General features: G+C 37.3%; 5 protein-coding genes and 1 non-coding gene across 11 annotated transcripts; 3 read left to right on the top strand and 3 right to left on the bottom strand.

Annotated features, from left to right (window-relative positions):
- The first annotated feature begins 34,515 nt into the window (after positions 1-34,515).
- LOC136236989 (nuclear factor NF-kappa-B p105 subunit-like) lies at positions 34,516-36,468 on the top strand. Its single transcript, XM_066027226.1, has 5 exons — positions 34,516-35,131; positions 35,252-35,580; positions 35,642-35,730; positions 35,881-36,132; positions 36,243-36,468. The coding sequence occupies exons 1-5, from the start codon at positions 34,590-34,592 to the stop codon at positions 36,291-36,293; spliced, it is 1,263 nt and encodes a 420-aa protein (XP_065883298.1). The 5' UTR covers positions 34,516-34,589; the 3' UTR covers positions 36,294-36,468.
- On the bottom strand, positions 36,398-40,984 carry LOC136236991 (N-alpha-acetyltransferase 40-like). 3 transcript variants are annotated; one of them, XR_010692274.1, is made up of 12 exons: positions 40,858-40,984; positions 40,762-40,809; positions 40,656-40,706; positions 40,556-40,608; positions 40,417-40,512; positions 39,665-39,733; positions 39,237-39,329; positions 39,103-39,186; positions 38,654-38,691; positions 38,015-38,054; positions 37,400-37,566; positions 36,398-36,570 (listed from the first exon to the last, which is right to left on the bottom strand). XR_010692274.1 is itself a non-coding variant. In XM_066027230.1 (11 exons), the coding sequence occupies exons 1-11, from the start codon at positions 40,861-40,863 to the stop codon at positions 36,471-36,473; spliced, it is 678 nt and encodes a 225-aa protein (XP_065883302.1). In that variant the 5' UTR covers positions 40,864-40,959; the 3' UTR covers positions 36,398-36,470. The 3 variants fall into 3 exon arrangements, 2 of the variants coding, with proteins under 2 accessions (XP_065883302.1, XP_065883304.1); XM_066027230.1 differs by lacking the exon at positions 37,400-37,566 and having other exon boundaries at positions 40,858-40,959; XM_066027232.1 differs by lacking the exons at positions 36,398-36,570; positions 37,400-37,566; positions 38,015-38,054 and adding an exon at positions 38,061-38,590 and having other exon boundaries at positions 40,858-40,979.
- On the top strand, positions 40,572-43,187 carry LOC136236987 (uncharacterized). Of its 2 annotated transcripts, XR_010692273.1 has the most exons (4): positions 40,572-41,225; positions 41,302-42,649; positions 42,701-42,769; positions 42,969-43,155. XR_010692273.1 is itself a non-coding variant. In XM_066027224.1 (3 exons), the coding sequence occupies exons 1-3, from the start codon at positions 41,181-41,183 to the stop codon at positions 43,079-43,081; spliced, it is 1,506 nt and encodes a 501-aa protein (XP_065883296.1). In that variant the 5' UTR covers positions 40,732-41,180; the 3' UTR covers positions 43,082-43,187. The 2 variants fall into 2 exon arrangements, 1 of the variants encoding a protein (XP_065883296.1); XM_066027224.1 differs by lacking the exon at positions 42,701-42,769 and having other exon boundaries at positions 40,732-41,225; positions 42,969-43,187.
- A 170-nt stretch (positions 43,188-43,357) lies between these two features.
- Positions 43,358-49,637, bottom strand: LOC136236990 (PGA biosynthesis protein CapA-like). Of its 3 annotated transcripts, XM_066027228.1 has the most exons (7): positions 49,427-49,637; positions 46,439-46,524; positions 45,966-46,212; positions 44,364-44,670; positions 44,084-44,314; positions 43,649-43,770; positions 43,358-43,603 (listed from the first exon to the last, which is right to left on the bottom strand). In XM_066027228.1, exons 1-7 carry the CDS (start codon positions 49,429-49,431, stop codon positions 43,450-43,452), a joined length of 1,152 nt encoding a protein of 383 aa, XP_065883300.1. In that variant the 5' UTR covers positions 49,432-49,637; the 3' UTR covers positions 43,358-43,449. The 3 variants fall into 3 exon arrangements, with proteins under 3 accessions (XP_065883300.1, XP_065883299.1, XP_065883301.1); XM_066027227.1 differs by lacking the exon at positions 49,427-49,637 and having other exon boundaries at positions 46,439-46,611; XM_066027229.1 differs by lacking the exon at positions 49,427-49,637 and having other exon boundaries at positions 45,966-46,136; positions 46,439-46,611.
- Positions 46,607-69,276, top strand: LOC136236988 (adenylosuccinate synthetase isozyme 2-like). Its single transcript, XM_066027225.1, has 15 exons — positions 46,607-46,789; positions 46,899-46,966; positions 47,017-47,051; positions 47,725-47,838; positions 48,473-48,530; positions 48,582-48,627; positions 49,725-49,786; positions 62,741-62,773; positions 62,868-62,916; positions 65,100-65,223; positions 65,426-65,580; positions 65,632-65,756; positions 65,811-65,908; positions 68,732-68,881; positions 69,068-69,276. Exons 1-15 carry the CDS (start codon positions 46,667-46,669, stop codon positions 69,118-69,120), a joined length of 1,293 nt encoding a protein of 430 aa, XP_065883297.1. The 5' UTR covers positions 46,607-46,666; the 3' UTR covers positions 69,121-69,276.
- Positions 64,252-64,324, bottom strand: Trnai-gau (transfer RNA isoleucine (anticodon GAU)). Its single transcript has one exon. It is a non-coding gene; the product is annotated as a tRNA-Ile (tRNA).
- Positions 69,277-72,089: the final 2,813 nt, after the last annotated feature.

The raw sequence follows: 72,089 nt of genomic DNA, 5'->3' as shown, positions 1-72,089 counted from the left end.
CCGGTCAATTGCTGATTATTATTTAGAGTGGAAGTTGCAGTGGTTAGGCCACTTACGTAGTTTTATGGATGAAGGTAACTAACTATGTGAACTGGTGAAGAGGCAACTGTTCTGTGGGCCTAGTAAGGGATGAGTGATTTGTTGTTGAGAATGCCAGGGTGGTTCCAGTTATGTCAGGATCATAAGCAGTGGTTAGAGCTGTGTTCCATGATCTAGCACAAAATAAAGAGACAAATGCTATTAGTTTTCAAACTTAAAGTGCTTTCTATTGTGCTTGTGGTTAATGTTTCCATGGACAAGGTGATCCAACAAGACATTACTGGTAGAACTCTGTTATCACAGTACATCATAAAGTAACTATACCAAAGTGTGTAGTAATACATACGTATGCACTATCCGATCTACATTTAGCCTGTGAACACCGTGACAGAAAGTAGACAGAATCTTGATATCAAACAGTGTGTATGTTTGTTGGCCAAGTGATGTAGATAAGTGTACACACACACACACACACACACACACACACACACACACACACACACACACACACACACACACACACACACACACACACACACACACACACACACACACACACACACACACACACACACACACACACAAATATCTCATTGTTTAGCTGCTAGTCATTATTCCCAAGTGGTACATCTGAACTATCAGAATACAAGAAATCATACAATACACGAGAAGGAAAAGTACACAACATTTGAATCATGTAAGACTATTTCCTATAGCTAGTTAATGTTAACTCAGAAACTCTGTATGGCAAAAAGTGAAGTAGTGCAATGAATTCTCAAGAAATTGAGACATGTATGGAGACAATTGTTCCTAATGTTTTTACAGCTGTACATTGTAGCATGGTTTGGCTGGTATAATAACAGTCATTAGTAGATGTACTAGTGATCAGATATGGTTGATAATCTAATGTCAGATGAATTTCTATAAATTATTCCATGATTGTTAGTAGGTACAAGAATGTGGTTGTCTTGCTGATAAATTACTGAATTAGTTGATTACACCTGGACTAGTTGATTACACCTGGACTAGTTGATTACACCTGGACTAGTTGATTACACCTGGACTTGTATGACTGTTTAATACATAGTTTACGTACTTGAAGACAATAAAGTGTCACTTGAACAAGTAGGGGAATATATTATCTACATGCATACATGCCTTCCTTGTGAAGATAGAATTGATGCAATTAATCTTAAGCAGTTCCTTATATCGCATATGGTGTCTTACTCTATCACAATGTATGGGAAATTCCTCAAAACAGAATATGGTTTGTATTTCCGAGTATGTGTCTGTATTGGTAGTGATTGAAGTATTTATGTAATTATCATTGGTATATTTATGGATTTAAGTGTATACATGCAAGTTACCTAGAAGCTTTATTAGTATATGCTCTCCATGGAATCACATAAGTAAATGATGCAGTATAGTTATCTAGTGGTATATCTGGCTAAGCCAGTACTACATATATTATTATTAAGACTACAGGATGTCTAGCCCACATATATGATCAGCTCCAAGATATAAAACTACCTACTGCAGAATTATGATTGCATGTTGAGTAAACAAATCACTGATAGTGTACTGAAACCATCTTGTGACGGGCACATGTGGGGACCAAGTTGTTCTATATGTGTATATACCCTGTAAGCTGTTATTTTCCTCTATATTTAAATAATTCTGTTGGGGATAGGTTCAATTTTATCTGACACATCCAATTGTGACAATCATCACTATAAAAGAAACCTTGCATATTGAACACAAGAGATGGAGACACCATAACATGTACCCAGTGTTACACCAGTCCATATGCCCTACTTGTCATACATAACTTCATTAGATGAGATGTTTGTATGCCTCTGTTTACAAGTGCTTTTCTCCATATTTGGTGTAGTTTAACAAGCATTTGTGGTGCGGGATAATGTTTCATATTGTTGTTGGAGTCAACAGTGCTATCGGTCTGATCATGCAGCCAAATGGTCAGAGCCAACATGTCATACCGTGTGTATACTAAGAGGTAACAGACAACCCTTGTGGTTGCTAAGCTGCTACTTTATAGAATATGTTTAGTTATTGGGTTGATGTGGCTATATAGTATCAAGATCTGAAATTAGAGTCAGGAAGGCCTGACATGAAGCATGTTGTTGATGTTATAAGCTGTTTGTTGCTTGATAATAAGATGCATCGTGGGGAAACTGGATTTGTACAGCCTCATTAATAGTGAAAGGTGGACCAAAATTACTTATAATTACAAATTAAAGCTTAGGTGCAGGAGTGCAGTGACTTTGTTTATTCATATGTGCTTAGCAATACCAATCTGTACACAAATTGGAAAATATATTATGCTGAGTCATACAAGCTGAAAATACACCTTTATTGACACACACACTCAACTATGATAAGATTGCACTATGTCAGTGTGGTATCATAGTTGGGGGAAGACAAGAGTTCATAGTACTATTAATATTGTAACCATGTTGGTATACATGTAGTGGTGAGGTTGTGAAGATATGTCTGATTAATCCCACGTAATTACACAAACCACTTCACCTGTCAATACGGAAGAAATTTATAGGAGGTAGTTAATTATTTGCTTTAATACAGTTACCAATAAAGCTACAGGATAAGTGAGAAACACCACCTTGTCAAGAGTGATGTAGTGATTCTGTTGAGTAATTTAATAGTATAACTACTTTCCTCAATTCCTCTATAAAATGTGTTTGTCTGAAATCTTTTAAATTCAGACCAGCAAAATCCCCATGCAGCTGGGTAATATAATAAAAACTGCTATTTATTATTTGGCAACACTTCAAAGTAAGTATAGTAATAGGAGAAGCCTATTAGAAAAATTGATTTACTACAACTTACCACCATAAACAATAAACATGTTTTTTGGATGTGCATTGTACTTATACAGTATAGACCAGATGACACTGGATTAATGAATATATCAGGTAGGCTGAGTACGAGGATTGAGAACTAGGTCACCAGATGAGGTATTTACTAGTAAGGCAGTTAGTTCTGCTACAGGAAACTCTAGTCAATCTTAAATCTCTCCAACCATGCAACAATCAGTTTTGATGAACTCTGTGATGTGCTAGAGTTTCCAACTGTTCTGTATCCTTAGTTGTTCCTGCTGGAGAGGGATTGCCATTGTTTGGCACTTGATGTAACAGAAGACATGTCAGTATAGTGGAGTTAGATGAACGCACAAAATTACACACAGAGTCAGACATGTCACAACATGAGCACTGCATGTTACCTTATGCAAAACTTGGATAGCTCAATAATTGCTCTGTAATTGTTTACACATTCATAAACCAACTCTGCTCACTTCACAGAAACTACAGTTACAAAGTTATAAACTACCACATCATCTATAACAGTTTTGGTATGAAGTTACATATGAAGCTACCAGTGAAATAGTACACTACAAGTTCAAATTCTCTATAAATGTTAATCAGATAAACATTACACTTCCCCTAATGTGGGTACTATCATGATGATGATACAATCCCTACACCAGATAATGATGGTACATGCTTAGTGACATGATACACACCAACTACTCTGTGATATTACCAGATATGTGACTCTTCTAGGCTTTGTCTAGTTCTCAACTGTGAATATTGCCTAGCAACCATTCACTATACCTATACAAAGTCCTATACATATGGAACTCTTGTTATTTATTGAGCATTTGCTATTGGACCTTTGTAATTTAAAATGTATTGCTTTTGCTGTAATGTATAGCAGTGTAAGTGTTTTTATAAATAGTACAATACAACATAGTAGCATGCAGTCACCAGAATATACTAGTATAATGAGTGTACACTGTTATACTTCTGATGATCATGCTTCTTCATGAAGTAGCTATGTACATCATACTAAGTGGCCATAGGGAGCATATGGTACAGAGGCAGAGGAAGGTGAAAAGGTTGTGGGGTTCAAAATTATTTGAGCTGTGGAGTTCATGGTTGCCGTGATTACAACAGTGTGCAAAGCACACGCATGCTCCTTTTAGGGGGTCTCAGTTGGGTCATGCCCCCTAGAAAGTTTTTTGAAAAATAGGTGCTACAAGATTACTTTTCGTAAGTATTGTCTTTCAGGTATGACATACGTACAATGAATCCTTCCACATATAGCTGCCAGTTTGGAAACTATGACAATATTCAATCTTGTGATACAGTCATGACATCACACAAGGTAATTATTTATTGGAGGAGCTCTGCCCTTCTCATCTGAAAGTTGGGGGACTCCAGCCCCTCTAACCCCCACCATCCACCACCACTGACCATCAGTATGAACTTCATACTTCTGAATTTACAGTGTATGTACCTTGACATACTATTATAGATGACTTGATGATCCAGTACACTTAACCTTGACAATACTCTGCAACTGAGACCTCCAGAGATGCCAATTAGTATATTTAAATGTACTTGAATCCTGTACATTAATTCCATATAGCTACTTTCCTTTGCTGAATGTCATTATTTCATTCAGTTACCTCCTGTTAGTCCCATCATTGCTAGGGTGATGCTCACATGATGCAATAGGTACTGGAACTAAATATTATATATTCCAGGCAGAGCACTGCAGCTACCACAGGAGGGACAAAGGCCACATCATAAATGAAGTCAATTTAATAATGAACAGAATGTGTGCATAGTATCTAAGCATATACTATCCATCACTTAATAGTGGATGGAGTTTCCCCTAAACGCCTGGGTGACTGGGTGAGTAGCTGGGTCCACCACCCAACCCATAGACTTTGCAGTAACTTCTGGAACATGTTTGGTCGAGTCACCAATTGTTATTGCTAGAGTAAAGGGAAGAACACCAAATCATCACCACTATATATTATGTAGTAGTCTACTAGTCTTGCTGGCATGGCCAGACCACTTTATCTTTTGTACATGTGTTGGGAGCACATCATTGTTGTACCAAACGGGAACTTTAAAATTGTAAGAAAAGGCATTTCTGAGTAGCTGCCACAAAACATTTCTTAGTATATCTGTTATGTACTTGTAGAGATGGTGCCACTAAAGTGTAATTGATATTGACTGACAGCCAGTATGAGCATGACATTTTGTGAATAGTAAATTATCTCCAAACAATAGCAAAGCCACTATACTGTATAATAGATACTTCTTATAAGGTGGGCCCAACAACAATATCATTGGTGTAACAAAAGGTGTAGGTAATAATCATTAGTTGTGACAATGACTCTCACATAAAACAATACAATCCCCCAAGTAGCATTGAGCAACGCTCTTATGGAATACTGACCTGTGCCATCCATCCTTCACACATAACATGAACACATTGCCAATATGGTAGTCGGTCAAGGTTGGTCAGCGATGCTAAGTAGATTGCATGACAGCTTTGTTATCTAACATCATGCTCCATACAGGGAACGGATAACTGTCCTGTTAGTATGGCTATGTGTGATGATATACAACTGAACAATGGAAACCTCTCTCTATTGCTGATGTCACACTGTCCCCCATTACAGAGATACCCTGATTCACTAAAAGGTCAAAATGTGTACATTAATTGTTGAAACTACGATCAGATGTCATTATCGTGGATCCTGCACATCAGGAGGTATGTAGTTATTAATGGGGTTTACCACTTTACCTGTAGTCATGATAAGCAGAACTAACCAAACTAATAGTAACTATACCATTGACCTCATTCACCTTAATGTAAGGAAGTGGAAATATACCATGTCATGGATATCTAGAAAGGTCAACTTATTATAATTATCAAGGTCCTTGTAATTATTTCCCATGACAACCACATGAACTGAAACTTCCTGGTTGAAGCCATAGTAACAGTGAAGTCTTTACATAATGTGTTACAGCCTGTATTTGGAAATTTTCGAAGGACGAAATTTTCACAAGCAATGACAGTTTTGAGAAAATAATATAATCATATGTAGGTTACATTGATTACTTTAACAAAAGAAGTGAAAATCGCTTTTTACACATTATTTTATGCAAAAATTTTGTCTATCAAACAGTAGTTCTCATGATAACCAGTTCAAACTGTGTGTGTTTGTATTATGTGTAAGGCAGCAGTAGCTACACACTGTAAGTGGTTGTAGCATTAGCCTGAAACTGAATGCTGTACTGATGCTGAACATTGTTGTTTTCTTGAAGAAGAAATTTTACCTATAGTCTGTCCAGCTTCATAGTCTGTCCAGCTTCATAGTCTGTCCAGCTTCATAGTCTGTCCAGCTTCATAGTCTGTCCAGCTTCATTTCCTTGAAATGTCACCTTATACCTTTACACTAGGAGGACTTCCTTCAATTGCTTATCTGGAGAGGAAAATGACATTAATTCTTTTACTATTCAACAATACATATCACTATGGTTATGCTATGTGTTTGCATCATAACCTCCGAGTTTTGTTATGGTGACTGATTTGGAGGTATTTAGTAGGAGTTATCCGGGCTGTGCAGTGACCAGAAATATCACATTTCACTGTCACTATGGTATATGGAACAACTGACATGGTCTATAGTGGTGTATATAAATGAGCAGAGATGAAGTAAACCCCTCTCCCTACTGTTCTCTGGTGTAGTCAAGTTGCTGAGAGCTGCTAAAGTCTGCACCCAAGCTGCAGCTAATTTCATCACACAACACAGAAAATCTCAATAAAATACACTTGTCTATGTGCAATGCATGGGCACATGTGTTGACTCTTATAGAAATAATATAATTGTAGCCTCTGTCATTTATTGTATCTGACTGTGCGTGTTCATCCATGGTCTGACGCTATGAAGCTACCTCACTGCTAATGTCACTCATACATAGGAACTGCTACAATTCAAGGAATGCTGACTGAATTAGTTGTCATGACATTTATATGGGTGCTTAACTGTAGCTATACACTTTAGCCTCAGTGGTGGTCATCTAGTAGGGAAGATCATAAGGAATCACAGTAAATTAGAGGGTTATTAATCCTCGATATATCAAATACAATAGCATTACCAGCTTGCCATGGGCTTTTGGCTCTCATCTCCAAGGCTAAGCGGATTCAGCTCAGTCGGGGCTTAAACTGTGATTAACAATTCCCTAATTAACTTTGCAAAGCTGTTTTGCTATGTGCCACTGAATAAATGTTAACATCATATGCAAAGGGATCACATGGTACATGTTCAAATTTATATACACATTCCAGAGTCAGAAATTTGACAGCTATTTTGACACCATAAAAGGAATTACAACAATGAATTGCTAATTCACACACAAAAGGATCGTAAATTCAAAAATCACACATGCGTACATCACAACAGTTACCGTACCAATTGGAACACAGATTCCATCAACATGTCCGGCAGTCATGATATGTATTCAGTATGTGGATGGCTTTAGAAGTTATTTGAGGATCTAATAAAACAAGTATTGTAGTTATACATTACTTCTGTATCACTCTAGCAACTACAAATTCCATAGAATGAAGTTTGCACATTTGGAACAGATTTATATGTTTAGCTATATGGCACATATAGTTTGCTATTTATAGCTCACAACCATATATAATAGTCGGTGACTGTATATGCGACGATATAGTTAGGTATGCAACAGTGTAAATGTCTGTCACAGAAGTTGCTTGAAGGTCAAGTAATAATTATTTTTCTAAAATTCACTGACCTCACTTTCAACTGTAAGTTAGCATGTGCTAAAAATAGTCAATCTATGCAGTAACATACTGTGGACAAGTTCAAGTATGTAAAATGCAACTGTTGATCTATATGGAGAATTAAGTTAACACAAATTAACTATATATGTACTAACAAGCATCCCTCTCAATGAACTTGTGACAAAAATATCACAGAGTAATTATTATATATTAGTATGACCTTCAAATATTTAGCCAATCACACATACAATAGTGATCAATCTCACAACAATTAACTGATCACCTCATGACACACACACGCACGTACGCACGCACGCACGCACGCACGCACGCACACGCACACACACACGCACACACACAATGTATATATAGTCATAACCATTTATATGTATATCCTCTTCTCATGACTGCTATTAATTATACAATATTTATTAATGTTATTGGTGTTCACATCAATTGTTACACTCTGATAATTTCTGTATATCCTAGATAACCTTTATGGGTCATGTGGCTCTCCATTTTTGGACATGTGTTATATTTTTTGCTGTCATATGAGTTGGCCCTTGTGGTGTTTCTCATGCAGTTAAAAATTTGTACTTATTGCTGGACAGGTGGCTATAGAGATGCTTGCAATTGTGTAACAAACAACCACTGCCAATACAAACCATCATCTACAGTTGACAATCTCTATTATCAAACTACATTATTTTACGCATAAATTCAACTATAAATAATAAAAGCTATATATGGAATCATGCATGCTTACTCTTTATTAAGTGCCAATATAGGTAGCTTTGCAACCAGTTGTCAAGTAAAGCTAAATGTATAGCTCATAATTTTAATTGAATGATTCTCAACCTTGCTTTAGCTACATGTTAAAACTTCCTGTTTAGCACAAAAGGTGTTCCACACAACTTTCTTCCTACATAATGGATAGGGATCTATGGGGAATGAACATGAGTGTCTCAACTAATCTAATATGGATATGACGTTAGAGACCAATGAACGGACACAGCAAAAATATACCAAAATTATCCCTGAATAGTTTGCTAGTGTCCCCTTCTAGTCATGAATATTGTATTACATTGGTACACTCCCATGGGTAATACATTACACATCACTGTAATTGATTGGTAATAATGGAATTGCACATCTCATGCACTATAGAGTAATGTTGAAATATTGTTCACCAAATTGTACAGTTAAAATTTGATACCACTTTGTGGCTATAAGCTTATGTATGACATGTGCTTTATTATAGCTACAAGCCATGTAGTGTTATGCAGAAATGAGGCGTGAGGAATATAGTTATTATTTTTATACCATTATAGCTACTTGTAGTTGTTAGCAACTTGTCTATTACGTACAATACTGGGCTGAAAAAATCAGGAGATTAGTATTGCTGCAAAAATGATATAATATGTACATAGCTATAGGTTTTGCACAGGGTGATGATATTACTGATGGCTTTCCTCCCTCCCAGGTTAGTCTACAAACTTATAACTTGAATAATGGATACTACTGAAATGAAATCAATCTTTAGTTTATTACAAGAACGGCGTATCATATACCAAACTGGAACCTTCTATGTTTCTTACATCAGTTACATGTGCTTCATGTCATTATTGATAGTAGTGTGTGATGTACCAGCCACCATTTACAGTAACTATATACCTTTAAGTATATGTACACGGAGACAAATTTCTGCCCAAGCCTCCAAGCTATATATCTCTGCATGAAGGAAGCCAAGTGTGGAAACATAATTCATCACTAATTTGGTTACCTCTTACAAAAATAAGTTCAATTCACCGATTACTGATCCCACACATGGCACCCACAATATTACTGATGTACAATGCATGGGCTAGCTTCACCATACAATCCTATATGCCAAAGTCAACAAAGCTATGCATGGGAAACACAGTTAATTGTGCTATGATGTATATAGATACTGCAGCAATTGTTTTTAAAAAAATTTTTTTATTGATTCATTGTATTGCACCTCTATTCATTCAGAGAAGATGCAATCATGTGCAGCTACATCCAATATAGTAGTCTTGCTTAATTGCTAATTTGTGAGCATAATCAGGACACTGCATGCTGTCTATGTTTGTAGTGTATACACATCAGGGGAGACCCCCTAATAAGGACACCTTGGTAATCAATACACTTGTCTATGGTCCTGTTTGTATTAGTGCACTGCACTGCACACACGGTAGTTTAGCTAGACCCTGGAAATCAGCCAGCATACCTTCTAATAAAGGCACTTCCGTACAGTACTAATACATCTGAACATAGCCTGATTCTAATTAAATGTATTCTGAGCTTTAGTCATAATTGAAAGTGGTGCATGCATACATGCAGTGACTAATGTCAATAACGTGTCAACCATGCACTGCTCATGTATGCTGGTATTGATTATATGTATGACCTCAATTTCTACAGGTCAGCTATGCTAATTTCCATTATAACTGATTATGGCCATAGTTGAGTGGCAGTGATGTCATCATTCTATTTATGTACTCACCTTTATAAAACTAATTGTTATAAGAAAGAAAAAGTGATTCTATATTTGGTATACTTTCTTACGACCTTCCCATACTATACTTAGACTAGGGTTTATTTCACTTTGACTGATTCTCTTAGGTCATTAGTTGTGTTATCATAGAAAATTCTGAAGTATACCTCTAATTTAGGCAGTTTAGAGTATTAAAAGTACCTGATCAAAGAACTATACAAGTGACAGATACTACATTTCAGAGGTCAATATCTTATTGTCCTAACACTATAGCTAGTAGTGATCAAATTTGTGTGAACACTCCTTGTATGCATGTACAGGTACATGTAGTTTTCAGGGATGCATGTAGTTGAAGAGATTTGAGGTCACTCACAACTGGGACTTAGTATGTCCATAATGTATGTATCTTGCACACAAATGGAGCTATAAGTATCATCGGTATGTGTGTACATACTGGAGTGTAAACCTTGTGGATAGTGATGGAACAGCGCATTACCAACTTTATAAGCGCAATTGATTCTACTATTTGTAGTTAGCTAAATAGTATACCGTTTTTAGATGACAGATTACAAGATATCTGGTGCAAAAAAACTTTAACTATAAGAGGGATACATTCCATCTATTTTTCCAGAGCTGTGTTTAAAATGATCTATTCATACAAATGGCTTCTGTGTGCCAACTCTTCTCATTGTAACATGTGCCTCAATAGTGCCATATTAGGAAAAGAGTTAGGGTAACAGTGATTGTTAGTGATTTCATTTTGAAGCTGCTAGATCACTTCATATAGACGCTACAGAGGTTCACTACGTATATGTACCTGCAAGGACTATAGGATGTAGTGCATGCACAGGTATATAAAACCCGCACTGCATGAGTAACTACGAAGTACTATAATGTCATGGTACTAGACACAAAGTTATAAGATATACACAGTGTCAAAATTCAGTTTGTAAACTCTAGCTACGTATATATCTGAAATACACAGAGACCTGTGAAAAGGCTATGATGCTTGTTATTGGCCTACATACACGTGTGAACATGAAATGTGCCTTCAATCAGTGGTCTGTAAGCCTGTTCTATCATTAGTTGCTCATTTTGAAAAATGTAGCAAATAATTTTGGTGCACCATAGCTATGTATGCATATAGGCAAGGTTGCTAGTGTAGTTTCTGGGAACTAAACTGGAAGCTTCAAGACATCCAAAGTATGTATATGGTAGGAGTTCCATTTGTGATTGTACACTTTGTTTTCAGTAGCTAGTGAATAGAGGAAAAAACATGAGAAAACTGCACAGCTGGGAAGTACCAACACACATATTTGACCATGAAGTCATATAAGTGGACAGTAATGTGCTGAACAACAAACACTACAATTACATGTAAACAACATTCACAAAATATGCTCACAAGCATAGTTTGGTCTCCCCCAACACCATTTTAGTGTATAATTGTCAGAGATACCTGTGCATGTAGCATAGAGAATGGTGTTCATTATATTTGGTTTGTAATTACACACTAACACACTCTGATGACTAAACATGGTGAAATTGTAGTGATTCCTGCCAAATACAGTTGCTGGAATATTGTTTCCACTAGTTTTGTGCCCTTCAGAAAACTACAAATTTGGAGTGTCATGATGTATGGATAATGTTCTGTTTTCCATGAGATAGTTTCAAGGTAGTAAGCTGTGATCGAATGGAATGAAGCTTGAGATTGCAAACAATGTGGCATATTCATACTGGAAAAATCCATTGAACAAGCTAGAAGAGATAGAAATGTATCCCTCATGCTTTACCTTACTGCCCAACAAAGATTTTGGAGCTTATTCATGCTTAAAGAATAATTGGTCGTTTTGTTCACAACTATACAAATATAGTAAAAATTACTATTTGCTTCAGCACCACTAGTGAGCTCATTATTTCATACGCAATTGCATACATATGTTCATATGTTCACTAATAAATGAAATTAGTAGGCTGTAGGCTTCCACCACAAAAATTATAAACCACTAATGTACTTTCAGTTTAACTTAATACAATTTTCACCATATGTTTATGTTATTACAAAGATTGAGTACATAAAGGCGTGTAGTGGGTGGTGCAGTTTATTATCTATAAGGATGTATCAGTGCACTGTAGTGTTAAATTTAAAACGTCATCGTGTTTCAATACAAATTATGACAGCTTGGTATCACGTGTTCTTCTTAGGATGTACAGAGTAAATAATGGCTTACCATGCGGTAGCCTAAGAAGGATGAGGGCGGTGGATGAGAAACTAATAATCACCAAATAGGGGCCTTAATGATGTGTTATGTATGGTGAAATGTAACGACACAATAATGATTAATAGTAAATGGCTCCAGATTCGAGGCTGCCCAGGTCCAGTCATGGATTTTTTTTCTCCTTTCAAACCAACTTTAAACAGGCTGTAGGACCATGTGTCCTACAGACCTCATTGACATGAAGCACTTGTGCTGTAAAGCCTTAATAGATAAATAACTACAACTGAGAACAAAATTAAACTGATCTACTACAAATACTTACAAGCTACAACTGTACACTATTCACTTACAACAAGATAATTCTTGCTTACAAAACCTACTTTACCACCTATCCAAAGTTCAAGCCATTCTCTGAACAAAAGAGCATAATGTCTGAGGATCATCCTAGAATAGTAATACCATAAGGTCACAGACAAACATTGTAGCAGCTGACACTTAGCTAACTTTGGGGGTAAACCATTCTTAATTGTGGTATAATCAGCAACAGAACATAGAGTTGATAGGGCAAATGGAGACCAAGCTCCAAAAGTCTCACAAACTAGAGGAAACAAATCCCCTCCTTGACTGTTCACATTGTAACAACTGTCTTTAACCTTCTCCCTGGAGGCAGCAGCCACCCCAGCTTGAAAAGCAGCAGAGGCAATAACAGCAACATGTGACAGAAAAGTCAAAATAAGCAGGGAGACTGAGATGAAAATCCAGATGGTAAATGTCCCATGGACTAGAACGGTTGGAAGATGCACTACCTTTCTCTGGAGAACACCAGGGTGATCCTGAAACAAGGCATTGCGTACTACAAAACCAGTACATTGTGACGCTGGATACATAGGGGGGGCCATGGGAACAACCTGGGAGATGGTCATTAGATTGGTCAATAACAGATAGGCAAGTACACACTGAAGGGAACAAAGGAATTCTCAGCCACAAATCATGAAATATAGGTGACAACTTAACTTACATCAAAAAGAACTTAATTCAATGGTACCTTCTGTCCAGCAGGGGGAATAAACGATACAGTAAGACAATTTTTTTAACCTAATCACATAATAAATGTACATGGAGAGGTAGGGGGGCCACAGTGGAGAGGTAGGGGGGCCACAGTGGAGAGGTAGGGGGGGCCACAGTAAAAAATAAGTCTTAGGGAAATGTTGCAGTATAGATTGGCACTGTTACATAGTTTTAGCATTCATTTTCAAGCCTTAAATTGCAAAAATCCTGCAGATTCTGGATGTTGCACCTTTATACTACAGCCATACAGCAACCCTGTACGAATATCACCAATGCTGCTATAGTGCATTCCCTAGTAACTATGACAATCCTTCAAAATAATCATTTCCACAGGCTGTTATTTAAATATGAGGTGGAATGTAGTGCACAACTTCATACAGGAAGTCACACAGGAAGTTGTGTTTACTACCACTAAGGCATAGAAAGTCAGTAACAAGGCACATTATATTGTTACACAGAATAGTTCTTCTACATGCAAATTCTGTATTTCTTTGGTTATACGCTGCACCTTCAGCACTTGAGTGGTGCCATAATTGATTTTGAAAAGAAGGGCTTTAAACATTTTTTTCAAGCATCGAGTAGAGGTCAAGTTTTAATAGTCGCCACATTGATTTTTTGAGCTTAGGTTATAAATGCTGTGGCGGTACCTGTCTGCACTATTTTAAGTGTAGACCATTTTTCTTCATGTCCCTGTTGTAATTACATAAATACTGCCTTTTATTATGGGGCTAATGTACATATTAATGCTATGCCTCACCTACTCCAGGCCAGGCAGTGGGACACCCAAAGTACTGAACCCAGGGTAGGATGTTAGCAGGAAGCATGGTTGTTAATAATTCCCAACTAGGGGATAAGCTGTCCCCAGAATTTGTCTTAGTGTTAACAATTTGTCTTCTTTTACAAGCTGCTTCTATGGCAGGCCGTGATGGAGCTTTAGCCACCAATTTAGAAATAGCCCAATGTATTGGCAGCTCTGTGGAGTTGACTGAAAACCATTCAAGTAAATTTTCATTTTAGTTGGTTGCTAAGTCCACATGGTTGCCCACATTTTTGCATGATGCACTTCAACACCTTCGTCTTTCATTAAATTGTACCTGCCCTTGCTTGATACATGCACCGAAAGCATTTAAAGAAACTTCAAAATAAGGGTTTGTAGAAATTTGGTACACATATTCTAATCACAGTGACTCAGAACACACTGAATGTTAGGAAACAAATGATCAGACCAGTTTTCCAAGAGACAATCACATTATAGCTGGGATGTCCTCTTCTTTTGCTGATATAATTACCCACAATCATAATAATACAGTCTGGAATAGTCATCTGTCAGGGAAAATTGAGTTGTGTATGCCCGTACTAGTAAAATGTTATAATAATTACCTATGCAATGATATCAGTGACTATAAATGTCATTGCTTCCTTGCAGTTCCCAGCCCTTCCACCCACTGCAGTAAGTGTATATCTTCTGCCATTTGCTAAACTAACAATTTTGATACATTAAACAGAGCATTATTGATCTTAGCAAGTGGCTATATACACTAAAATTTAGTACATACACTTTAATCAAAAATTTGTGATAATCGAGATACATTTTAAATCTGTTACTAAAATTAGTATACTGCTAATGTTATATAACACCCTTAACTACACCTGAGTTATATTTCAAATTAAATTGTTTAAAGGCTCCAAACTAATTCATCAAATTGATGATATCATTATGGTAATGATAACTAACTACCAATATCCTGTATACTGGACTGTCCATAAAAATTGTGCAGCTCATATAATTCCCTGTGAGGTATCTACCTAAGTTGATTGTAATAATATTGACCAGTTAACAGCTGTAGTATGCTTTGTCTAGTTGATATATAAATCCCTAATTGGATATTGGGGAATACCCTACAAGTATCAGGTCCATGAAGATATTATGACTGCACATTTGAGACATGTAGACCAACTGGTGTATCACCATCCCTGAATAGTAGCTGGGTTTTAACTATTTTCCACAAACTTTTGTCATGAAACGATCAGTCATTATAGCTTGTCATAGTAATTCACTACTCCAAAATAAAAGTGGCTCTCCCTTTAGTTACATAATAACAGGCAATAGTGTTCTCTTTCTTGTTCCTGAAGTGCTTAGGATATGACAGTTATTATTGTTGAGTACATAATATTATACTCTTAATTGTTTCAGCTTCTTACAAGATTAAATTTACATTCTATATAGAATAGAAAAAATTTTTTTTTTTGCATGCTAAAAATTATGTTTAAAATTTTAGTGTAGCTACCAAAACAAGGAGTGCAACAACGAATAAAAATAACAGTATATAATAGTCCCATGGCCAAAAAATGGGACCACCATGATTTTGAGGATCTTTATTCAGTGCTTAGCAACTAATTAGCCAGCAGCACTGACTTGGTTTGTGTTGTATAGATCACTAATTATTGTTGGTATTATATCATTTCATCAAAATGAGCAGTATAGTTGAGATCGTCATTCACACTTTCTAGAGGAATAATCAATGATGTCATGTGTCGTACAGATTAGTTAGTGGTCTAATAAACTGCTGTTTGGTGGAACTAAAATCTGGTGAATGAAACAGTTGACTAAATTCACTATTTGTGTAATCAGTTTTGATTTCACTCATCTGAATGGAAACATTAACTTGCACACCAAAAGAGGCTGGTCACGCAAAATCATTCATCATGTGATGTTGAACTAATTCAACACTGTCACGTCAGATCGATGCAAAGTGTTTTAAAAGACTGTGTTCCAGCTAGGGCCCTTATAAAGCAACATATTGTTTTCCTAACTTTTAAGGAAGCCATTAACACCTCGCACAAGTTTTATTGCATACTTGCATGTCATAGGGATAAGATGCGTGACCAACCTCCTCTGCTTCCAAGTAAAGTTTGGTTAATGTACTGCAATCCATCAAACTGCAAATTTTTGTAACAGATACATTTTAGTAGTGTTATATACGTATCAAAGCCAGCAAGTCACTTATCCATTTGTACTGTTAATGCATGTTAATCACTTTATATGATGAGTGGTTCAGTTGCCTTTATCATGTGTAGCTGTGTCTATACTATCGTACATATACACCTCATGTAGGGGCAATTGGTAACAGTGGAAATGGAAACGGAAACTACAGAAATGGAAAACGGAAATGGTCAAATCATTATATACATGTATCCTAGAGTAAAAGCCTTGCTTAGTGGCTGCCTCTTAAAGACTACTTTCCTACAAAAACCACCTCCGTACTTGTAATTGGATGGTTAAGGCATACTTAATGACCCTATTATAGGTGGCCACTAAGTGAGAGTTTTACTCTAGGATACATGTATATAATAATTTTGACCTTCCAGTTTTCCATTTTCCATTTCAATTTTCCGTCATAATGAGCTCAATGATAAGATCACTCATAGGTCATTTTAAACCATTCATGGCCTCTTTGACAAAGCCATCATCAATACATATACTGAAATAACTTTAGATAATAAGATCTGTAACTATATATCAAGGCCTCACTTTAGCAACTTCTGTCACATAGTACATTGTAAGTTGTAACCCAGTATAATTTGGCCAATGTCATACAGAACGATAGTACTGTATAGTAGGGACCACAAAGGAGTAGGCGTGGTCCATGACATAACATCACCCAAAAACCTTTTCCTGACGACGAGGCAGTATTGGTTAGGTAAAACTAAGCCCAAACAAGCTTTCAGATCAACCCGAAACACTTTCAACAAGTTGCTATGGAATTTTAAAAATAATTTATTTAACGAAATTTTCTACTGACTGTCTGACTGACTGACTGACTGCCTGATGCCTTCAGACAAGCGTAACTCGATAATGGCTAAGGCTATGGACTTGATTTTTTCACTGTTCAATGTCGCTTTGGCCCGAGAGGTGCCTTTTGGCATACCGCAGTACATACAATGCATTCTTCATGGATTTACCAGTGTCCTCCTTTGTGTCCCATTCATCTTTGCTGACAGCGAAAAGTGTCAATTTGGCAATAGCACGTGATGGCTTCTCTTCATAATGGAAATCGTCTGTATTTTTATAGTGGCTGTTTTGATTGCAGAGGTGCTTTACGAACAGTTCTTGATTTGTACTGCTGTGTAACGGGTTGAACATAGCCGACAACGAGGCGTAATGGATGCTTCACTTTTCAGATGATAATTGATATAGCTAGGGCATGTGGCGCCATTTCAGATGCAGTATGCATGGGTTCACCAGTCATAATTATAATATTTTCGAAAAAAAGTTAACAAACAAGTACACAGAAAAATGTGGAATTTTCAACTAGAGTAGGGACCATAGCACATCAATAAAAAGTACTGAAACAATTTGGATTAGTACACGATATTAAATCACAGTAAAACAAGAAGAAACGTTATATCTCTTCTGTGCTCAAGATACCACAATGGAAATGCACAGTGGGGATATAACACTTATTATTTTACTGTGATTTAATGTTGTGTACTACTCCAGCTTGTTTCAGTACTTTTTATCGACGTGCTATGGTCCCTACTCTAGTTGAAAATTCCAAATTTTTCTGTGTACTTGTTAAAGGCGTTGTTATTACGAGTCCCATAATAGTATGATCATTGTCCCTTTGTTCATTATTGACCTTGCGTTTGCACTAAATTAATCCCGACAGTTCTACTAACTGATCCTTCCTTCACTATTGGTCAGCAGTGGACTTCATGTCATGTAATGGATGTTTCTCTGATCTAGTTTGTTTCATTGTTGCCAGTTTAGCAGAGCTTCATCCTAAGATGTTTGGGATTTTAGCCAATTCTGCAGTTGTTTTCTAACCATCTACTGATGTTGCATGTTCAATTACAGTGAGCTTCACTACCTCATTAGTAAAGCTACATGAAAAATGGCTTCAACAATGAGATGCACTGATGGTCTTATTAATGAGGTCACAAAGGATATGTACTACATTTGATATGCATGGCTGCTGCTGTTGTGGCTAGCATTAAGGGTTTAGTGTTCCCATAAGGAATTTTGACTATTTCAACTTCCTTACTGTTTAGTAAGAAACCAAATCATTCGTAACCCACTAACTGGCTCTCCTTATTTTGGAGTACAAATGTGACAAGAATTTGAATATTTGTAGCATTCAGTTCTAGACAGTAGGTGGACTTTGTAATACAAGTCATAGTACTTTTTGTACTGTTGCTTTTAACCTTATAAATTCTTATCAATTGTCAGTTCAAACTTAGTAAGGTTTTTCTGCAAATACTTAGGTTGTGATTATAGCTATAGTGAAATTTCAATGTAAGAGTCACTAATGGTCTATCAAATTTGGCTGCTGAATTTGAGAATGTGTAAATCTGTTATTTTGCACTGCTGAAATATTTCATATTCTTCAAGTTTGGTTAAGAAACTGTAATTACCACTATTCTTTGATGGAAAAGAAACATTCAACAAATTTCTTTTCTGCTTAAGTAATTTCTAGAAATTTAGAAAAAATATTTTGACATGTTAGTCACCACTTACATGTCTAGTTTCGTTCCTGTCAATACATTACACTATTCTACCTGAGCCATATTTCACATTGTTGTGAGGCTCCAGGCTGACCTCAACAAAGTGATGATATTAATTTTGTAATAACTACTCTGTTTCTTGCCATGTCATTGTTCCTGTTATTGTCTCACCTTTGTCCGGGAGCCTTACAGGTAACTAACGGGATATTGTGTAACTTAGGATTGTGTTTTTGATTTGTTGTAACTATTGAGTTTGGCCATTGCTTAGTGTTCCATTAAATGTGCATCTGGACTTTACAGATATGGTGGGCTATTTGTTTTTTTTTTTGGTTTTTTTTTTTTTTGGAAAAAAGTAAAGGCACTTTCATATCACATATAAAGACATTTAGGTACCTGTTTAAAGGGATTTTGCTACAAAGATAGCTTTTCCACTACAATAGTGTACTTCTTTGAGTGATAAACTGATTCAGTTGGATTCAAATGCTTCAGTGAGTAATTCAGCAAGTGATACTGGAATGTATATCATGTATGGTGATTTAAAATATTTTGTTAAGTGTTTATGTAGGGAAAGTTTACACTCCAACTTTTAAGCCAAACAAATAAATAATAAAATGTTAACATAGTATGAGTAAAAATCCCCAACCTAGGTGGTATTTCTGTTAATAGAGTTATCATTATTATAGTGGTAAGATCCCCCATACAAATATTATGAACTGTTGGTAGCTAGCTACAAAGGTTACAATATTCTGCCAATGGTAACCAGTGAAATCAAATCAGCTATGTAAATCAGATGTTATGAAATTTTAACAGTACTGCCAGTGATCAGTTGACCATAATAATAGCTGAATTTTGTCATATGCATTGCAGCTGTTCCTGTATCACCACTCCCAACAATCAATTTCCTCTCAAAGATTGTCACTATCAGTTAGCTATACTGTTAGAGATGGAAAATCAAATGCATAAATAAAAACAAAATACAATCTATAGCTGTCAGAATGATAAAATCTGCAAAACTACTCCCTACAGCTTTAGAATTTGTGACATGTTAGGTTGTGAATCCTTTCAGTGCATTGTGTTTTAGGGTCATTTACAAGTAATTTGTAACTAGGATATACTGCTGATTTTTTAAACATTTGTTGAGAACTCACTGCTTGAATAGGATACCACTAATAGCAAGAGTAAATAATGGGAAGACTTCCCATTATTTATTTACTTACTAATAGTTATTCCAAAAACATGTTCAGGACTCTTTTGATTACTTGAGCTAACTAGGTAGTAAAATGTATAAATAATAATAATCTATTAAAGTTATAGGTATACTGTCTAAGAACTGGTCCAGTGATGTGTGATAAGAAATGTCTCCATCACAATAATGTTATTGTTTTATTGTGTACAAATATTCACACACCGTACCAACACACTACACACACACACACACGCACACACACACACACACACACACACACTACACACACACACACACACACACACACTACACACACACACACACACACACACACACTACACACACACACACACACACACACACTACACACACACACACACACACACACACACTACACACACACACACACACACACTACACACACACGCACACACACACACACACACACACACACACTACACACACACACACACACACACACACACTACACACACACACACACACACACACTACACACACACACACACACACACACACACACACACTACACACACACACACACACACACACACACACACACACACACACACACACACTACACACACACACACACACACACACACACACACACACACTACACACACACACACACACACACACACACACACACACACACACACACACACACACACTACACACACACACACACACACACACACACACACACACACACACACACACACACACACACACACACACACACACACCACACACACACACACACACACACAAATATCTCATTGTTTAGCTGCTAGTCATTATTCCCAAGTGGTGCATCTGAACTATCAGAATACAAGAAATTATACAATACACGAGAAGGAAAAGTACACAACATTTGAATCATGTAAGACTATTTCCTATAGCTAGTTCATGTTAACTCAGAAACTCTGTATGGCAAAAAAGTGAAGTAGTGCAATGAATTCTCAAGAAATTGAGACATGTATGGAGACAATTGTTCCTAATGTTTTTACAGCAGTACATTGTAGCATGGTTTGGCTGGTATAATAACAGTCATTAGTAGATGTACTAGTGATCAGATATGGTTGATAATCTAATGTCAGATGAATTTCTATAAATTATTCCATGATTGTTAGTAGGTACAAGAATGTGGTTGTCTTGCTGATAAATTACTGGACTAGTTGATTACACCTGGACTAGTTGATTACACCTGGACTAGTTGATTACACCTGGACTAGTTGATTACACCTGGACTAGTTGATTACACCTGGACTAGTTGATTACACCTGGACTAGTTGATTACACCTGGACTAGTTGATTACACCTGGACTAGTTGATTACACCTGGACTAGTTGATTACACCTGGACTAGTTGATTACACCTGGACTAGTTGATTACACCTGGACTAGTTGATTACACCTGGACTAGTTGATTACACCTGGACTTGTATGACTGTTTAATACATAGTTTACATACTTGAAGACAATAAAGTGTCACTTGAACAAGTAGGGGAATATATTATCTACATGCATACATGCCTTCCTTGTGAAGATAGAATTGATGCAATTAATCTTAAGCAGTTCCTTATATCGCATATGGTGTCTTGCTCTATCACAATGTATGGGAAATTCCTCAAAACAGAATATGGTTTGTATTTCCGAGTATATGTCTGCATTGGTAGTGATTGAAGTATTTATGTAATTATCATTGGTATATTTATGGATTTAAGTGTATACATGCAAGTTACCTAGAAGCTTGATTAGTATATGCTCTCCATGGAATCACATAAGTAAATGATGCAGTATGGTTATGTAGTGGTATATCTGGCTAAGCCAGTACTACATATATTATTATTAAGACTACAGGATGTCTAGCCCACACATATGATCACAGAAAAGCTCCAAGATATAAAACTACCTACTGCAGAATTAGGATTGCATGTTGAGTAAACAAACCACTGATAGTATACTGAAACCATCTTGTGACAGGCACATGTGGGGACCAAGTTGTTCTATATGTGTATATACCCTGTGCCCTGTAAGCTGTTATTTTCCTCTATATTTAAATAATTCTGTTGGGGAAAAGTTCAATTTATCTGACACATCCAATTGTGACATTCATCACTATATAGAAACCTTGCATATTGAACACAAGAGATGGAGACACCATAACATGTACCCAGTGTTACACCAGCCCTTATGCCCTACTTGTCATACATAACTTCATTAGATGAGATATTTGTATGCCTCTGTTTACAAGTGCTTTTCTTCCATATTTGGTGTAGTTTAACAAGCATTTGTGGTGCTGGATAATGTTTCATATTGTCAACAGTGCTATTGGTCTGATCATGCAGCTAAATGGTCAGAGCCAACATGTCGTACCATGTGTATACTAAGAGATAACAGACAACCCTTGTGGTTTCTAAGCTGCTACGTTATAGAATATGTTTAGTTATTGGGTAGATGTGGCTTATAGTATCATGATCTGAAAATAGCCAGGGAGGCCTGACATGAAACATGTTATTTATGTATGTTATAAGCTGTTTGTTGCTTGATAAGAAGATGCATCATGGGGAAACTGGATTTGTACAGCCTTAATAATTACAAATTAAAGATTAGGTGCAGGCGTGCAGTGACTTGTTTATTCATATGTGCTTAGCAATACCAATCTGTACACAAATTGGAAAATATATTATGTCATACAAGCTGAAAATACACCTTTATTGACACACACACTCAACTATGATAAGATTGCACTATGTCAGTGTGGTATCATAGTTGGGGGAAGACAGAGTTCATAGTACTATTAATATTGTAACCATGTTGGTATACATGTAGTGGTGAGGTTGTGAAGATATGTCTGATTAATCCCACGTAATTACACAAACCACTTCACCTGTCAATACGGAAGAAATTTATAGGAGGTAGTTAATTATTTGCTTTAATACAGTTACCAATAAAGCTACAGTATAAGTGAGAAACACCACCTTGTCAAGAGTGATGTAGTGATTCTGTTGAGTAATTTAATAGTATAACTACTTTCCTCAATTCCTCTATAAAATGTGTTTGTCTGAAATCTTTTAAATTCAGACCAGCAAAAATCCCCATGCAGCTGGGTAATATAATAAAAACTGTTATTTATTATTTGGCAACACTTCAAAGTAAGTATAGTAATAGGAGAAGCCTATTAGAAAAATTGATTTACTACAACTTATCACCATAAACAATAAACATGTTTTTTGGATGTGCATTGTACTTATACAGTATAGACCAGATGACACTGGATTAATGAATATATCAGGTAGGCTGAGTACGAGGATTGAGAACTAGGTCACCAGATGAGGTATTTACTAGTAAGGCAGTTAGTTCTGCTACAGGAAACTCTAGTCAATCTTAAATCTCTCCAACCATGCAACAATCAGTTTTGATGAACTCTGTGATGTGCTAGAGTTTCCAACTGTTCTGTGTCCTTATTTATTTATTTATTTATTTATTTAACACTTTACAGTGACCAGCACTGAAGGCCTACAGCAACATGTGCTGCAGCCTTAGGATTACCTAACCTAATTTCAAGGACTTAGACTTAATGACTTATAGCTAGAAAGGTGTAACAGAAAGGGGCCAAAGTAAGGAAAAAATCCCTATTTGTTCCTGCTGGAGAGGGATTGCGGTACTTGGACCATATAGATGTAATAGAAGGCATGTCGGTATAGTGGAGTTAGATGAACGCACAAAATTACACACAGAGTCAGACATGTCACAACATGAGCACTGCATGTTATCTTTTGCAAAACTTGGATAGCTCAATAATTGCTCTGTAATTGTTTACACATTCATAAACCACTAACTCTGCTCACTTCAAAGAAACTACAGTTCCTTATTAAGTTATCAACTATACCACATCATCTCCTAACAGTTTTGGTATGAAGCTACAACCAGTGAAATAGTACACTACAAGTTCTCTATAAAATGTTAATCAGATAAATATTACACTTCCCCTAATGTGGGTACCATCATGATGATGATATATACAATCCCTACACCAGATAATGATGGTACATACTTAGTGACATGATACACAACAACTAATACCAGATATGTGACTTTTCTAGGCTTTGTCTAGTTCTCAACTGTGAATATTGCCTAGCAACCATTCACTATACCTATACAAAGTCCTATACATATGGAACTCTTGTTATTTATTGAGCATTTACTGTTGGACCTTTGTAATTTGGCATGTATTGCTTTTGCTGTAATGCCGCATAGCAGTGTGTTTCTATAAATAGTACAATACAATACACACATCTTTTTAAATATAGTAGCATGTAGTCACCAGATTATAGAACAATTAGTATAATGAGTGTACACTGTTATACTTCTGATGATCATGCTTCTTCATGAAGTAGCTATGTACATCATACTAAGTGACCATATAGGGCAGAGGCAGAGGAAGGTGAAAAAGTTGGGGGATTCAAAATTATTTGAGCTGACACTAGTGTGGAAACTAGAGGCTTGTTCATGGTTGCAGTGATTACAACAGTGTGCAAAGCACGTGCACACTCCTTTTAGGGGGGTCTCAGTTGGGGGCATACCCCCTAGAAAGTTTTTGAAAAATAGGTGCAACAAGATTATTTTTCGTAAGTATTGTCTTTCAGGTACGACATATGCACAATGAATCCTTCCACATATAGCTGCCAGTTTGGAAACTATGACAATATTCAATCTTGTGATACAGTCATGACATCACACAAGGTAATTATTTATTGGAGGAGCTCTGCCCTTCTCATTTGAAAGTTGGGGGGTCCAGCCCCTCTAACCCCCACCGCCACTGACCAATAGTATGAACTTCATCATACTTCTGAATTTACAATGTATGTATTTTGACATACTATTATAAATGACTTGATGACCCTAACCTTAACAATACTCTGCAACTGAGACCTCCAGAGATGCCAATTAGTATATTTAAATGTACTTGAATCCTGTACATTAATTCCATATAGCTACTTTCCTTTGCTAAATGTCATTATTTCATTCAGTTACCTCCTGTTAGTCCCATCACATGATTGCTAGGGTGATGCTCACATGATGCAATAGGTACTGGAACTAAATATTATATATTCCAGGCAGAGCACTGCAGCTACCACAGGAGGGACAAAGGCCACATCATAAATGAAGTCAGTTTAATAACTGTCCTGTTGGTATTATGGCTATGTGTGATGATATACAACTGAACAATGGAAACCTCTCTCTATTGCTGATATCATACTGTCCCCCATTACAGAGGTACTCTGATTCACTAAAAGGTCAAAACGTTTGTATTAATTGTTGAAACTATGGTCATGTGTCACTCATCAGCTTTCAGGGTGGATCCTGCACATCAGGAGGTAGTTATCACCACTTTACCAGTAGCCATGATAAGCAGAACTAATAGTAACTATACCATTGACCTTATTCACCTTAATATAAGGAAGTGGAAATATACCATGCCATGGATACTTAGAAAGGTCAACTTATTATAATTATCAAGGTCCTTGTAATTATTTCCATGCATGACAACCACATGAACATGAACTTCCTGGGTGAAGCCATAGCAACAGTGAGGACTTTGCATAATATACGTAGCCTGTATATATATATAGTCTAACTCTCTATGTGTATAGATGGAAATTTTTGAAGGACAAATTTTTCACAAGTGATGACAGCTTTGTGAAATATAACCATAGGCTACATTGAAAATCGCTTCTGTACATGTTACTTTTTGCAAAAAATTTGTCCTCCAAAACTTTCTGCACAGTAGTTCTTATGACAACCACTTAAAACTCTGTGTGTGTTTGTGCAATATGGGTAAGGCAGCAGTAGCTACATACTGTAAGTCCATGGTTGTAGCATTAGCCTGAAGCTGAATGCTGCATGTATGCTGAGCATTGTTGTCTTGAAGAAGAAATTTTAGCTAGACTCTTTCCAGCTTCATTTGCTTGAAATGTCATCCTATAGCTTTACATAGGTGGACTTCCTTCACTTGCTTATCTGGAAAGGAAAATGATTATTTTACTGTTCATCAATACATATCACTATGGTTATGCTATGTGTCTGCATCATAACCTCTGAGTGTTGTTATGGTGATTGATTTGAAGGTATTTAGTAGCAGTTATCTAGGCTGTGCAATGACCAGAAATATCATATTTCACTGTCACTACGGTATGTGGTCTATAGTGGTGTATGAACAAAGATGAAGTGAACTGAAAGTACATGCTTAAGCTGTTGCAGAACCTCAGGAGGCTCTTCCCTCTCTACTGTTCTCTGGTGTAGTCAAGCTGCTAGGAGCTGCCAAAGTTTGCACCCAAACTGAAACTAATTTCATCGAAAACCTCAATAAAACACTTGTCTATGTGCAATGGGCACATATGTTGACTCTTATAGAAATAACATAAATTGTAACCTCTGTCATTTATTATATCCGGCTGTGTGTGTTCATCCATGATCTGACACTACGAGGCTTGTAATTGTAATACTGTGTACTTATTGTATTTACTGTGTACTTATTGTATTTACTGTGTACTTAATAATTATTGTCTTGTAATATCTTGTTACACCTGGCAATTGATACAAAATATATTGTGGTCAATCTAGTAGGGAAGATGTTTTACATCATAAGGAATCGGTTAGTAATCCTCAATATATCAAATACAATGGCATTACCAGCTTGCCATGGGCTTTTGGCTGTCATCTCCAAGGCTACGATTCAGCTCAGGGCTTAAACTGTGATTACCAGTGTCCTAATTAACTTTGCAAGGCTGTTTTGCTATGTGCCACTGAATGAATGTTAACATCACACACATACAAAGGGACCGTGTTAGAAATTACATGGTACATGTTCAGATTTATATGCACACATTCCTTCAATAGTCAGCTATTTTGACACCACAAAAGGAATCACGACAATGAATTGCTAATTCACACACAAAAGGATTGTAAATTCAAAAATCACACTTGCATGCATCACAACAACTGCTAATGGAACACGTGATCAACATGTGACATGATATGTATTCAGTATAGGGATGGCTTTAGATGTCATTTGAGATACGTAATCTAATAAAACAAGTACTGCATGTAGTTATACATTACTTCTGTATCACTCTAGCAACTACAAATTCCATAAAATAAAGTTTCCACATTTGGAACAAATTTATATGTTTAGCTATATGCATGTATAGTTTGCTATTTATAGCTCATGACCATAATAGTTGGTGACTGTATATGCGACAATGACACAATTATATTGTATAGTTAGGTATACAACAATGAGCAAATTTCCCAGATGTGGCAACATGGTCTCCAGACAGGTTGCAATCTAGGCAAGCATCTAAGGAGCCACATATGCAAAGCTGGAACCCAAATCTCCTGTCTGTCACAGTTGTTTGAAGGTCGAGTATTAAAATTGTTTTAAAATTCACAGGCCTCATTTTCAACTGTAAAATAGCTAGCTACGTATATAGCATGTGCTAACAATAGTTAATGTATGCAGTAATTCAAGTACAATGCAAGTTAACTATATATTATGTACTAACAGTCTTTCCTTTCAATGAACTTGTGACAAAAATATCACAGAGTAATTATTATGCTATAACCTTCAAATATTTAGCCAATTACGTATACAATAATGACTGATCTCACAACAATTAACTGATCACCTCATGACACACAGAGTGTATATACAGTCACAATCCCTTATATCCTCTTGTCATGACTGCTATTAATTATACAATATTTTATTAATGTTATTTGTGTACACTCTGATAATTCCTGTATATCCCAGATAGTTTATGGGTCATGTGGCTCTCCATTTTTGGACATGCGGTAATGTTTTCTGCTGTCATATGAGTTGGCCCATGTGGTCTTTCTTTTAAAATTTTATATTGTTTTTGCATTGCTGGACAATTAGCTAGAGATGCTTGTGTAACAAACAACTACTGTCAATGCAAGTCATCATCTAGTTGACAATCAAACTATATCCATTATTTTATGCATAAATTCAACTATATAGAATAATTATTGTATATGGAATCAAGCATGCTTACTGTTTATTAAGTATGTATACAGCTTAACATGTGTCACTCAAGTAGTTTTGTAATATGTATCACTCCAGTAGTTTTGTTACCGGCTGTCAAGTAAAGCTAAATGTATAGCTCATAATTATAATCGAATGATTCTCAACCTTGCCTAGCTGCATGTTAAAACTTCCTGTCTAGCACAAAAGTGTTCCACACAACTTCCTTCCTACATAATAGCTGGGGAATGAACATGAGTGTCTCAACTAATCTAATATGGATATGACGTTAGAGACCACAGCAAAACTATACCAAAATTAGCCCTGAATGGTTCACTAGTGTCCCCTTCTAGTCATGAATATTGTGGTACATTGGTATACACTCCCATGGGTAATACATTACGCATCACTGTAATTGTTTGGTAATAATGGAATTGCACATGTCATAGGGTAATAAATATTGTTAGTCACAAAATCGTCCAGGTAAAATTTTACACCACTTTGTGGCTACAAGCTTATATGTACGACATATGTGCTTTGTTACACATTCAGTAGTGTTTATGCAGAAAAGAGACTAGTTATGCGGCATGAAGAATGTAGTTGTTATTTTCACACCATTGTAGTTAGTTGTAGTTGGCGACCCTATTTTAGGCACCTATAAGCACTCCAAAAAATAGGCGCTTAATCAGCGCCGGACACCAGACTAGTAGTTGTCATTGGTTGGCAACTCGTCCAAACAAAACCACTACATGTTGGCAGCTTGTCCATTATGTACAGTACTGAGAAAATTCAGAAAATTGCTACAAAAATGATATACGTACATAGCTACAGGTTTTCATGGTGATATTGCTGCTGTCAGGGCATGGCTTTCCTCCCTCCCAGGTTAGTCTACAAACTTATAACTTGACTCATGGATACTATTAGAACTGAAATGAAATCAAACTTTAGTTTATTACAAGTACATATCATGTACCAAACTGGAACCTTCTAAGTTTCTTCGTTGCAACTATACCAATAGTGCTCCATATCAATTAACATTGCGTTATTGATAGTTGTGAATGATCCGTTATTATTGTACCGGTTACCATTTATGACAGTAACTATATACCTTGCATATATATGCATATGGAAACAAATTTCTGCACAAGCTTTCAAGCTATAATGGTCTGAGTGTGGAAGAAGCGTACAATTCATCACTAAGTTGTTGGGTTACCTCTTGCAAAAATACAGTATTATACCAACAATATTACTGATGTGCAATGCATGGGCTGGCTTCAACATATGACCCTACATGCCAAAGTCAACAAAGCTATCTATCATTAATCATCCCCTGGGAAACACATAGATACTGCATTTGTTTCACTCATTGCTCTATTCATTCACAGAAGATCAATATGTGCGGCTATACCCAGTTGCTTAATTGTTAATTTGTGACATATAACCAGCTGTCTATGGTTGTAATGTATACACATCAGGGGAGACCCCTAAAATCAGGACACCTTGATAATCAAGACATTCCCTGCACATACGTCAGTTTAGCTAGACACCTGAAATCAGGTCACCTTACTAATAAAGACACTTCAGTACAGTACCAAACTCTCTGAACAAAGAGCCTGATTCTAAGCTTTTTGAGGTGGTGCATACACATTGACTACAATGTGTCAACCATGCACTGCGCATGTGTGTATATGCTGGTACAGAATGATGTATGACCTCAATTTCTACAGGTCAGTTATGCTAATTTCCATTATAACTGATTATAGACCATAGTTGAGTAGCAATGATGTCATTCTATTTATGCACTCACCTTTATAGAAATAATTGTTCTCATAAAGGTAAAAAATGATTCTATATTTGGTATACTTTTTTACGACCTTCCAATACTTAGACTAGGGCTTATTTCACTTTGACTGATTCTCTTAGGTCATTAGTTATGTTATCATAGAAAATTCTGAGGTATAGCAGTTTAGAGTTTTAAAAGCACCTGATCAAAGAACTACAAGTGACGGATACTACATTTTAGAGGTCAACATCTTATTATCCTATAACACTAGCTAGTAGTGATCAAATTTGTGTGTACACTCCTTGTATGTATGTATAGGTACATACATGAGTTCTCAGGGATGCATGTACATAGTTGAAGAGATTTGAGGTCATTCAGGACTGACACTTCCTGTATCTTGCACACCAATGGAGCTATATCTCGTATCTATACTTGGTATGTATGCATACTGGAGTGTAAACCTTGTGGTTACTGATGGAACAGTGCATTACCAACTTTATACTGCATGGCTTATCAATGCATTTATTGTAATTGATTCTGCTATTTGTAGTTAAATTTTTATTTTACAGCTTTTAGGTGACAGACCACAAGATACCTGAAATACAAAAAAACCCATAAACTATAGGAGTGGGGATGCATTCCATCTACATGGATTGAATGTATTTTTCAGAGTTGTGTTTAAATGATCTATTCACACAAATGACTTCTGTGTACTGACTCTTCTCATTATGACATATGCTCCTCAATAGTGCCATATTAGGAAAACAGTTAGGGCAACAGTGCTTATTGATATTTGTTGGTGATTTCATTTAGGAGCTGCTAGATCACTTCGTATAGACACTACAGAGGTTTTCTATATGTACCTGCAAGGACTAAAGGATGTAGTACATGCACAGGTACATAAAACCTACACTGCATGAGTAGCTACGAAGTACTGATGTCACAGTACTTGTCACAAAGTTATGAGAGATTTGGTTAGGTATATACGTATGTAGCAGATTTTGACAGTGTTAAAATCAGTTTCGTAATAATTAGTTACATATCTTAAATAAATCCATACTCAGTAGAGACCTGTGAGAAGAAGGCCATGATGCCTGTTATTGGCCTACGATACACGTGTATATGTATGGTATGTGACATAAAATATACCTTCAACTATATAATAAGTTTCTTGTTTAATCATTTGCTGCTCATTTTGAAAAATGTAGCAAATAATTTTGATGTACCATAAGTATAGGGGGACTGCTGGGCAAGAAGTTGCAATGGAGATGGTTGCATGCAATGACTTGTGTAGTTTCTGGGAACTAAACTGGAAGCCTCAAGACATCAAGTATGGATATGGTATTGACTGAGGAGTTCCATTTGTGATTGTACACTTAGTTTTCAGTAGTGAATAGAGGAAAAAACATGAGAAAACTGCACAGCTGGGTAAGTACCAACACACATATTTGATCATGAAGTCATATAAGTGGACAGTATTGTGCTGAACAACAAACACTACAATTATATGTAAACAATATTCACAAACTATGCTCACAAGCATAGTTTGGTCTCCCCCAACACCATCTTAGTGTACAATTGTCAGAGATACCTGTGCATGTAGCACTATAGACAATGGTTATTTGGTTTGTAATTACACACTAACACACTCTGATGACTAAACATGGTGACATTGTAGTGATTCCTGCCAAATATGGTTGTTGGAATATTGTTTCCACTAGTTTTGTGCCCTTCAGAAAACTACAAATTTGGAGTGTCACAATGTAGGGATAATTTTCTGAGATGGTTATAGGTAGTAAGCTGTGATCAAATGGAATGAAGCTTGAGATTGCAAACAAAGTGGCATATTCATACTGGAATAATCCACTGTACATAGCTAGAAGAGATAGAAATATAGCCCTCATGCTTTACCTTACTGTCCAACAAAGATTTTGGAACTTATTCATGCTTAAAGAATAATCAGTCGTTTTGTTCACAACTATTCGAATAAAATATTATTCAGCACCACTAGTGAGCTCATTATTTCATATGCAATTGCATATGTTCACTAATAAATGAAATTAGTAGGCTTTAGGCTTCTACCACAAAAATTATAAACCACTAATGTACTTTCAGTTTAACTTAATACAATTTTCACAATCTGTTTATGTTATTACAAAGATAGTGTACATAAAGGTGTGTAGTGGGTGGTGCAGTTTATTATCTATAGGGAAATGACCTAACCAGTTGTGTGTAAACATAGTACCACATACACTAAGCTGAATATTCCCCCAAAGCCATAAACATGCTATCAACAACAGATTTTGTCCACCTGTGGAGCATATTGGGTACTGTTTTCCTCAGCCACTGACTGATATCATAGTGACCACATATGGAGGAAGAGATATCATATGGATATACAAAAGCAGCATCATGGTAAATATATAAATGTATAGTCAACTCCACTTTGGCCATGCACATAATTATCAGCTCCCATAAACTGTACATTAAGAGGATCAGCTACGTTTGCATGTGTGTGCACTCCAACGATTATACACTTTGGATATACTTAGCTTTAGTATGTGTGTCAAAGAGGAATCATAAAATGCCTACACAGTGTAAATTTCACTACACTTATTAAAAGTTGCTATCCACTTTCTTTCATATCTGTGCAGTGATACATGTGTATAGCAATGTACATGGCTGAAGAATCATTTGAGGATTTCTACAGAATTCTTTACTTCAGTTCAAAGATTAGCTCTTTTACTAGAAATTTCTGTATTTCTTTTGAATGAAGCCTCACTGTCTAACATGAAAGAGGAAAGACTTATTAACTAGACTATGTCACTATGTAGGAGTATATAAACAAAGGCTATACCGTGAGTTGTCAGTTGTGTGTCTTCCCACACATGCACACATTGTGAAGTATGTTGTAACACCTGCATGAACTTGACATGGATAATCCCCCTTGTTTTACACCTCAACATTCCAATGATCTGTGTGTATGGTATACATGCAATATGACATCACAAACAAATATCTCAATGATCTGAAAACCATGCAATGTTCATGTGTATTAAGTACGTATGCGAATATCCACATGCCGGTAGCCAACTAAGTTTATACTTAAATGCTTCAACACATGATTCTAGTATACTTGGTGTAGGCAAATGTAGTAACAATGTGAAAAGGGAAATTTAGCAAATTTTCTACATGCGTAAACGAAGGCTTCATTGCCATAAAACATCACTAAATGTCATGGCTATATACTACATTACATTGACAATGCATGATTACTGCCTGTATATGGGTGCATGTTTGGTCAAACAATCAATAAATCAATGCTAACACTTATGACTATCCATACACCACACATACACCCTGAATTGGGAATTTTGTTCATAACATGCAAATAGCAATGAAAAAAAAACTTAAGGACTTATTGTTAAGGAAGTCGTTGTCTACAGTAAATATAAGTGTATACAACTACCCAACTTTACATCATTGTTGGTGCACCAAGGTATTATTTCCAGCTTTGCCCTACCCATCCTGTATGCCTTTGGCCCATGAGGGGTTATATAGTTCATTGTAATATCATGATTCCTTGGGTATGACTACATTGCATGTAACTGATAAGCTATGAAGTTCAAAGATTAAAGTGTCCAATATGTGATCACTGGTATATATGTCATGACCATGTTATGGGAATGGGGAGGTTGATCAGGTGAATGTTAGCTATATTATGTCATCACTGAGTAGGCTATAGTGTGGTCAGTACCTAGCTAGCTATGTGTGTAGGTGAGCATGATGGCTGATGATTGGTAGCATGAAGTCATATGGTGGCATGATAATTGTCTCCCCCCCCCCCCCCCCCCTCCCAATGGATTTTAAACTCATACCTAAACTAGCTGCATCATGGGGAACCGTATCTCCTTCAACATAATACATTATAGCTGCATGTTAGCTAGCTATATGAATATCTGTTGAGATTGTTTGGCGGCTCCTTATAGCTAGCTAGCTACGATAGGTACTGACCTGATGATCTTGCAAATCATGACGAAACAAATCTGAAGTGTAACTAAACTACTAGCCATAACAACTTAAACAAAAAAACGATGTGGAATTAAAATAGCAAAAGCCTTCAAGTCAAGTCATCATGTGAACTCAACACTGAGTAGCACTGAACCAGCTGCTACTAGCTATTCTGGCTGGCACAGCTAGTATGGTTCATTTATTTCACCTGGCTATCTCTGTATAAGCTCTGTGTAGACCCTTCAGTGCCTAACCATGCAGTGTTTAAAAAGGAGGGGAATGCACTGAGCCACCATTAAGATACCAGTTATCTCATACCAGTTATACTGCACAGTCCAGCATAGAGCTACTATTGCTAAGCACCAAGTATTTTTTTTAAATTCCCCTGCATTGTTGTGTTCATAATGAAATCCCATATACGAAAAAAAAATCCCCTTAGCAACCACTTATAATAACGTGCGGCGATAGTAACAATTCACTTTTTCACTATTGCAAACCAGTTGACCTTGTAGTCAAAAGTTGAATTTTTAGTAGCTGGTCATGTCGAAAGTACCTGGACTAATACCAAGATCGGCTCCAGTGGTCGCGCCGGAGAAACCTCGGCTGTTTAGAATGCCGACAACTTTAGGGCCCAGCAAAGTTGAAAGCGACAGGGCTAATATAGGCCCAACAAGAACGGCTACAAACCCTTCACATCACGGACATTCTCACCATTATCCTAAGCCGAAAGCTGATCTTGAAAAGTACGATTCTGGTTTAGACGAGATAACACAAAGATGGTTACCTATTACTGACCTCGTACCGGTTTCATGTACTGATGAAGTCTCTGGATCAATGCAACACGAGTACTTGATACACAGCAAGGAACCAAAGTTAACAAGAGCGCCGTCTGTAGAACAAACTTTAGTAGAGTCTAAAATGGAACTGGACATTAGCGACTCAGCGATTGAACCTTCAGCTAATTCAAATAGCATACAAAGTAACGTTACTAGAGAACAACCCGACACAGCTACCGTCAGGCTAGAGTCCAAACTATTACAGACAGTTCAATATCTCTTTGTGGAAGATGATGATGGCGAAAGGTGAGAATTTTTCTTGTAAACCATAAGTAAATTACCCTACGCTACCCACACACTTACCCGCCTTTTACCTAATAAGTACACAAACATTGTTTACTTTGGTCTTATCTTCTCCTCCCACAGCATGCTCCATTTGTCAGTGATATTTGAGAACCAGCAAGCAGTTAGGCAACTCCTAACAGTAGTCAACAGATTTCCAATGCTCAAGGGATGCCTGAATGATCAGAACAAAATGAAACAAACTGCACTTCATCTAGCAACAAACTTGAACCTGCCTGGAATAGTGGAAGATCTACTCCTTGCAGGAGCAGATGTAGACTTACAGGACATTAATGGAAACACTCCATTTCATATAGTGTGTAAAAAAGGACATTTACAATGCCTGGACATTTTCTTAAGTAACATGACAAGTGAAAAACTTAGAAAAATTGCACAGCTTACAAACAATGAAGGTAAGAAAGAATTCATGATGGAATTAGAAAATGTTTTAATTGTCTTTTGTTCTCTTGACAGGTTACAATGCTCTACATCTTGCAGTGATGCAGTCGCACGTTAAAGCAATCAGAAGACTTAATGATCTTGGATGTAGTATGGATGTACAGGTAGGTATTGACTGAATCATGTGGGGGGAATGTTTATGGGATTTACCACTGTGTTTGTTTGGCATGTGTTGGGTAGCCTTGTAGGATTTCAGTGAATGTTTTCAGGTGTGGCTTCAGCAATGTTAATCATCATGTCTGTGTTCTCAATAGGACAAAAAGAGTGGTTTAAGACCAGTACATCATGCTTTAAGAAGACCTGATGCTTTAAGAGTGGTGAAGTGTCTTGTTGAAGATTGTGAAGCTGATGTTAATGCTTCAACATATACTGGGTGTACAGCACTGCACATGGCAGCAAGCCAGGGACATATTGATCAAGTAGCTTACCTCATCGCATTAGGGGCTGATCCATTGTGTAGAACAGATGAAGGGGACTTGCCCATTGATTATGCAGCAGATTCTATGGTATGTTGAAACCACTTGTTGAAAGTCATTTCCTTATATACACATGTATTGTATGGTCTGTTGTGACAAATATATCATGCTTTAATTATTCTTTTTCTTTCATTCTGCAGGTAGCTGATTTATTAGAAAGAGTCATTTGTGAAACAACAAGAACTTATTGACTAATGCTTCATTGCCTAGTGTTGTTCTTATCTGTCATCACATGTAATTCTGCTGATTGTCTAGTAGCTGTATCTGTTGTGTATAAATGGTCTCGTGTAGAAAATGTTTTTACTGTATATCACTTTTTATTATACCACATTGTAAATTTATTTATAAAAAGAACAGTAAGTGAAAGTTTATTTAGTTCTGACAAGTGACTTGCTCAAAATAAAGTAGGAATATTCGTCTGCCATCAGAGGGTCTTGCAAGGATGGTGAAGATTCATCTTCATCATAGCTAGACAAGTTACATAATTTGCATATAACAGACAGGAGCTATGAACATACATTCATATGAAGAAGACTGCTATATACAGATGTTCAATCAAATAACTGCAATTTTTCAAAGCCACACACAGACCATTATACTACATTGTTGAACTAATTCATTATACAACTAGAACAAGGAATACAACTGTCAGGACATGCTGCCTCCTTATAGAGGCCACCAACTTCCCAACAGGACACCCCAACACTTCCACCACAGAAGAGGCCACTGACATGAGCTCAGACCACTAACTTGCCTAACACCCTACCATACTAATGGTATTACAATTAAACTAGTTATGTGGTAGTAACAGTTAAGTCAACAGCTGGACACATCTGGCCAATGAGTCTGGAGGGAGATATGATGAATAAATTAGTATTTCAGGAGATTCCTTCTCTACCCTCTGAAGAGCTGTACAATACAGCAGCTAATGTTTTCACATTTTTCTGGTGTGTCACAGTCATGTACTCATGTAGCTACACACAACTAGTTGAATGTGACCAGGTGTAAGGGATTCCATAAAAGTACCCTTCAACACATCTTTACAATTCTAGAACTTTGGAAGTTATAACAAACTGAAAAATTCTGCCACCCTGGATACTGATACTGACACAGATGTGGTATATGTGACACATCACATCACAACATACACTACATGCTACTCAAAGGTGGCAGGTAAGTGTACACACAAACCCTTTAGTGATAAATGGCCAATACAAGGATCGTTAGTCAATTATGACAACACCAATAACCCAGCAACAATGCCACACAAGACACCACAGAAGCCATTAACACTTACACTGAAGGGCCCACCTGTACCCATGGGTATAAAGTCCAAGGACAACCTGTAGAAATCTGTAGACATAGGAGGTTATTCCCCTGTTAGGTTACTATGGCACATCACTACAGCTGGGAACTGAATATCAGGCACAGCTGGATAACAGCAAGGCCTCCACCTGAGACTCACTATAGGGACAGCTCAATGTCATACAATCATGGTAGACTAGTTTCTTCAGTGTACACAGAGAAACCCAATACATTTGTAGTCAGTAACATAATAGCCATTACTCTTGCTACAAGGGAATTAATAGGAGTACACCCACATGAAACAATGGCTCCACTACAACAATGTCAAAACACTCTCTGATTATGACAATGATACAGCTCCTCTATTGGTCATGAAGTTATCATTATTGAAACAAATATAGTAACTGCAGTATGCCATGACTGGGCATTGTGGTCACGCTAAGAGCTAAATATAGTACCAGCAAATAAGTAGTCATCAACAGACCGCCTATTTTTCCAGTTGACATACCACACATTATTAGAAGAATATACCAGCACTATCAATTAGTATTATGAACTATTAAATACATACAAACACTCTGTACAGTACTGGTGGAAATTAACTAACCTGAGGCATTTCCTGAAGAATTGCACAGAGGAATCATTTTCTGTGACATCACAATAAGGTTAAATTTCACTTCCTCTCAGTTTAAATTATTTTTATAACATTGAAATGCTACACAGGCAAAGCTTGCCAACACAGGTGGGTAGATGATCAATACAACATACAAAGTCACACTCAATAACACACAGCACATGCCACATTAGTGATCATTAGTGAGGTGTGCTATAAGTTGACTCCTTCAACTGGAGACATGCAGGTACATATATATATATTTGCTATATAAGTAACCATTTTAGAGAATCTCTCCAGAGGAATCTCATTATCTCCTAAAGATTAAAGGATTTTATGCATACCATTTTCTAAACAGTAGTAGTAGTAGTAGTAGTAGTAAAATTTGAGTTACTAAATTACCAATATACAATCTGATTGTGATAAATAATCTTTCAAGTATTGTGGCCTCGTAGTAAGTCAATACCAGAGCTAATCTTTTATCCATAGTAACCCACAAACAACATTATTAATTGGTAATGTAACCAGCAATTGACCAAGTTAATCACATCCATTATATGGCACCACACACTATGGGATATATACTGACATAAACAAGTCAACCAGTACAAACACTGTATGGATCACTGTTACCTTTAAAAACAGTGAGTATGATTTTCTTCATTTGAGTTCTAGAAAAAAATGGAATAACTAATAAAGTTAGTACAAGCAGGAGGAAGGAAGGAAATGTCATATAATATAACACAGATTACAGGAAGTTGACAGTCTAAAGTGTTCAATATGTGGAAGTAGATAAAAATGAATTTAAAACTCAATAAAGGGTAATTTCCCCTCTAATCAGATCACAAGTGCAAAGTTATAACAGGTTAGTCCACATAGTACAAATAATATGTCATAACATGTCATAACACATCACATACCAATTATGTAGCCACATTATTGTGTAACAATTAGCCTCCCACAATATTACATTCATTTACCAGTATCGAGGAACATACTGTATTCTCAGAAACTATTATACTATGGCTAACTGGAAGTTCTGTATTCTCAGAAACTATAAGTGGAAGTTAAGTGCACATTACCTATGACCAATCAGCTCCAGTATTTGCATCAAAAACTTGCCCATACCTTTCCTCCTTACCTCCGGCTCTAGTTGTATCTCATAACTATGGTGACAGGGTAGTAAAGTTTGAAGAAGACACACTGACAAACTGACCAATAAATCACTTCTACACCTTCATCCATGTCATATCGGTAGCTCGTATATGCCATAGGACGAGATGTTGCCTTCTCTCTAGCTATCAAAAAGCTGAAGGGACATGAAGCAATATAAAAGTACACAAGAAATGATACATAGCAAGTACATACTACATTTAGTTGAACACTACCATACAACTGAAAATTTCTATAGTGAATCTAATCATTAATCATTAATTCACTAAACCTGAATAGAACAATATAGCATGCCACTGTACTCCAGTGTAGAGTCATGCAAACATCTACCATTTCATAAAGCAAGGACTTGTTTTTCAACAAACTTCTTATTGTACGATAGATGTGTTGAAAGTGGCAGATGACAAATAACACAGGGTTACAGGATTTTTTCTTAATATGAATACTCCACTACTACACATAGAACTTTACCAAGAGTTGTCATGGGTTAGTTCTTCCCACTTCTCTCTGTCCTTCCAGCCCATGCCTCCTCGAACATAACTGTTAACACAACACACACACACACACTGGTAAATCAAATGTCTCAACATTGTAGTTTAGTATTACCCCTCTCAGGTCTTCATGTTCTAAACCCAAAGTGCGTTCTGTGCTCATACAGAGGCTGCACATTATTTTGGTAAACAAAGTAGTTGTTTTACTGTATTCAAAGTGTAAGGGTTTGCTATGTTACAACTCCCTAATACACTACCCTACATACCATACTATACTTGGTGCATATCATGACTACTTCCTATAGTGTTACAGGGGATAAATTCATGTGCTATATATGGTGGTACCTACAAGGTCAATAGTGGAGTGAGGTACATAATGACCATCACCTGTAACAGTTAGCATAACAATGTTGCATGAATATTATCACACACTGCAACATGACTCTCTAGGTAAACCCATTATGAATATCATGTGATGTATAAAGACATCATGGGTCATGCTCATGGAATACACATGGCTTGGCATCCACAAAACACTACTGCAGTTTTCAGCAATCATCTCTAGCTAGGGATATTGAAATTAGGCCCACAGCTTATGTTTGGTATTTGGACTGCACATCATGTACGTGGTCCCTAGCCGTACTGTTAGCCCAGGTCTAGCTATGCCACTGTATGTGGCCTGTAGAAATATGGTGTGTGTAACATATAACACTACTGTTTTGGAATACTCACAATTCTTTCATGTTTGTTTTCAACAGTTCAAAAGACCACTTGGCCTCATCTTCAGTCATTGACGACATCTTATGAAACGAGATCACCATGTCTAATCTAGTACACTAATAATAAATATTGACATGTTAGTAGGTCGCACCCATTACGGCGGAAAGACTTGAAAGCAAAGAGCTCTTCTAAAGGATCATCAACCTAACAGAATTTAATATGGGTCATGAACATATTGCTCGCAATCTTACAGCATAAGCAGTCTTGATAAGTGCCAGGGAATTAGCTGTGGATACTCTTTCCTATAAAGCAAGATCACGTGGAGGGTGATGCACTTTATTTAGGAATACACTGAACCTGTTTAAGCTTTTCTTTCTTCGCTTTTGCTTTTTCAGAGCGATGCTTCTGTACGAGAAATATTAGAAATTAAGTACACATACCCAGAAGTCTTACCCCCATACTAGCGGCTTAATTTCACAGCCCAGTACCAGCTCATGACCAGGGGAATTCCCTTTACAGACTGGTAAACTAACAAGGTATCTACGCGAAAGATGATGGCAGGCCAGTTAAAGGGACAGGTGGTGTGAATTTTACTTTAATGGACTCTCAGTATATTTTGTAAAAGATTTAGCGAATGATTTATGCTGATCTTACGCGCCATGTTAAAAACGCGCTATAAAACGTGCCGCTAGGTGGTTGCCAAAGTAGCGGCTCTTTGTATGTAAAAGCGCATCACTTTTAGTTAGGGCATATGGTTAGGGAGCTGTGGAGAGGTCATGAACAGCAGAGACAGTGAACAACACGAGGCTGACACGAATTTGGTGAGTTGCAAATTACAAATTTACCCCTTATTGTTACTGAATGGCTTCGTTAGCATGTTTACACCATTTATTGCAGGTGATGGTACCTGACATGAAGACCCCATTAATAAGACCAGCACCTTCAGTGTTGCTCAATGGAAGCCACCCCATTATATTTGTGTTAAATCAACCCCATATTACCGGCTCCTTCTACAATAAATATTTCATGCAAGCAGAGACATTGAATGATAAACTATTGGTACAACCCAGTGGTTTTGTTATTGAAGAAGACACTGCTCATATTGTCCCCAGTTTGCCCAGTGAGAGGGCTGCATTAGCACTAGCTAAAAGCCTTGTTGATACTTCTCATGTTGTTCCCAGTTGTGAAATTCATAACAAAAACGTTCTGGACTGTAACATTCCTGGTGTGTGTTATGGTGACAGCTGCAATGTAAATTCTCTGAAATGTTCAAGTGAAAATCGTCAGGCTTTGTGCAAACAAGAGTGTAAGGAAGTGATCCCATTGACTACTATTAACAACACTGAATATGAAACTAGCTGGCTACACAAGGGTAGTGTTGATGAGATAACACTAGAGGGAGGTGATGCTATTGTACCAGACATCAATTATCCAGCAGGGACATCTAGCTGTACTGATGATAGTACAGTAAAGGATGGGACAACCCCACCAGTGTCATTTGAAGCTAGATCAATTGCAGCACTAAATACAGACCCCCCTTCCAATCAGGATTCTAGTAGTCCCTCATCTACTAATGGTGGTGATTCTCACTTCATGCATTATTCTTTTGCTACAGAAAAGGAATCACTAGCAAATGAGGAATCAGATTATGAACTAGAATTGTTGTCGCCCACACACGAATCCCAACCACTGCAGCAGCCCAGTATTGTAGTAGACTGCAGTCAATGTTCTGTCTCTAGTCTACCATCAAATAATGATCACATTGAAGTCGTCAAATCACCACAATATGTCATTGATACATCATTAGAAAACATTCACACACTTCACTGCAGTGAAACAGCTGATGATGGCATTAATACTGTGGTGCAAGCCTTACCAGTGGAGACAGCCAAACAGCCTCATATAGAACACATTTGCCATGGAGACAATGTGGAGAACACAGAAGATGATGACTTTGACGATGATTCAGAGAAAACTTTAATTGTCACTGATTCAGAACTACAAAGACCACAAAATTGTAATAATTCTAATAATCCAGGAAAGACGTTTCCTCAAGATATCAATGATGACATTGCTGACACTGATCAACCAACACACATTGACCTTGTCCCATCTGTTGACCTATCTTATGATGACGGACGGTCACGTCTACTAAGAGCAATGGACATTATTGAGAGGAAGGAGAATCATGTTAAGAGACTTCGTACAACGTGGGAAAGGATATTATTCACTGGTAACTACTATGGTAAGCAACACCATATTATTCTATTGTTTCATTACACAAGTTGTATTGTAGTGTAATTACAGTATTGTGGGACTGTTGTCAATCAATCTCCTAATCTGTGTTGTACACAATTAGCCCCAGGTACTGACCAGTCATGTACCTTGTACAGTTTAGTGATGTAATGAAGGATGTTGTGTATGATCATACTGGACTATTATACTGCACATTTTCTGCAACTCAGTAACTCTGCTAGCTGAGCAAACAATAATTAAGGGAAGTGGGCTGGATTAAATATTTCCTTAAGGGAAAGTTTTTATCATGATGTAATATGTTCTATTAGATACTGTCAGCACTACAAGATTGAACTTGAGTAAGCCAAAACTTCGCCTGGGATTATCCCGTACTGAAAGGTGCAGATCACTACACCCATATTACAGGGCTGGTACTCAGTGACACATCAATAATGTGTGTATAATCTATTATCTACACTATCAATTGTGTTGCACAATAAATTATTGTTAACGATACTTGTATGGATGCTGTTTGTGCAATAGAAGAATGGGGGAATTTACTGGGACTGTTAACTGCTATGTCTAGGGGAGTATTAGCTCTCATGTTTTCACTTAATATTTTACATCAACAAGTTACCATATAGTGGAATGCTGGTGAAAAAAAGAAGAGGAAAACAGCCTTACAATAGTACAGACAACCTTACTAGTCATAAGTGTATTGAGACTCAACAGAATCTTCCATGGTTATATAAAAAGGATTGTGGGGGCTTTAAAAAAACCTGTGGATTTATAACACTTGGTTCAAATATATTAATAGTAGTCACATGTGAGACAGTGTGCATCTTCACTGCTACATGCTCTAGTCCATAATTTGGTACCGGAATGGGATGCCTTCAAACAGGATGGTTTCCAAGCTGATTCCACCAAATCGATAGTCAAGTAGTCAGCATGTACTAATCCATTACTGTAACAAATGATAATATAGTTGTAGTGAGATGTTGTAACTGACTCTGATATCATGATCTTGTACAGTCTCATCTGTCTTTCATCATGTTTTAGTCTTTCCCTAAGATGAGGGTGGACCAACCTGCAACCCCGTACTTCTTCCTTGAAATACCAGTCAGGATCTCCCTAAATATGATAATTCTCTTATTTCAGTAATTATGTGATTTGTAATTTAATAACAGGATAGAGTTTTTTTCCACAAAATTACATCATTTCAGTCAGCAGTTTGTTTAAGTAAGATTACAGGTGTTGCAACACACCTACTTAAAGGGGTGTATATAAGTGTAGACATTTGCAAGATAAGCAGATTGTAATGTAACAATTAAGTGGCTTCGATTATCATGAAATACCATAAATAATATCATGTCTGCATTGTCAGAGATATTTGTGCAATACACAGTTTATACAAATACGTATGTACGTACTTACTCTTCCCTACCTCAGTCCAGCACAGATCATTCTTATTAACTGATACACTTCCTTGTGAGAATATCACTAAAGTGTTGTTGCCGATGTAGGCATGGTCTTGCATCACAAGTGGGTAATTGCCAATTATAAGATTAGCTCCAGCAGCCGACATCTGTTGAGCTGTTAGTAGTGTGTGATCTTCAGGAATTAACGCATGTTGCCGGCCCCAGTATGTCAACACTACTACTGATGAAGCTCCATGCTGTAGGTGAAAGTTGTAAACATTAAAAAGACCACACTTTAATACTTACTGAATGTAATTGTTTCACTGTAGATTGGAAAGATTCTTTGTGGTATATTACAGGTGCTAGTGACTGGTATTTGTTTGGTGTTGGATCATGAGAGCAGTCTGTGTGTGGCATACACACGGCTATGAAGCCAACCTTTATTCCATTGACATCACATATCACGTAGGACTGTGCAGATAGCCCCACCCACTTGAGGTTTTGCAGAGAGTTCTTAAAATAGTTCAGCATGGATGGTATACCCATTGTGTCCTCATTTTTAATAGGAGTATTTACCAGTGACACCACACTGACTTCGGTGTACTTGAATATGCTAAATATGGAGAGATGGTTTAGCAAATAACTTGTGAAATCACAGCTTAATTTCCAGTTTTAAAATGTACTTACTTGGTAAACCTCCCTGAGTTTCCTTGTACTACAAATTTCACTGAATTAATCAAAGCCAGCCATACCCAGGTTAAAAATGCATTATAATAATTGTGAAACCTTTGCTGCCATGTCACCATGTCACCACTTCTATTTTGAGTATAACTGGATTAAGTAGTTTGATTATGCTATAGAGAAACCAGTTTGACCAGACTATGTCAGCTAAAGTATTGGCTTTACTAGACAAATGCAAACATATTTGGAAAACACATTCGGTAACAGTTGGCTCTTATATACAGTTGGGGTAACTACAGATATGGCAAGTGGATTTGGAACCCTCACATGATGAAAATGAATGATATCGTGTGGTCAGACCACTTTAGTGTCATCAGATGCCTCGTATGTACCCGTGTAATACCTGACAGATGGTAATTTGTAATAAAAATCTGCGGCTAAAAAGTGGTTGAGCCATGTGTGACTAAGGAGGGAACATGTCTGGTCACGTCACTGTAATAAGCCTGTATAAATCTTGAGAGACACTCGTACACAGAGACACTTGTACACTATCTGAGAAATCCAATAAATATTTAGAAATCCTAAATCCCAAACCATGTACAACTCTCGTTTCTGTTCATTCATGAGTATTATGGCTGCTGTTCTATACACACGGCCACTTAGAATGCAACCTTGAATACAACCATTGGCAAACACTCGGTATAGCTAGCTAGTAGGTGCCAAAGGTGAATTAGCTAATTGTTGGAGTGAATATAGCAACAATGTTGATTACAAAAGTATTATGAAGTAGTCACTTATTGTGGCAACTAGAATCATGAGGAAGGATTCAACAATTCTAATCAACAGTGCAAAGTACACCTGTGTCTCTTCTCAAGTTCCCATTGGCTACTCTCTTAGGTGTTTCCTGTACAAGTATTAGCAAAAACGTGGGGTGACAAAAATTGAAATTAGTTAATTATATTGTATTTACAAATATTTTTAAATTTCAAAAATATTTGGAACTCTTGTACACCATGTTGGGTTTTGTGTGGGCATTGGGTACTCCTTGATATAACTGCATAAATCTCCTGTCTGAATTAATTAGGAACCTACTTAATAAGGTCACCTGTCTAACCAGCCAACTTCATGTGTCATTTGTGTACAAAGTGACTTGTCTAATAGATGAGATCAGTGTCACAGTGGTGATAGGCTATAATATACTATACGGCTCCATTATAAGAGACTCACTGCAATGACTCAGCACTTTGTTTATCTTGTATCATTCCTTGGAGCACTCCTACACTTATGTCAACACCTTTTAATAATGACCGGTCTCTGGCAATGACACTGCTCAACTCTGCATAGCCATGATGGTCCGGCGTGTCTCTACCATATGTCACTATTGTCATATGTCTGTCACTGGGTGGGGTGGACACTGGATTACACTGTGCACTCTCCAAGTCAGGTATGTTTTCATGAAACCATTTCCTAATTTCTAACCAATGAAAAAATATAATATAAGTGACTGTTCTATTAGAATGTTCTATAGTATTTTAGAGTACGCACAACAGTATTTTGTCTTGCAGCCTTTAGGCTAATGAACAATGGGTCACAAATATGGCACTATTGTAATACTAGCACCAGTAACACTGCTGGTGTGTATTTAAATCAGCTAAAGAGGAGGGTTTATGACACGTGAGCTCCACCCATACAGCACTCACCCAGTAGTTTGGACAGCGACTGATCCTCCGTGTCTTCCCACCAGCTGAACAACATGCAGGCTAGAGCGCCTGATACTAACATTAGTCTGAGAGGACGAAACATGTAAAACAGTTTTATTCAATATTTCAATTATTTAGTGCAGATTTTAAATTACATAAATATTTTTTGTTCTGGTTCATTCCGGATACTATAGAACACTCAGCCGTGAACTTTTCTTAGAGACCTCAATGGCGACTGGTCAGCCTCCCATAGGAGTTACTGTGGTACTGGGCGGGCAATGGGGAGATGAGGGGAAAGGAAAACTAGTTGATCTGCTAGCAGAAAAGGCAGACTACGTGTGCAGGTGTCAGGTAATGTCGAGATGGCGCCTTTTTTGCACTACACCAATGCACACAGCTGACACATCAGTTACTGGACATATTGTACAATTGTTATGGCATATGTTGTACCATTTACTAGGGAGGGAATAATGCTGGTCATACTGTAATAGTTGATGGAGTAGCTTATGACTTCCATTTATTGCCGAGGTGAGTTGTGTGATTGATGGGTACTAGTAATACTATCTCATCATCCCCAGTGGTATAATACACTCCAGCTGCAAGTCAGTTATTGGTAAGTGATTGTTGCTAGCATTGAATGTGCTATTGTCATCGAACTTAGTTGTATCATCAGTTTGGAGTTTAAAGTTTAATCTAGGTAGTTCAAATGTCTTTTAATATTCTTGCAGTATATTGCAAGCTAATTAGGTATTTCTAGTGATACAAGACAATATTGAAATTGTATTACTGTTACAGCATGCACCATGTTGACATGTACGCTGAAATTGTCTTGTTGGGACCAGAGGAGGCTGGTCGCCATTACACAACCAAGTATTGTTTTAGGTGTTAAGGCTTGTTTAGCGGCTAAGAAAGCAGCACATTGTACTGAGGCTTGTAAGGGTGCTGGGATGCTCTGGTATGGATATTTAACAGGTGAGAAGGTTGAATTAGTTCAACCCTTTCTTTGAGATCACGAGATGAATGATGATGCGTGACCAACCACCTCTGTGTTGGGGGTAGTCAGTCAGCTAGTGTGTTTATTGTTTGTTAGAGTTCTTGTATTTTTGCCACAAATATTGTGACATGACCACAAGCTCAATCAACACCTCATGTTTATGTGCAATGGACTACTACTAGTACACACTTTTTGTATAGTGAACAATAATAGCTTGTTAGAACTTAATGAATTGAAGAAATCCTCCAATTAGCTAACAGATTGGCTACTTTGTATTCTTGTTCCCCTACAGGTAATGGAGTAGTGATTCACTTACCAGGCTTGTTTGCTGAGATAGAGAAGAACGTTGCTAAGGGACTGGTCAACTGGCAGGATAGACTGATCATTTCTAACAAGGCACATTTAGGTGGGATGGGTGTTACCATGACAACTGTGTGCTTGCAGCTGGTGATAATTAATTGTTATTATTATTAATTTGTGGGAATGGAGGTGTACATGACCTTTATGTAACCCCTTGAAGCAACTCAACTGTGAAAAATTTTGAGAATCAGGACGCTTGTCCATGGTCCCATTTCACACCTTTAGACACTTGGAAGATAGCATACCTCTCAAAAGGAGCATTTTTATTCAGCCATGGTGTGTGACATGTGGTACTAGAGTTGGGATAGTTAAAAAGTAACTAGTTACTCATTACTTTATTCCATGTAATTTAGTTACAGGCTTACGGCAAAAGTAACTAGTGTAGAAGTTACTGGCTGCTTGTTTAACATGTTTGTATGATTATTCTACTCAGATATGTCAACATGTATATGTGCTAATATTAGTTACCAAGCAATGTAGCCATTTCAGCATGAATGGTGCAAAAGTTGTGGAATGTTTTGTTTTATAGAGCTACTGGCAACTTAAGTTACATATTGGACAGTTATTATTAGTTACAAGTTACTAGTTATCAGAGATGTAACTACGTTGTTAGATTATTATGTAACTTAGTTACCTCAACTCTGTGTGGTATTACTAGACCTGTCTGTGTAATGTTGTAGTACTTGATGTTCAACAAGCTGTGGATGGATTGTTAGAGCAGGAGAAAGGCCAGTCGAGGTAGTGTACTATTTGATTGTGATGGTTGTCACGTGTTATGATATCATTTAGTATTGGTACCACTAAGAAAGGTATTGGACCAGCCTATACTGCTAAGGTAAGCTAATATGAGTGTTGATATAGTGGAACACCTTTAGACCAGCCATGGGGCAGGCACTTAGCTCAAATGCTTGAAACACTACCTCAAGCACTTACTAGAGGGATTGATTAACACTAACTTGCTTCAAGAGGTTCTGTGCTTTAAGTACAAAATAAACCATTGAACTTGATCAATATATTATCATATAGTACAGTAGTTCTGTATATTAGGGATCATGGACTTTGTCACAAAAATATTGACCAGAAACCAGCTTCATGGTGCCTTTTGGCATACCACAGTACATACGATCCATTCTTCATGAATTCCATGTCCACAGAATCCATTCTTAATGAACTCCATGTCTTCATGAACTCCATGTCCACACAGTGTCCTCCATTGTGTCTGCAGTTTGCACTAGTGCTGCATGATGGCTTCTCTACCTTTGTATAGGAGTCGTCCAAGTTTTCTGTAGTGACCGGACTGACCTTCAGTGTTCTTCATTTATAATGTGTCCTGAACTTAGCTGAAAACGAAGCATAATGGCCACTTTTCTATTTCAGTAATTGATAGTTGGGACATGTGTTCAAACAAAAACAGTAAACTTGGTGCTTCTAATGCAATACACGTGGGTTCACCAGTCATGCAAAAAAGTAAATGAACAAGTATCCTAGTACTTGTATTTAATGTAATATTAACATTAACTTGTTGTTTGGATTGATAACAAATATATAAGCACATTGTATCACAAGCACTTTATCAATGGCTTACACACAAATGCTTTGAAAAGTAAATGTTGAAACTGCTCTGAATTGCTTACCTCATGTCTACCTGAAATATCCTTTCTGTAGAGGTATCTGTCCTGTTTTCAGGGGTCTAAATCTAACACAGTGAAACCTCTTTTAACAAACTATCCAGGATTTTGGTCCAATGAGTTTGGCTTTATTCAACTATAGTGGACCAAAAGTTGTAGTGTCCATGAGAGACAAGTCCACTGTACAAAAAGGACCACAAGTAATTATCCTGACTATCAAGGTGTCCATAATTTGAGGGTTCCACTATATATATATAGTTACTCATGTTGCATCATACTGGAGTTCCACCCCCTTTTTTTTCAGGCTAGCAGGGTGGGGCTCAGAGTGAGTGACCTCTATAGTGATCCTGATGTGTTCCGAACCAAGTGAGTTTGTGTGTGTATGTGTACCTGTACCTGTTGTACCTGTGTATGCGTGCGTGCACTTACTGTGTATATTCTGTGACTGGAGAGGTAAATAAGTCAGCTGATTTTGTTAGCTAAAAGTCTGAGGATGCTTAGAAATTGGTTAGGGGCGTAATTTACTACCTTGTCTTTTAAATTCATAATTGCAGCAAAATGTGTATGAATCTCCTCACAGTAATGTGCACTTGTAAATGCCTATAAGAACATTTCTGACAACCTTTTACTGACAGAAACACTTTATATGTTACTAGTTCAGTAGTTCATATAAGGTAACTGCTGACATTTTTGGATGAAGAATTGTCATATCTTGTGAGAGTCATAGCTTGAAGACAAACAATTCATCTTCCTTAAAGAGTAAACAATTTTATTTGTCACATTCCATGTAAAAGTATTTATGCTCTTATTAATAACAGAGAACGTCATTACTTCCTAAAGAGCAAGTGGCATAACATGTGACATACACACCTGATGTCATGTGTCATGATGTCATAAAACATCAGCTCTATTAGGGATGTCTCAAGTTTCAATTTATGTTAATCCCAACTTTCCCTATTGTAAAATGTTAACTATATGTTTGCTGTTGTGTTGATGTAGCTAGCTTTATTTATTATAAAGGAAGTTTACTGCAATGGCCTGTAGCTGGTGTATAACAAATATGATACAATATCCTGTTAGCTGCTGTGTGATGTACTGACCTCATTAGTTGTGCAATGGTGTACTGTGTACCAAGAGGCTAAATATAGTACATTGTGTAATGTTTGTTTGTAACTCACATACCAGTTATCACACTGTAAATGTGTAAACATTTATTAGGTGTTAAAATAACATGTTGTATAATGTGTTTATACCTTACGAATATACCAACTAAATGCCCCTTGACTGTATTTGCACCTGTTACACATATCTGTGGCTAAAATAGTACATTATTCAATGTTAGGCATAATGCAGTAAAAAGTATTATAACAAGTAGAAGGAAAAATTAGGGATCAAGAAAAAAAGAAGTGAAACAATGGAATAGTTAAAAATAATGGTGGTGAAACAAGTGGACATTTAATCCCTAAACTTCAGTCTTATAACCATGACCAAATTAGGGTTTAATGTCCACTAGTATACAGTGCCAGAAATAACGGTCAGCCATCAGCCATTTTCAGAGCAAATTCCCATTTCGACCATTTGGTGACTTGTTCGGTCGAACGTCCAACCAGAAGCAAGAGCAGAAGCCATAGTAAGGGCTCTAGCTACACAATGAAAAACAACAACTTACCATTGCTAAACTGAATCAATCAGGCTATAACCAGTGTCACATCAAGATTAGCTACTCAGCGTCCCAGCAATTTCGTCCAGGGATCACATGATTGCGTGTAAGGCAAGGACTGTTCTAATACTTTGGTGCACATGTTGACAGTCTGTGAGGATGGATTTGTGACTTTGTGCGTTACTTTGTGAAAAATAAAGGCGTAGGGTGAAGAGATTTCTGCCAAATAAAGGAGTTTATAAGTGACTTGTCACATGTCTGGTTTTGGCAGGCTGCGGTTAAGAGAGTGCTGGATGATGCTACTTCCCTGGTGCTCTTACAGTCATGGATATATACAGTGATTCTCTCTTGAAGGAATTGGTAGAAACCAGACGAGGATTTATGGACAAGCCAACCGCTGAACTGGAAGCGGATGTGATGATACCTGGCAACATGGCTGATAATAAAAAGGAAGGTAGTGGTTCATTAACAAAATTTAGTAGGAGCCCATTTTCATATAATGTATGTGTTGGTAATTTCACATTGGTGCAAATGAAGGATTGTTCCTGGTGTCCACTAGTATCCTGTCTGTCACTGAAACTCATTAGCTGCTGTAAAACTTTCATACACATTGTAAAGGGTATTCCCAATGACGCAGGATGACCAACCAAATCTGGAAATGACCTAACAAATTTGGTCTTGCTAGGACATATGACCACTCAGTACCAAATGCTTATTTCTGGCACTGGCATATCTGTAGCTTTTTTTAGCTTTTCCTTGTTTCACAACTTTTTTCTTTGATCCCTAATATTCCTAATTTTCCTTCTACTTGTTTGTTTACTTTTTTATAACATAATTATGACGATTAAACCAAAAGAATGACACCAGGAATACCATGAAAGTAATTTCGCATCAGAACTTGCACTCCAATTACGTAATGGAAAGGGAGGTGGCCATTACACTTTGTTGTCAGCTATGCTTTGCCTGTTACACAGTGTTACAAATGAGGAACAGTACAAGAAGTGTCTCTGCAATCAATCCAGTCGCTATGAAAATAAGCCAACACAGTTACAGGTTGAGGGAAGCCGCATTGCGCTATCACAAATTGACACCTTGCATTGTCAGAGAAAGAACTGGAACACAAAGGAAAGTCCATGATGTGTAAATACTGTGGTTGGCAAAAAGCACATCTTGGGATGAAGTGATGTCTGCTTGGCTGGAGACATCAGTTAGTTATTCAGTAAAAGAGCATCATTAATCTAATCTCATGGTCACTACTCTGACGTAGCTTTATTTAGTAGTTTGATAATTTGTAGGTAAACAAGAGCTCTAGTTATGCTTTAATAGTTAAAAAGTAGCAGGTGTTGACATGGTGAGACAACTCGGCTAACCCCTGTTGCTGAAAGATACTTATAAAACGAAGTACAGTGGAACCTCTCTTAAAGGACCTTCCCTGTACAGGACACTACATTTAACCTCTTTTTATAGAACTTTGTGTAGGTGATATCAAAGGAAAAAGTGTACTTTAAATTTCATAAAGTACACTTTACGCCAGCAAACAGTGCTTTATTGCCCACAAAGAGTGCTTTATTACACTGCAAAGAGTGCTTATTCATACGGTAAAGTACTCTTTACAGTGCAATAAAGCACAATTGCCCCACATGCTTTAGTGCAGGCTAATAGCCCGTGGTGCTCACGCCAGTACGGATAATCACCCAAGCCGGTGAAGGTTGATAGCCCTCGCCGTGCTGAGTGGTCGATCACCCCAGCCAATATGAGTGCTACCACTGGATTGCTTTTATAGACCTACCTAGATGCTTTGATGATGGGTGGGAGAAGGTAACGTTGCTGTTACGTTTGGTAATGTAAATGGACAAGTCCTGGAGATATCACGGAAATACTTCACCATGTGTCACAATAGAATCGACTGTGGGATGGACCAAAACCTGCCAAAACACGTGATGAACGTCTACCATGCCAAACAATGGTGAACTACGCGTGAGTTACTTTGTTCAACTAGTTTGTGTGCGTTCAGGCTGCTAATAATTCGTGCAACACGTGTTAATTACAAGTCCTAGTATATGGTGAAGCTACGCAACTAGAAATTTGTATAAATCATTCAAAGCATAGCTTTCCAGTTGCTCGTGCTATATGAAAAATAAAGCACTCAGCGTTTGGCCTGGCTTCGCCTCGTGCTTTATTAGCATCTTGGCCACATGCCTCGTACTTTATTTTTCAGGATGATTTCAAAGGCGGAATTTTGGGTGGCGCACGAAAATTTCGGGGAATCCCTACTTAAACGGTACTACCGTCCCGTTTGATACATATCATGGGCATTTAATGAAATGATATAACTCGTGTCACAATTTGGCTCGTGCTAGCAAAAAATGCAGCCAATTTTGAGTACAACACAGTGTTGTATACGTAGCACTCGCGGCGATGCTTTAACATATACATAAAGGACAGTTTTTGAGGACTCTACAGACCTATACTATAACACAAATGTCTTATAACAGTAAAATTTCACCATCCCAAGATGTCCGTTAAATAGAGGTTACATAACTGTAACATGTTATAAAGTGTAGCATTAATGAGAAATAATGTATTACTTTCTGTAGAGACATCTTATGAGACGAAAATCACCTTTACGGAATAGTACTAGTCCATATAGTATATAATACAGCATTAATTATATAAATAAAACACATACAGGTGGCTGGATATAGAATTTTAAAAAATTGCAAAAAATTGAATTTTAGACCGCCTGACTGGCTGACTGACCACGGTCACAAGGCTAGAGGTGGAATGAAGCAATGCACGGCCACCATTTTATGCCACAATAACAAACTCACCAGTGGGATGTGCCTTTTGGGGTTCCGATGAGTGTAGTCCCTCTGCGCCTTGTCTTTCCTTTTATTTTCAATCAGGCTGCTTGTCTTCTTCATCCAATGAAACCATATCAAGGCATTAATTTTCTGTATCAACACTTTCTTTTAGCAGCATCTTTAGATGCCACAGAATTATTTCAGAGCTGGATTTCAAAAGCGCTTTGGCCCTGGTGCTACTAAAAGAGGTACACTATCTAGATATCTGCAACTTTGTGATTGGGATCCGTTCGCGATAGGCTCGTGACCACACCTATCAAAACTAGGTGGACTTATAGCGATAGAGAGCGGAGACCATGCACACCTCTTAACAATCTAGCTATTTACTTAACAATAAACAAGATGACCTCACCCCTTATTGGTCTAGCTAGCTGCGCACTCCTTGGCTGACTCGCGATACTCCAACAGAACAGTCACTCTAATACAACAGTTATGTATGATATTCTAATAGAACAGTCACAAGTTACACTGTAGCTAGCTGTGCTACAACAAAAATAAACAAACTAGTATTTTTAAAAAGTTGTTAAGTAGAGATCTATGCAATAAAAAGTAGTGAAACAAGAGATAAATGATGGTATTACAGTATAGCTCTGTGGAGTCCCTACTTTGGCACATTAGCTATAACAATTAGTTTGTTCACTGCCAAAGTAGGGACTTCCCACCGAGCTATGCTATAATGCCATCATTTATCTCTTGTTTCACTACTTTTTATATTTTACTACTTTTTATTGCATAGATCCCTACTTCATTTTTAAACTAACAATTATAAAAAATACTAGTACTGTTATGACACAGCTAATAAACATTAATACTATTTTAAATGTCCATAAATGGTTTGGTCAATGTTTAGCCACTTAACTTGTTTTTTCATTACTGTGCTGCCATATTTGATAACTTATATACCATATTAGGTCACATGACACACATGCAAAATCACTGCTGTACGCAAACGTATAGTGCAAGACTGAAAAAAAGTCTCTTTGCTTTTGCCTTTTTAAAATTGTGTTGAGCAGGGAACCTGTTGGAACCAAGTACTTTACCATTTGGTATCAAACAGTGCACTAGTACTGTACCGTTTGGTATCAAGCAGTACACTAGTACTGTTTAGTATGATCCTCCCCCCTCTCCCCCTAAAGTGACAGGTGCCACTAAAAATATCTAAAAACCATCATAGAAATGTAATATGTGACTAAAATCACCTTTATGGAATACCATTCAACATCATTACAGTGTTAAAATCAAGAAAACGTTTGCAGGTGGCCAAATATTAAATTTTAAAAGAAATTGTCAACTCAACTTTCGTCTGCCAGCCTGCCTGCCTAACCATATGTGACCAGATCTGCGAAAACAGGACATAATCACACAAACCTAAATTTACAGTATAAAGCATTGAATACATTGGGTGAAATACTTGTGTATTATTGAAAAATTCCATAAATTTTTTGAACGCCTCTTTCTTACTGAAGGAAGGGACCAACGATAAAACCCTGGATATCATCTTATTCGCCTGCTCAAGAGGAGTTGGAAAATCTTTGTTTCGTTGCAGTAGACCCAAGGATACGGAAGTTATGAGCGTTTGTTTACATCACGTTGAAGCGATCGATTTTTTTTCACGAATTCGTTTTTGTATGCAGTGAAAAGAGTGATTAAAGGAAAAAAGTACCCACTAATTGATTCCCCTGTTCATGGCGAACACGATGGTGAAAATTGTAGCTCCGTACCTCAATCTGTTGGTAAGTTACAACCGTTTTTGTAAGCGCCTGTAATTTATTTTCCCTATACTTGCTGTACATATTGATTTTTCTGTTGTTGCTACTTTGTAGGGCTGTAACTCCCAAAGCTGAAACTTTGCCAGTGGATACATTTGGCTAAGTAAATTATAAATATTTAATAAACAGGAATTTGAAAAATATGCGATAATGTCCTGTTTTCGCAGATCCGATCACATATGTAGTTGCAAGGCTAGAAGCAGTGCTTTATGCCACAGCAACAAACTCACGGGTGAGATGTGCTTTTTATTAGAGGTGTACCGATATACCGATACATATCGTAACGGTGGCCGATATAGACATTTCTACTATATCGGTGGGAGCCGATATTGCTGCTAAAAACCGATACGATACACCGATATACAACTGAACTATCTTGAGGACACTGTCCAATGATCAAGCCATATTATAAACCCTACTATTTAGCTAACAAGGGCGGGAAACAGTAGTTATCTTCCTTGTCTAAAAGCAGTACGTTACGCGAAGCCATCTAAGTGCTTGGATAATTACTGTTTTGTTGTCACAAAGCTTACCACTCATACAACAAACACTCATAGTGATGAGCCTGGGGAAACAGCAAAAAGATGAACCAAGAGCACAGCATAAAACAACCAGCCATCTCTACAAGCCATTAAAATGCGGAGTAATCCGGACTAATCTTGGCAGGGGCATGTATTAAAATATTTGTGGGTGCCTTATAGTCTGAGCTGTCAATAGAGGCCACACCACCATGGGTAACCAAGCATAGCCAATAATCTTAATACTGTCTTCAGTAGTTTCTTCAGTAGCTAAAATAAAGTTAAACATGGCATATGTGGTTCTTCAAACATAAATAGCTACACTTAGTTATATCGGTATATCGTATCGGTATCGTATCGGTTTGAAAATGATTAATCCATATCGTATCGGTATTGGATCGGTTTAGTTTTCTTATATCGGTACACCTCTACTTTTTATAAATGTCTGCTTTCTACGCTTCAACATTCCTTGTATCTTCAGATAAATGGTCGTCTTCATGCCAGGAAACTACAAGGCATTATTTTCCATATCAACTGATGGAGCATATTTAGACACTGCCAATCTATTTGAAATGTTTAACAGATCATGGCAACATCAGGTAGCAGCTAAACTGGGCTTATGAAACAATTGCAATGATCATACCCAAAACTTTTTCTGTCATAGCATAATGTGTGGCTGTGACTGCTCTATTAGAGTATATCAGTCTCCCTGCTTCCTCTAAGGAAAGTGTCGGCACATAAAATTAAGATGTTGCTTGCATGAAGGTGAAGACAACCATGTATTTAATTAAAAGGAAAGGCAAAGCGCAAAAGGCAGATATTCATCGTATCCAGAAAAGGCACATGCCACCAGTGAGTTTGTTATTGTGGCATGAAATGGTGGCTGTATGTTGCTTCGTTGGCCTCCAGCGTTGCGACTGTGGTCTGACAGATGAAAATAGGGGATTTGACATTCAATCTCTGACTGTCTGAGGGTTTTCTTGTTTTTAATGCTGGTTTTGAAGTTGATACACTACTGTAAGTGATTTTCATTGTGTATCATGTTTCAGTGTAGTCTCACGTTGCCAGACCAATACATGCCAGGTGCTTATTGATATTCTGATTATAAGCATTGGTCTGGTAACATTACAACCCATTACCATTTCTACTGGAATGTAGCACATGCGCATTGTAGCTATGGCGGTAGCGGTGCTTTCCATAGATACTTAACTTGTAACTAGAGTAGTATAGCAGTTGTAGGGTACCCCTACATGGCACGGCCAATTATTTGTGTAGCCTGTGGGTTAGATATTATGAAAACACTGAAGATAAGGAGAAACCTTGGTGTAGACTACAAAGGTGACGGCTGCGAAGCTCATGAACGAGTGTTATATCTTTGGAAAGAGCTCTGACAAGGACATTAAATATCTTGCTCAAAAAATAACTTGCAAATGTGCCATTCTTATTTTAACAGTTATAGCAACTCACTTTGCATATATAACAGGAAGCTTGTGGCCTCAATGGAAGGGTATACAAGAAGTTACACTGGCATAGCCAAAGAGCCCAGCATACCTCTACTACAGCTATAATTATACACTATAATTTGCTAATATGTATAGCATTAACAATGACTGGTGTAAAACATGTACCATTATAGACTCCAAACAGAAGGCACATCATAAAAGCAGCTGCATGGGTACACAAGAAAAATATAGTTGTATTTTTGTTAGTAACAGCATGGAATACATTGTTGCTGCCATTGTTTCAAAGACCAGTGCATTAAAAAAAGCATACCATACCATACAAAAAAACATCTCAATTGCCACTGACAGAGAGTTAAAGAAAACGTGGTCTAAACCAGATGAGTTCTATTCTGTAGCAGTCATCATTTGAGAATTTTCACTTAGCATGCACCAGTATTTTCAGCAATTCTAAAATCTTGCACACGAACAAAAGATGTAACAGATTAGGGAATCATGGGAATTTGTGTTGCCATTGTACTAAAATTCAGGTACCACCAAATGAACCTGATCATATCTACAGACTACATTGCATATAATATCAATAGCGTGAATGTATTCCATCGCCTTCCTTGATGGTCTCCCGGAATTCCAAGTACATGCAGTCATGTACCTGATAGTCAATAACTGTGATGAATACTGGTATCAGGTAGTATGCCATGTCTTCTGATGATACAGTGTGGGAGGTATTGTAATCTGTACAAAGGAATGACCTGACAATGTCTCTTGTAATTTTGGCTAACACTGGCTTCTTTCTTTGTCCGTGCATGCTCAGGTGAGACCACCTTTAGGAGTATACTGCTTAGAGGGAGTATCACTCAGGGTAGCAATGTCATAGCAACAGCTATAACATGTGCTTCAACTACTAAAACGAAGTCTTCACAGGATTCAAAACTGTCGATTGCCTTACACTTGACACTTGTTCTTCCCAACAAATTTCTAAGTTTATACGTCGATGTTCCATGTTGTGATCCTGAGCCAAAAGAATAGTAATACTTCCGAATTAGCTACAAGTAATAGTACCAACATTATCATTGTAACTAAGTCCTATATGCATTCATGGTAAAGGTGTAGTGAGCAGACTTGATGTTTGATTTTAATACTGTATAGCTTAAGAAGACACTATTCAGGAATAACAGGATATTTCCCATTTTAAAATTATATTGTGCTATATCTATTCTACCCAGGTATGTAGCACTATAGCTTACTCCAAGAAAGTTTGCTGTAGTGTGCCAGTCTTCCATAACTGGAATATGCTAGTAAGTTGTTTTGCTAGAGTCTGCGAATTGATCTTTGCCTTGATCAAATACCTAGCTCTGGCTGCTTCGCCACCCAAAGAAATGGAATGAACTTTAGCCTTCTCTATGGTTTCTGTTTCCCATTGCTGTATACCTTGCTCTTAAGTATGGTAAATGAGTAAGGAGAGCTGCCATTTCTTCACTAATTGTCTCATTTTGGTGTACAGTACCAAGGGGAACCTAATAGTTCTATAAGGTAGTTAATTGTCATTCAACCACTGTTGATTTGCTACTCATATCAGAATAACATTTTTACATTATATGCCACTAATGACTCTGTCAAATGATAAATTGAAAAATTAAGGCAATATCCTAGAAACCAGCACTGCAATGTTGTCTTTCAATACTATGCACTTGAGTAATACAGAAGTTACAGCATGTTCAATATCTGTAACCTCTGAGATCATGGTGGTCTTGTCTGAATACACACATCAATGTAGTTTTCAACTGCATGTACATGGGAATTATGGATGGACTGATTTCTTCTGTCTAATTGTAGATGACACTTCTGAATATTTTTGTCAATGTTCTTACCTACAAGACGATGATAGCCTTTGTGCTTCATTGCTATTGGTAATCCAGGTAATAGTGTAATGTGGTGGCATGGTTTCAACACATTTTATTAAGGGAACCTGAGGCAATCGGCTCATTTCACTGATGCACATGTCTTCTTCACCAAAGCTATCATCGCTGTTACTACTGTAGCTATATTCACTGCTTCACTGAACTCATCATCCTCTTCAGAATCTTGCCTGTCAGCTTTATCTACTTCATTGTGTAACTCCTGCTTTGTTCAATGTATGATGGCATAATGCTCTTTTCTTGGGTTTTCAGGTCTGGTAGATAAGAATTTGCCCAATCTTTGACTGCATTGTCATGACCATTTCCTAAAGTTGTCACAAGACTTGTGAGACAGTGACAAAAGTATGATTCTTTTGAATCCACATGACCCCTTGCCACATGACGACATATTGAAATGGGTCAAGGACCATATCAACTATTACTTTGAAGAGTGTCATCTTTTATTGATGCTTTTTGACTGCACAGCTGTACAATAAATAATTCAACATGTATAACTATAATTACATTTGTACAAGATTCACAATGACGGTTTACAGCACACGTGTTACAACACACACCCATGTCAAGGTGGTGGTAGTTGTCAGTGTCATAAAACTCGTCAACATTGTTGTAGGGCTTATTATACTTGCTCACAGTCAGCAGTCTAGACACCGTATCTCTGCCACCTCTTCCAGTTTCTTGAACTAAAAAAAAAGAATGAAGATGGCCAGGAGCACAAACTGTATTATCCTGTGAACATCAGGAGTATCCCAAATGTAAATACAATTCTTAATGGTGCACTGAGGTTACTGAATAATTTAAATTATCTGCTGTTTCACTTCCTACACTTGTGAACATATCCCCAAACAGTATTTTGACAATTAATTCACAAGGAGCATCAGAGGGATATGTGAACTTGTTACCTAAACCATGCTATAAATATGGAATGATATTTAGTAATTGTAGATAATTATGATTATGCTGAAATGTTCAAGAATGAAATAGTTTTATCTCCTCCTGTTGCTATAGTTTTTCCATCAGGTGCCATTGCCATAATAGTGTATGATAGTAGGAATAGAAATTTTGGCAATCTGAGTCATATTCCTATCAGCTAGTTTCCACAACAAAATCTGGTACTCGTTTGTAGTAACAAATTCTGTTGTGTTACCCAGCTATGCCACATTATTAACTACTTCTGTGTGCACCTTCCACAGTGACCAAACATCAGAACAGTGACCGCTCATGTGGGGCCCAAGCCAGTGCCCTCACTAGAGCATCTTCACATTGATACACTATGGAGTGTCCTCCTTCGGCTAGTAGTTGGTAGTCATGTGACCACGGAAGACTACAAATGTTTCCAGTGTGATCTTGAAGCCATCTTGATTTAGCATCATTTTGGTCATCCCACAACATAATATTTCCATAACTGTCACCTAGAGCCACTCTTGTTCCATGATATAGATGTGATTCTTCCTTTGTAGTATGGGAAGGTTTTGTAGAATCTTTCGGAGGCAGCATCCCAAATATGCACTTAACCTAAACTGGTTCCAACAGCCAATTTATCACCCCTTGCACACCAACATAACGCTGTAACTTGTTCACTATACTGATCACTCTTTATCACCTGATTGCTGTTAAGATCCCAAAGGATGATGTAACGCCCTGCTCCAAAAGCGACAAAATTTTAAGAAGACCAGTCTAAAGTGCTTTGGTTTTCATCATCTTGAAGGTCTGAGACTTTAAGGGTAACCTTTGCTTGCTTCGGTATGGCCATTCTGACTGACTGCTTCAGATACTAGGGGGTCTATCAGATCTGTGCTTTTTGAGGCGCTCCTATCAAACTCAAAATTCATGACATATAAATAATGATCAATGTTAGCTTGCCTCTCAGTTTATGGAGAACTGGATCAAAAGTTTTGCAAAGTTTGGTACATTATGATGTTACTCTTGCATGGGGAAATAACTATCGCTGTTGGGTTGACAAGACCAATTGTCACCATCTACCATGCAGTAAAAAGTACCAGCTGATATTTGGCGTTTCTGACTCCATCATTATAAGGTTGCTTGAAGAAATTGACACACATCCAGGTACGTATACCTTTTGATGAAAATGAATACGCCTGCGGGGTAACTTACACTAAATTCACTGTATTGTAACTACTGAGCTGCAATGGACACAATTAAAAACCTTAAGCCTTTAATATTAAAAACATTGTGTGTCCGTAGCTATCCCGTTTAATAGCTAATATGTTGCTACACTGAATACAGTCTATTACTAGCTGCTTAGCCACAATACCTGGTCTTCAATAATTCCTAATAATGGTGATACTACACATACTATGGTTGGTTCATCAGGCTTGCAGATTTGTCAAAGAGAACAGGAGGCACCTGTAACAAAGACTTCCCATAATTAGTAGGTAATACAGCAAACACGTCTTGACCAGCAATAACTTCATGTATTATTTCATGCTGCAAATCTTTCACTCTGTCATAACCAAGCCTCTGTCTTTACTCTTAGGTCAATGGCTCTGTCTGGTATAGTTTCACTTCGAGCATTACTCATTCAGCAGTTTCACCCTCCTATGCTATGGTTGCTAAGGGGTGAAACCCTGTTAGAGGCTGGCTAATAATACGCACGCTAATTGCTTGCGCACCGTGTGCTGCGCTACTGAACTGGTAATGGGTTGTAATGTCACCAAACCAATTACAGCCTGCTCTTATAATCAGAATATTGATGAGTGCCTGGAGTGTATTGGTCTGGAAACACAAAACTAGTTTCTATGATGGCTTTTAGTGGCAGCATTTTGGGTAGTGCATGTCACTTTTTTCAGTCCCACATCCAGAATGTGTTCACATTGTATCCTAGCACATCACTTGTTGTAATAGTATTGGGTTGGTCCGTACACTGGTTCGCACTACAGACTATACTGGGTTAGGTATGAACTGAGTGTTTATTTAAAGTCTCATAACTTTGTACACAATAAAAGCATTAGATGCTGTAATACGCTGACTATTGAAAGAAGACATTGGTGATGTGTTTGTTGTCTTAATGGTAGTAATGGTGACAATGTATTTGTGTTGTGTATCAAATTGTTGTGAGGATTGGTAATGTTTTCATTATTATCATTAATATATGCATTTCTCTTAACAGGTTTGTTGCATTGATTGAGTCATACAAAAAGAGGTAATGTGTGCGTGTGTGTAGTGTGTGTGCGTGTGTGTCTGTGTGAGTGTGTGTGTGTAGTGTACACATCACACTACCGCGTTTATCTTTACAGGTTCCCAACATTACAAGTTGATGTTGAAGCAGAGATACAACGTTACAAGGTAGACACTCAGCTAGACATATATGAATGATGGTATTATAACATAGCTTGTAGTGAAAATGTGGTTGATCCTATTTTATCAGAAGTTATCAAGTTTTTAGATATGTTTCCTATTAGCAAATTGATGCATATATACTGGAATGTTGTAAACATATACTGTAAACTTACAATGACCTTTCATAAGAGAATTATTCCTGAACTTGAGATTAGCCAGCACAAATAGACTTGATAACCATGTTATGACACAATAATTTGGGTAGGGAGTTGGTTGAAGCAAATCGGGAGCAAAACGTATGAGGAGTTTGCGTTTGAAAATTTTATGGCCTTGATTTTTGTTTCCAACTACAGGCAGGGCACGATCTAACAAAGGTACGGAGGCAAGACTAGCAGCATGTTAAGATGCCTCGAAGAGGTGCAGCCTGATTAGTAGTTTCCTCTAGTAGCAATGGCGGTTTTAAAGAAATCACCTCAGTTGAACGAATCACCACCAAACAACAAGCGTAGGTTTACTTTTGATATTAATCCAAAAAGCTTCCGATCAAAAACTAGTGAACAATACCCTGAACAGTTAGAGAATTAATTCATAAATCTTCATAGCACACACTAACAGAGGGGCTCTTGAAATTTAAGGATTACGCTTTTCAGACAGTGCTACAGGATAAACTACTAGGACCCAATTCTTTCACAGAGAATTGTTGCTTGTATTCAACAAGTGCCTTGTGGTATTCCAAAGGAGGAATACTGTGTGCAGTGTGTTGTTAACTTTGTGTCTTGTTATGTTTCGTTCCTAGTGGCCATGGCTTTGTTCTACCCTGGAAATGTTGATTTCTGGTTACCTATGACTTCATTCTGGGATTTACCAACATTGTTCACATAAACACACCTGTAATTTCAGGACACACCTGTAATTTCAGGACACACCTTTTGCATAGCTAGCTCAAACAAGCATCATCCATCTCAGGGTGGAGCGTCACAGACTATTTCACTAATTGTACATAAGGAATAGACTGTGTCAAGTTGTACAATGAAGCCAGGTCGAAGCTCTCATGTTTTGTTAGTAAATTTAGAGGTACTCAGTTGTACCAAAATAGTCATACTCACAAACTAAAATAGAAGTTCTTTAATTTGATACACTCTTGCAATGATTGGGTGTAAAAGTAGACAAACAAGTGGAAGGAAAAAATTAGGAATTTGGCGACATAGTGAGGACTGTTACAATATAAAGTGAAGAAACTAGGAGATTTATCATCTGACCGTGAAACACACATAAATAACATTACAGATTTGTGTGTGTAGGTTATGTGTGGCTGTGAAAGTAGAAACAAAAAAATACAACTGGTCTGTGTGAGGCTTGAACTCACGACCTTGGCATTATCAGCACCACGCTCTACTGACTGAGCTAACAGACTTTGTTGTTAAACTATGTTAATTCAAGAAGTGGCTTGTGGTATTCTGAAGGAGGAATACTGTGTGTAGTACAATATGTGTTGTGGTGAGCCAAGGACAGTAAAGGTTGTACTTTTGTGAATATTTCAATAAAAGAGAAACAGAAACAATAAATAAAACCAAAAATCTGTTTGCAGTAAGCAGGGTTTGAACCCGTGAAACGAGACCCCATTGTCAGGGGTTAATCTAGGGGGGGGGGGGGGGGGGGGGGGGGTACAGGCCCCCTCTGGGTTAGCTATTGCCCCCCCTAGGTTTATACCTAAAGCCTTGAGAAATGGAAAGGTTTAATTGATCCCAAAGTTGTATAATCCAATGGTCAATATTCAATGGCATCACAGTAAAATTTCACCAAAATTGAGTATATTTACACCTAAATTTTCAAAATTTTCAAAATTTTCCTGGGGGAGCATGCCCCCAGACCCCCCTAGAATCCGAAGCGACTTACTTCGCCCCCCTCTAGGTTAATATTCTGGGTTGAGCCCTGATTGTATTTCAAGCCCAACACCTTAACCACTCAGGCACCACTACATCTGTGAATATTTATTTAGTGTACACCATTTGATGTGACTGTGCTGTCTAGTGACTCTGACTTGACTGCTCTATTAGGGTAAAAGTGTTTTGTGTCCTTATGTATGATTAATTGGACTTTGAATATTATTATAAGTGTGATGTTAGTCTATGGTTTATGGCTGTATTTTTATCATGACTTATGTGTGTTTCAAAATGTCTCTCTCACAGGATTATGCTGAGAAGATTTGTCCAATGGTGACTGACACTGTATACTTGATTAATGAAGCCATACAAGGGAAGAAGAATGTACTAGTGGAAGGAGCTAATGCTGTTATGTTGGATTATGACCTTGGTGAGTTAGTGTGTGGGGGGAGACATGGGATGCTATATCCAGCTTTAGAGATTTAGATAGGTGTACAGTGGGCATCATACTCTTACATCAAAGTCCAAAAGTATCCATTAGTACGGAGATCAAGACATCTTGATTATGATCAGGACACTATTAGTTGGTGTGCACTGTCCATAATGCGTACTATTGGTTTTGGTTGCTATAGGAACCTACCCTTACGTGACATCATGTAACTGTTCAGCTGGAGTGGTCTGCACTGGTCTGGGGATTCCCCCAAGACTTGTTAAACATGTTTATGGTGTCTTCAAGGCATACACTACACGAGTGGGTAAAGGGGCTTTTCCTACTGAACTAGATAATGTAAGGTGGATCACATGATCCACACTAATTCTAATAGTGTATGTTATATAGGAGATAGGGGAACGTCTACAAAAACTAGGTAAAGAGTTTGGAGTGACCACTGGCCGTAAAAGGAGATGTGGCTGGTTTGATGTTGTTGTAGCAAAATATAGTAATATGGTAAATGGATATACAAGGTATTAAGACTTTGTGGTCATAATTTTGACATGAAGGTGGGTTTTCTTCTTTAGTATTGCTGTTACAAAGTTAGATATTTTGGATGATTTTGATGAGATTAAAATAGGTGTGTCATATCGACTTGATGGACAGCCAATCACAGCAATACCAGGTCAGTGGGTGGGGCTCATAACTGTGCACTGAGTAATGAGCAAAGAATGTGTGTTTGATACTGCTTATATTGTTGAATTTTATAGACACAGTGTAGTTGTTAGATTTCAATGTCTGTTGCTGTTTGTATCTTGTTAGAAAGGCTTATTGCTCTCTTTAGTGAGAGGTTAAATGCACACATGTTGGGTTAAATGATAAGCAGATTCAGTCTGTTATGAAGTTCGTATAGTCAATCGCTTTTTTACTTGTATGGACCACCTATGTAATTAGCACTAAATTACTCACAATAGATCTACAATATCATAACTTTTACTAATCCTTCTTTATATCTTCTATCCGTTGTGACAGGTGGTATCATCATAATTATCATCTTAGGAACAGCCGAAAATTCTTTCCAATGTAGATTCACCTTATATCATGCTCAGTCTTGCTACGATATTCAGATAAAGCTTAAGAAAATGGCACAGAGTAACGTGGTGCAAACCATTTACTCATAGGTATTCCATTTACGAGATATAATGCCTTTGAATGCATGCATGTTGCGAGAGCCACTATAGTGGCATTTGTGTTAGTGAAATACTTTTTTTTATTGACTTCAGTGCCAAAGGGTTAATTAAACAGTTATAATTAGTAAATAACCAGCTTTGCAAGCTTGCAACCATTGAAACCCTTTATTTGACAGTGGCTATAGATAAAATTTCTTTATAACAGATCAGCAAAACTATCTCAATTTGTGTGATCATGTGATATATCATACAGGACGATAGTACAGTATAGTAGGGGTTGGTAAGAACTCATATGGTTTCGTGGATTTTCGCACCTTAAAAAATGGCCTTGCAATAAGTTTTGCCCGAAAAAACCACCTGGAATGCATTAGTACTGTTATAATGATGCTGTACCTTGGGTAAATGAAGCAAAAAGTTGAATATTTCAATGTACAACAAGTTTTAAAAATTTTAAAATCACCTGCATTTCGTCTGCCAGCCTGCCTGCTGTAAGACCCGGTAGTGCTAGGTGTACGGCTCCAGAAATTTCAGACAGCCAAAGTAATGACGGAGTATTCACGAATCTGTTCCGATTACATTCTATCCACTGCACTATGCCGTTTGCTTCATCATTCATTCGCTTCTTTGTTCTTCTCGAAGGATAATTAACAGTTGCGGCACTTAATAGTTGTCGGCGTGCGCCACAACCCAAACACGTGATTTTAATGAAGGTTATAATTAGTGTTGCACCGATATGCATATTTTCACATTTACCGATACCGATTTTTCACTCATTCCTGTAGCCGATATGCCGATATTTACCGATATTCTTCTATTTTATAGGTCAGAGGAGAAGGAGCAAAAATCATCTAAAGTTTATGTGTGTGTATAACATTAATTGCAATGATTTAATTATGTGCGTGGGCGGCCGGTTCTACAATTTTTGCTACCAGTGTGCCACTAACCCCTTACATGGAAATGAAAGCCAAGTAGTTATAAAACACCTAAGTCAGCTTCTCAAACAGAGTTTTGGTGGGATTCCAGACCCTTTGCAAATAGTGATTGGTTAATTGCGTGGGTGGCCGATAAATATACACAGCCTATTATAGCCTTGCAGCCACACTATTCACGGATAAACAAGCCTAAATAGTTATAAACAGGTACAACAAATAAATGTTTACCGCTTACCACTGTATTCACTGCTTTCTTTTAATACTGTCATGTGTTTATTACTGTCGTTAATGATTGATTGTGGGTTTAGGTTATCGGCAAATAATTTCCTCTTCGTAGCTGATACCGATACTTGCAAAATCACCTTATATCGGCTGTTACCGATTATTCAACCGATTATTCAACCGATTATAGGTGCAACTCTAGTGTGAATACGTGTGCGTAAGATGAGGATGAACGGGTGTAGTACCCAAGGAGTTGTCTCTAGCATTTATTCACACTGGGTAGTCATTTTATATAGTCTTAATTACCAGTTTAGCTTTTTGTGGGGTAGCTAGCTAATAATGTCTTTGAGGGGCAGATCCAGGGATCCAGACTTCTAAAAGCGAGGGTTCCAGTCTTATAATGGTGGACTCTCCAGCGATGTTTTACTGTAAAATCATCAACATTTAGGCCATTAGAAATGCAGCTGAAGCCTTAAACAGTTGCTGTAATAACTTTAAACTGAAGACAAAACAATAATTATTTTAGAGGCGCTTATTGCATACAAAGGTAAAAGATAAATGCTTCAAGTGATATTTATACTGTGGAAAACAAAAAGAGTATAATATAGCTAGCTAGCTAGACAAAAAAAAAAGTAAACAAACTAGCTATTTAAAAATTTAAACTTTCAAAAGGAAGTAGGGGTTGATATAATATACACGCTACAAAAAGTAAGGAAACAAGCTCAAAAATGTTACAGCTGAAATGAAAAATGATCCAGCAGTAAAAAGTAAGGAAACAAGATTAGATGACTACTTGCTAAAATGAGACACACTTTAATCCCTACTTTTGGTTAATTTGATGGTCTCATTTCAAGATGCTAGCCAAAAGTAGGCATTAAAGTGTGTCTCATTTTAGCAAGTAGTCATCTAATCTTGTTTCCTTACTTTTTACTGCTGGATCATTTTTCATCTCAGCTGTAACATTTTTGAGCTTGTTTCCTTACTTTTTGTAGCGTGTATATTATATCAACCCCTACTTCCTTTTGAAATTTGAAATTTTTTAAATAGCTAGTATATATTGATATCATCGTATTTGCCTAAAATTCAGCTCCTTGTGTGTCCATTATAAAGAGACTCCACTGTGCAACTCCTAATCCAATAATTCATATTATCCCCACCATATAGCGGAGCAGTCCATACTCAGCCGGGTACAAGTGGACTACATCACAATGCCGGGATGGAAGAGTACAATTGCTGGGATTACATCATACTCAGCCCTGCCCACTAATGCTAAGAATTATATTGTAAAACTACAAGAACTGACTGGTATACCAAGTGAGTAGTGTGTCTGTTTGATTTTATGGAGTAGAATAACTATGTGGCTATATTGAAACATTGGAGTATTCCAATGAAAGCTCTGTTAAATAATTGATGGTAGTGTATACTTAAAAAGCATGGCTGTTGTTCATGCTGTGTTTTTTCTTAAATAATATCCACCACACATTTATCTTGTTTATACAGTTCAGTGGATAGGGACAGGACCATCAAGAGATCACATGATCCAGGTGTTTTAAACACAGAACACGTTGTTACATCACTGACTAGTTATTTAGGAGATTGAAACATATTTATTTTAATATGATATTTATTGTGTTTTAATTGTACTGTACATGTTGTGTGTATCAAAAAAAGAGAGAAGATAATGGACTGCAAACTGTCAGGCCAAAGAACTGTTTATTGAAATATACAAAATATTAAGAATTACAGCTAGATTGTTGGGACCACAATATTTTATCATATAGAAAAATTTAACCATTTCTTAATTAGTTGTTTCCATCTGAAATAGATAGATGGGTGATATATCATACAGTACGGACCATGGAGAGACCAGCCTCACTTTTCCTTTGTAACAGCTTGTCAGTATTGGTTACGCATAACCAAGCTCATAAATGTCAGCAATCCCTAAGTTTCTATGAAATTATGATTTATCTAAATTTTCTGCTAACTGACTGGTGCCTCTAGCCAAGACTCAACTAAGTTAAGCTACAGGCTCGATTCTTCAGTGTTTGACATTATTTTACTATGAGACATGCCTTGTACCAACCGCAGTAGCTACATTACATGTATGGTGGACTTACCTTTGTCCTCCTTTGTGTCCCGTTTCTTTTTTCACTATCGCATAAGTGTTGATTGGTAGTAACTTGGGTCATAGCTTCAGTGCTTTATTTTCTGTAGTGTGAATTGATTCCAGAAGTGCTTCTCCTACTGTTCTTTCTTTGTGATGTTGTATAGTTTATAATGGGTGAGACAGAAGTGAAATGGCCACTTCACAATTAATAGTTGGGGCATGTATTCAACCATAATTTCCTGATTGCAGAGGTGCTTCTCATACTGTTCTTTGTAACACTGTAAAATTGGTGGAACATAGCTCAAAAAGAAGTGGAATGGTGACTTTGCATTTCAGTCATCGATAGGATTCAGTTGTATGATTAATGTGTGTGCATGGCGTATTTGATGCAATATGTGATGGCAATGTATTATGTTACTGGAAAAAAGTAAACAAAACAAGTGTAAGAACATTTTACATTAGAGTAGAGATCATAGAAACAAAAAGCAATGGAACAAGGGAGGTCATCTACACCTGCACCTATACAAGTTGACATGTAATCTCTACATCAGTCATAACTATACTGTATTAACAGGCTGTATATGACTGAAGTAGGAATTAAATTTCAACTATTATAGCTGCTGGTGTAGATGACCTCCTTTGCTTTTTTTTATCTGTGATCCCTACCAGGAGCTCATCGAATCCTATGGACAAGGGAGCATGTAACTCCGTAAACAGCAAAATTCAAACATGGCTGCCATGTACTATAATAAGTAACTTGTAAAATTTCTTTATTAGGATATTATGCAGAGGCGCACACTTGCTTACGTCATGTTTCCGCTGCAAAGAAGCAAAGCTATGGAAATGAAGTTCAATAGCACGATGGAAAAGTAGTAGCACAGACTTAGCAGGACAGTCTTTCTACAGTTGCTATTCATGCAAAATTACTCTGCTAGACTAATCACAGTAAAACAATAAGAAGTGTTTTATCCCTACTGTGCTCCAAGATACCATAATGGAAATGCACAGTAGGGATATAACACTTCTTATTGTTTTACTGTGATTTAATATCATGCACTACTCCAGCTTGTTTCAGTACTTTTTATCGATGTGCTATGGTCCCTACCCTAGTTGAAAATTCCAAATTTTTTGTGCACTTGTTTGTTAACTTTTTTTTTTTGTAAAATAAAATTATTATGACTATATAGTGAACCCACGCATACTGCATCAAAAGAAAGAAATTCCCCAGCTACCAATTATTGTTTGAAAAGTGAAGTATCCATTACATTTCATAGAGGACTTGCAGCGTGACGTAAATCATCGTAATTGCTAAGCAACCGTAGCTGTCGGCCATGTTTCGGGACAGTGTTTTGGCTGAAAAGCGCTTTCTCAGGATTTGGTACAGGCTGTAATGAAGCGAATCAGTGTTGAGTTGTGTTGTAAATACCAGCCAGCTCGTTAAAAAAGGCGACGAAGTTAGAATTGGTGAGTAATGTATCGAAATTTAATTAGCCACCTATTTCACGAAGCCAATGATAAGATCTTCTATTTTGAAACCATCCCCGCTTCCCAGTGCCACTATACCTAGCGCTTAGTGAATAAATCTCGTTACCTTCATTCTGACCCAACATGCGCCATAGAAAGTTGTCCCGAAACATGTCTGCCTAGCAACAGTTGCTTCATGCGTGCAAGTCCTCTATTGTCAGCTATGTTCAACCCGTTACACAACATTACAAATCAAGAACTGTTTGAAAAGCACCTTTGCAATCAAAATAGCCCCTATGAAAAATACGGATGATTTCTGGTTACAAAAAAAGTCCATTATGCACTACTGCCGAATCAACACCTTTCACTGTTAACAAAGATGAATGAGGACACTGGTAAGTCCATGAAGAATGCATTGTACATACTGCAGTATGTCAGAAGGCACATGTCCGGCTGAAGTGACGTCAAACAGTGAAAAATCCAAGCTTGTAGCCTTAGCGGTTATCAAATTATGCTTGTCTGAAGGCATCAGTCAGTTACTCCGTCGCTTACTCAGTCAGTAGAAAATTCTGTTAAATTTTTTTTTTAAATTCCGTAGCAACTTGTTGAAAGCACGAAATCCAATTTTTAAAAAGTTCTGTAGCATTTCATTTAAAGCGTTTCAAATTGATCTGAGGCTTGTTTGGGCTTAGTTTTACCCGACCAGCCAATACTACCTCATCGTCGTCAGGGAAAAGTGAGGCTGGTTTTTGGGTGTTTTTTCATGGGCCACGCCTACACCTTTGTGGTCCCTACATACTGTATGGTAATATTGTTTTTGTGATAATAGAAAATTTGAGGCATGAGAATTAGAGGAGGAATCACCAGTCTTCAGACAAAAGTTTACAGAGAAAAATGTGTTATAAGTTTAAAATGAGCTGCTGGTTTTGTGATATACCTATAATCATAATG

The sequence above is a fragment of the Dysidea avara genome, chromosome 10 (assembly GCF_963678975.1).
Source record: "Dysidea avara chromosome 10, odDysAvar1.4, whole genome shotgun sequence".
NCBI classification, from domain to species: Eukaryota; Metazoa; Porifera; class Demospongiae; order Dictyoceratida; family Dysideidae; genus Dysidea; species Dysidea avara.
The sequence above is the reverse complement of the archived record's forward strand: the minus strand, read 5'-3'. Positions and strand labels throughout refer to the sequence as shown.

Excerpts from the sequence above, each read along its gene's own strand:
- LOC136236990 (XM_066027227.1), bottom strand. The coding sequence starts at position 46,541 with ATGTTTCGTCCTCTCAGACTAATGTTAGTATCAGGCGCTCTAGCCTGC. Across the intron at positions 44,671-45,965 it reads CAAAGTGCTGAGTCATTGCA|CATATTCAAGTACACCGAAG; the intron begins GTGAGTCTCTTA and ends CTCCATATTTAG. Across the intron at positions 43,604-43,648 it reads TACAAGATCATGATATCAGA|TAATGGATTAGTACATGCTG; the intron begins GTCAGTTACAAC and ends CATTTGTTACAG.
- LOC136236991 (XM_066027230.1), bottom strand. Across the intron at positions 40,707-40,761 it reads AGAAAGAAAAGCTTAAACAG|GAAAGAGTATCCACAGCTAA; the intron begins GTTCAGTGTATT and ends CTTGCTTTATAG. Across the intron at positions 40,609-40,655 it reads TTATCAAGACTGCTTATGCT|GTTGATGATCCTTTAGAAGA; the intron begins GTAAGATTGCGA and ends AAATTCTGTTAG.
- LOC136236989 (XM_066027226.1), top strand. The coding sequence starts at position 34,590 with ATGTCGAAAGTACCTGGACTAATACCAAGATCGGCTCCAGTGGTCGCG. Across the intron at positions 35,581-35,641 it reads ACAGCTTACAAACAATGAAG|GTTACAATGCTCTACATCTT; the intron begins GTAAGAAAGAAT and ends TTCTCTTGACAG. Across the intron at positions 35,731-35,880 it reads GATGTAGTATGGATGTACAG|GACAAAAAGAGTGGTTTAAG; the intron begins GTAGGTATTGAC and ends TGTTCTCAATAG.
- LOC136236987 (XM_066027224.1), top strand. The coding sequence starts at position 41,181 with ATGAACAGCAGAGACAGTGAACAACACGAGGCTGACACGAATTTG. Across the intron at positions 41,226-41,301 it reads ACGAGGCTGACACGAATTTG|GTGATGGTACCTGACATGAA; the intron begins GTGAGTTGCAAA and ends CATTTATTGCAG. Across the intron at positions 42,650-42,968 it reads ATTCACTGGTAACTACTATG|ATACTGTCAGCACTACAAGA; the intron begins GTAAGCAACACC and ends ATGTTCTATTAG.
- LOC136236988 (XM_066027225.1), top strand. The coding sequence starts at position 46,667 with ATGGCGACTGGTCAGCCTCCCATAGGAGTTACTGTGGTACTGGGCGGG. Across the intron at positions 46,967-47,016 it reads GACTTCCATTTATTGCCGAG|TGGTATAATACACTCCAGCT; the intron begins GTGAGTTGTGTG and ends CATCATCCCCAG. Across the intron at positions 48,628-49,724 it reads GACCAGCCTATACTGCTAAG|GCTAGCAGGGTGGGGCTCAG; the intron begins GTAAGCTAATAT and ends CTTTTTTTTCAG.